We start from the raw sequence: 72,089 nt of genomic DNA, 5'->3' as shown, positions 1-72,089 counted from the left end.
GATTCCTACCAAATGGAACCTCTTGAAGATTCAGTAATCGCGGCAATAATATTAATAGTGGTATTAAATCCAGAATAAACAACCCACACTTCAGGAAATTAAGTAAGAATCCCTAAATGACACTTTAATTCAAACCACAAAGAAGAACTTAGCATTAGGTGACACCAGTTCAGACTTTTTTTCTGGTTGCGACGGAATACTGTTATACAGTGAAAGGCTTGTCGACCCCACAAACCCTTCAAAAAAGAATCGCAGGGATTTTCACATGGGACATCCAGGAATAAACAGAATGAACAGCCTAATGAGAAGTTTTGTTAATTGGCCAGTTATGGACCCATATATTACCGACATGGTGAACAGATGCAAAGGCTGTGCTTTGGCTGCAAAAGCACCAACGATAACACATAAACCTTGACCTAAGGCTGAACAACCATGTTCGAGGATCCACATCGATTATGGCGGACCTATGGAGGATTTTTACTACCTGATAGTAGTTGACTCTTACTCTAAATGACCAGAGGTACTAAGATGCAAAAGACCGACCACGGCAACAACGACAATTTTTTATTGGAATTGTTTGCTTGATTTGGGGTTGTAGAGTGTTTGGTTAGCGAAAACGCTACAGAGTTCACCTCGACAGAGTTCAGAAAATTCTGCGAGTCGTATCAAGTCAAGCATATCACTGCACCCCAGTACCACGCCAGAAACAACGGCCAGGCCGAACGCTCCGTCGATACGCTTAAAAGGTAATTAAAAAAGGCGACAGTTACAATGGCAGAAAAGGCCCTTCAGCGATTTCTGCAAGTTTACAGAATCACGAGAAATCCGAACAAAATAGATACGGGATCCCCGGCAGAAATCATGTTTGGACGGAAAATAAAATCCAAAAACAGAACTTCTACAATGCGAACGAAACGGTTTACCAGCGGAGATATGTTGTATTTTAGACATTTTAGAAATAACATTTCTTTAAGGGAACAGGGCACAATCTTACGAAGAATAGGTCATGTTACATACATCATTCAGGGTCCAAAGTTCCAACATATGATGCACCTGAACCAAATCAGGAAACGCTTCTACGAGAACCAAAAGAACCACCACAGAACGGCAGTGAGGCGATTGAAACTGTGTATGACTGTTTTGGCATAGACCCTCCAAACCGAATGTCAGAATCGAGACTCTCCGGCAGGAAGAGGAGGCGCAAATACTTCTTGGTGGTGTGGTCTCCCCACTAAAGGAAGAAATACTTTCACAACCGCGCAAATCAGGTTGGGAGAGGGTGTTGTGGGGGAATCACCCTCAAAATGGACTGTTATATCCATTATATAAACCATAGACCTTTTGATCCCAGGTGTGGATTAAACCTCAGAGCGACCCTCGCCTCTCGGTGACGTTTAATACTCTTTCAACTTGTAATCTTTTTACGTTGTTGTTCCAGTAATACATAGTTTAAACTCTATTCTGTTGTTCTGTTTCCTTTGTTGGCTTATTGCAAGCCATAACAAACAAATAAAACTTGTAAAAAATATAGCAATAACAACGTCTACATACAAAAAGAAAAACTGTATTATTTTTACGTAAAAGAGCTAGACAAAATAAACATTACTTTTCGAAAAAACTACGAGGTTATTTATTTAAATAACATAATGTATAACCGAACGAATATTCTGTTCCTATCAAATTAATTATTAAATTACAGTAGCTTTTTTATCATTTTGTTAACTGTTTGGAATCTGATGTTCGGCAATCATTAATTTCAATTTAAAAATAGTATTACCTTCGTTCAATGAACGTTAATTTTACAAATTTATTTTAATCAGTGTTTTAAGAGATAAAAATATTACGTTGTGTCGATTTGTCATGTTTAAATATAAATACAACTTTCGTCGATTTGGTCTTGTCTAGTTTTTAATAGTATTTTTTAGTTTATCATACTTATCATTTGACCAGTAGGTGTGGAGTAACCCATATTTGTTCAACATGCACATTGGATATATATATATATATATATATATATATATATATATATATATATATATAAGCTTAATATAGATCATGTCATGTTGTGTGTTCAATCAGTTTCTTTTAATCTGTTTATGGAAATAATTTATGTTAAGAAAATAATGGGTTTATTTCATACCTTCCTGACATAATACAAACACGAAAACACGTTTCCGTATAATCAATTGAACGTGATTAAAGGCTGTGTAGAAAAAAAAAAAAACATATCAATAAATGTTTTATATTCCTTTTTAAAAATCGCTTATTTTTCCCCAATTTTTTCAGTAGAATATATACTGAAACATATAGCTTCTTTTCTGGTTTTCAGCATATATATATATATATATATATATATATATATATATATATATGTATACATATATGTATATATATATATAACTATGTATATATATATATAATTTACCTATTATATAACCATTATTGGGTACACATGTGCATACATGTTTCAGTTGAATCCTTAATCAGCGAACACGTCAGACCCCCAAAAGAACGATATTAAAAATAACGCCAAGATTACATTCGTTTTTTTATAAGACTCTTTCATAACCATACGGGTTTAATTGGAAACCAATGTATACAAGCATTATATATATATATATATATATATATATATATATATATATATATATATATATATATATATATATATATATATATATATATGGTGATCAAAAATTTAAGACCACTTAAAATTCTTTAAAAAATATATTTTTTAATGATAAATTTTTAAACTCTTCGTACTTAAGCTTACCAATACTACCATATACAATATTACGGAAACAAAAAGCTACATTCGAAAGATTTCTTTTGGAAATACACATTTTTATTAAATTAGTTTTTTACACATGATGAAAATTATGAGACCAGAAAAAAACATTCTATTAAATTGTACAAAAAGTGTATGAAAAGTGTATGAAAACATTCAACAATCAAACTTATTGATGATTTCTATTCTCACTGCTTTTGATGACGTCAGAAATTGTTTGGGCCAGGCTAGAAATAAGGGTTTCTATTAGGATGCGGGGAGTCCTGCTCCAGTTTCTGAAGATGGTTTGGCGGAGTTCATGTTTTTTTTAATATTGTTTGCCATTTCGATAAACCTCTCTTGTCATGCATCCCCAAACATTTTCAATTGCGGTCAAGTCCGGGGGGCATGCAGAATGTTCCAAGAGATTGTAGAAAGCTCAAGGTCCGTCTAACAGTGTAGAGTGCAGGATTATCCTGTTGGAATAACCATCCATCCCCATAAAAACCATGCCTCTAAATCATCTTACCTAACCAGCTGCTGTCTGACGACCGTGTCCCCCCTGGAGTTCAATCGTCCCTCTGCAAGGAAAGGCACTCCATATTCTTACGGATCCATCACCACTGTGACGTGTGGAAAAAAATCAAGGGCGTGTTTTGTCATGCCAATATTGATGGAAATTACCAGGACCATCTAAATTCCATTTTTCCTCACCACAAAACAGGACTTTCTTCCCCTCTCACCGTCTCAGGTTTTGTATTCACGGCCAAATCTTAAGCGGTCCACTTTGTGACGGGAAGCAATCGAGGAATTTGTTTAGCTTTTATTTACTATGCCTTTATGTTGTAAGTGTTGTCTCGTTGTTATTGGACTGTAATCAGCATCTGTAAATGCCTTAATTTGAATATAAGAAAGTCCTATGTCATTCATAACAACCGGTATGATTCTTCTACTCAATGCAGGAGCAATTGTGGGAGACCTATCAACGGAGTTCGCTTTTCCATAATTTTCAGTGTTCTTAAGAACGTTGCAAAAGCAGTTTTACTGCAATTTCCTTAGCTGCTCTCGATCTCTATGACAAGCCATGCTTATGGAATCCTAGAATTCGAGAGCGCTCAACTTCGGTTAGTTTTCTTGCTTTAGTGGTTGCTAATCTCTAACTGAACTAAAATAATTAGAATTACCAAAAATCTAACAATTTATACCCTTTGTCTCATAGTTTTGATCATATGTAAAAAGCCTAATTCAATAAAAATTAGATTTTTAAACAACATTTTTGGGATGTATCTTTTTTTGTTTCCATAGCCTTTTAGATTATAGTATTAGTAACCTGAAGTCGGAAGAGTTTAAAATTTATCCTTTCAAAGATTTTTATGGGGTTTTTAGTTTTTGCTCAACAGTGTATATATATATATATATATATATATATATATATATATATATATATATATATATATATATATATATAAATATAAAGCTGAATGTCTGTGTGTGTATCTGGTAACGAATAGGTCCCTATATGGTTGACTATTTAAAAAAAAACTGATTACATATAAGGATAGAAGATGTATCGAGACACGGGAATGGGTATGTTTTATCTGGCAAAACGGTGGTTCATAAAAAATGTGGGGCTGCGTTCGCACCTGGTCCAGAAAGTATGTAAATAAAAAAAAATAAATTAAGAAAAAACGTTTACAAGTGTGTTTTATATAGATGTCCATAAGAATACTTTGATAAGTATGTTTCAACTTAAATAGGGATGGTATAATAAACTTGTGGAGTCTACATTTCGCGCCTGGCCTCCATAGAATGGAAATAGAGGCACACTTTAATAAAGACTGTTCATATCTATCTGCGTAAGTATACTTTGATAATTATGTTTCAGTTTGAAGAAATATGGTATAATAAAATTATGGGGTGTTCGTTCGCGCCCCACCTCCATAGAATGGAAATATATCACAAAGTTTAACAAGTTTTTTTTATATAGATCCACGTAATATTGTGATAAGTGTTTCAGTGTGAACAGGTATGGTATAATAAATTATGGGGTTTATCTATTTTATTTTTACTTTCATCATATTTTGCTTTGGTTTTGATACCCCCATATTCGAAGCTATCTCTTTACAACCCTTCCTTTTCATAACCTATCATACTTTCATAAATCAGAGTCCATTTTCTATAGGCTGTTTTTGAACCCAGTAAACGACGGATTCTTTTGCTAGTATATATATATATATATATATATATATATATATATATATATATATATATATATATATATATAGTAAGTAAGTTATAAAATATATATGGCGATGCAGCTACACAGAATATACCGCGTTTCATCCGCGCTAAGATTCCTCAGGCTTATGCTTGAGGAATCCTAGCGTGGATGAAACCTGGAATATTCTGTGTAGCTTATCGCCATATATATTTTATAACTTACTACCTACGTACGTATTGAGCACTGTTGAAGTAAATACTCAAGTTAAAGTTACGCATAAATTTATACTTTCGTATATTAATTTATGCGACTGAACGAAGTATATATATATATATATATATATATATATATATATATATAATACATGACAGAAAAGTATACTCCAAAATTCATAATGTTGACCATCTTATATTTATTCCTCTAATTCAGTTGACTTTTAAATTTTTTGACAGTATCTGTTTGCAGCGCAAAATCAATAATTATCAATAATTATTTCATTAATTCCCCCTTTTTGGTCTAATGAGGTGGTTACTTTGAATTGACATTCCACTTAAACATGTACGCACATATGTAACCATAATATTTGTATAATATATATATATATATATATATATATATATATATATATATATATATATATATACATGTGTGTGTTTGTATGCTCTTTTTTCATTAAATAATATTAGCAATTTAAGCGTTAATATAGTTGTTGTGACTCCCTTCATGTTTATCTTCAGTTTTCTTGTTCTGGCAAGAACTCTGATAGAATCACTATAGTAACTTTTTGCCTGAATACTTTTATCGATCAAAGTCTTTTATTAACTATATTATAAATATATTAACAATTTTAACTACAAGATTTAAGAATCCTATCGCTTATCTGGTAATTGCTTCACAAAATACTAACCGAAATTTATGTCCCCTTTTATTAATTTCGAAATATCTTAGTAAAGAACATATCAATTCTTTAATATACCAATAATATTCATTAATATTATCTAATAGAAGCTTTTTTTAAAATATAGCAAATAAAAAATTAATACTAAAAAACAAATTGCAGTAAAATTCCTATAATTTAAAGTTTAAATAACGAAAAACAAGTCAAGTATATTAAAAAGTCTTATTGGCGTTCCTTCAATTTTTAATGAGGAAACTCAAATATCTACGAATTCTATAAAAATGTAAATAATTGTAAAATTCGGGTACTAAGATACACTTTTCTCAGTTTAGCCTGCGTTGACAGCCTTTCATTTATAAGTTTTCTATCAATAAATATCTACGTCCCACAAGATAGTTTTGTAGTTTATCTCTATATGTGTGTGAGTAATATATTTTATTATCCGCGTCTTCCTGTATATATCGTTACTATATCTCAAAAATAAAAACATTTAAGATTAAAATTCGAAGTTTGATCTGCAATTTTAAGGTGAAATACAATTATCCTTTGAATTCATTTATACGTAAACTGGCAAAATTATAAGATTTTAAAAATACTAGAGTTCACTAAAAATACATTAGAAGAAAAACAAAAAAATATTTTGAAAATAGTTTTATAATAAGATGCTGTGTATAACGATGCTTACATAAAAATTTACATCTTGTAGACTGGATATAACAGGTACAGGCACAGTCTCTCCCTCTTCGAAAGGTTCAAGTAGGGTATATGATGTAATCGTTCCCAAATTATCAACTAAGCTCCAACTCCTGTTGAATCCCCGCAATGTTGCATACCTTTTCGTTTTTAACAAATATTTAATGGAATGTGCTTTTATGAACTCTTCGCATTTGTACTATTTCAAAGTAAATCCCACGCGACAACCCCATCGTTTCATAGTAGATGACCCTCGATATGGTCAAAACTTTTACATTAAATGATTTTTGTCTTCGGCTGCTAGACTCTGGAATCACCCCCTCCCCAGATATCCTGCTTTTCAGACTGTAATTAAATGCGGTAATGTTAATGCACTGTAAACAAATATCTTGCTTCTCTGTAAAAATGGTCTCTAATAGTAGATCTTATATCTAAATTATAATATTCTTAGTTTGTGATGAATATGCGTATAAAAAAAAAAAAACTCTTCTTTGTTACTGTATAAAAAAAAATAATACGCTAGTATTATGACGGGCATATAAAACGATGACGATATTTACAAAAGTGAATACACGAAGTATAGATTCTAAAACGAAAAAAAAAATGTTTTAATAGTACACTGTTATTAATGCGTGCTCGAAGCATTATTCTATTGCTGAAATATTCGCACGAAAAAATTACGTAAGTTGTATTCTGGTGCGTGTTTTATTAGACAATCGCTTGCGGTAAATAAGGCTTTGCGGTAAATAAGGATCGTAATTCTTGTCTGTCTGTTGTCGCTTCTGCAAATCGTAGTGAAAACGGCAAGATCGATTATCATAAGCTTTCGGCGACTTCTTTCTTCCAACTTAACGATTCCGCTTCTAAAAAGTGAACTTATCCATATCTATAGATGAGCAACTTAACACCCTAGAGGCCGCAACTGCTGATAACATGCGTTTGTGTATTTGGGAATAAGCATCAAGTGTGTTATATTCAATTGCTCTGTATTTCCCTCCTGTTCTGTCTCATTTTCCATTCATACAAATGCATATACATTCTTAGAAAAAAAAACTTACCATACATATATACAGAGTGGATGATTATATAAACACTATTTGAAATGATTACGCCGACATTTCTAGAGATAGCTAATTAAGATGGATTAATCCTTGGTATGAGCTGTTATTTATAAAGTATTATTTCATACCTGCATACAATAGTGGTTCATGCTTTCGCAATCATCAGTGGAGGTATTGAAAAATTCTACTGTTTTAAGGATTCGGACACAGATAAAACGCCACCCAAAATTTCAACGCTATGAGGATTAACCGATAATAATAATATAAATGTAAATACATGCACAATTTTAACATTTAAGACAGCCAATACTAATCAAACACTTACATATATATATATATATATATATATATATATATATATATATATATATGTATATATGCATATATATATGTATGTATATATGTATATATATATATATATATACATATTACCACAAATATTATTGAATAGCACGGAATTATTCTGTTTTTTACAATTTTCGTTTTTATCTTCTCCAATCTCCGAATAGTACATTTTTTACCTATATTTTTATGTATATACCTGTATATCTGTGTATATGTATATATGTGTCTATTTTTTCATATATATGCATGTATATATTTGTGCATGTGTGTATGTATAATATTGTACTTAAACCAAATTTATAATTTAAATTCAAATTTATATTTTACTCTATTTCTTTTCTATCTCTAACCCATATTAATTTTCCTTATCAATTTTAAATCCAGACCTCTATTTCAATTTTTCCAGATACATCTGCCTTACTTTTAATGCTAGGTTTATTTATGGTGTCTTTTAAATTTAATAAAAACCCTTCACAATTTGCTGACGAGGAAACCTTGTTTATTAAAGAGCTATATGTAATAATTATTGTCCGTAACTTGATGTCTACCACAATAAAAACACTGTTTTCCGAAACGATCGTACAAATAATTGATTTTGTTGTTGTTCTTTCTCATGGAACGGATTTTTAATTTAATTATAATTTGATTTTTAAATTTTAAATTATCAATCACATTACTATATATATATATATATATATATATATATATATATATATATATATATATATATATATAATTCTTTAGAAAGACTTTGTTTAATAGCACGAAGAGTTTCCGATTAATCGTCTTTTTTATAATTTCTCCATTTTTCGCATGGTCCTTATAATAGATCATTTTTACCTGTGTAATAGCGTTCAATAGTCGTTTTCGTCCATCTATTTTTGTTTTGGTTTGCAAGTACTTTTAATTGATTTTCTCCAGGAATTTTTTATTACTATTTCGTTTAAAATTTGGGGACTTTCATGTGCTTCAGTTAAAATTACATTTCAATTACTAAAAATAGTGAAAAGTCTTGTATGTTAAACATCATTTTTACGTGTTAAAAACGTAGATTAAATAAATGTGCAAGTGATTTAAAAATGTTTTCGAAATTACAGTGTTTTGTTTATTTAATTGATTTATAAATTTTCATTAAAACATATATAAAGATACAAATATATAAATATATGTGCACACGCACACACAAACTAACACACACACACGTATATATATATATATATATATATATATATATATATATATATATATATATATATATATATATATATGTCGAATATTGGCTGAAGATATCTTGGTAGGATATCTAAAATGGTCATAATTATCGGGCTTGAAACCGACGGTACCAATGACTTCTCTCATCTAACAACTTTCTGTACACAAAATATTTTGGATTCTCCTTTTAATTGAGCACTCTGCTGGATGTCTTTTCCAATATATTGGATATTAGCATTTAAAATATTACTGTTTTCAAAATTTCCATTGTTCATTTTTGGCTGTTTAGCCTTTATGTACAGTGCTTCCAGTATTTTTAGTCTTTTTACGTTTGGATCGGGTTAGGGTTAGGTTTGGATCCATGTGAATGATTTTCGTGTTTTCAGCTATGGCATTTGTTAATAGAGAATTCGAGCAACCATGATGAATTGGGTGTGGACAAATTGAGCTTGTATCTGAAAGGTGTAGGATTAATCGACTCACCAATTGTTGGAGATGCATTCTCCCAAGGGGCCTTCAAATTGGTAGACCACATTAGCTTCATCGATTGATTTGGTTGTTCAGGACGTGGTGTTTTTAATTAAAAGGTAAGAACATGATAATTTCTTGTAATAAATTATCTGATCTTATTATTGACTGGGAAAAGATATCGATATATTATAATCCTAAGTAACTTTTCATCTGATTGAAAGTTGTGGTGTAGTTGGTTGCGATAGAATAAAACAATGTTGTGGGGGTTGTTAACTTGGTTAGTATTAATTTGGTCAAGGTGTATCCTTTGTTGCAGACATTGACGGTATGAGACTCTCAGAAAGCAATTTTTTCAGAATGACAGGAACTATGTAGAAAACTAAATTTTGAGGCATAAAAGATCACTCGTTGTCCTAGTAAGACTCAATTTTATCGTTTTTTAGTTAAAAACAGAGGGGTTTATTTTTGGAACAACCACTCGTATTACAGAATGTGCATCGGTCGTACATGAACATACATTCTTAATCGCTTGCAAAATTAAGTTGATAATCGCAATGGCTATGTAGAAAAATTAATTCTGGATCAGAAAAGTTGCTTGTTTTTATGGTACAGCTCCCCACTTGGTATATCTTTAACTTTTTTTTAGTAAAAGTTGGTTTTACATTCGGAATTACTCTGAAAAGATATGGCCGAAACCTATTTCTATTTCGTTTATCTCACAAGGTTTACTTGCTCCCTCATTCATTCAATATACAGGTGTCCAGTTATACATAAAATTATAAGGTTTTCTTCAATCTATTTTGTGTTAAATTTTTGCTCTAATAAAGCCCACAATAAATAATGTATTAACAGTCTAAGTTGAGCAGATGATTCCACTAATTGTGCCAATATGAGTAAGTAGTTAGTTATCGAACCGCCTTTTTGCTCGGATAAAAAAGCTTAAAAAATTAAAAGCTTAATATATAACGAGTGAAACAATAAAATTGTGGTCCTTGAAAAGACGACATAATTCAATTTTCATTTGATGAAAACCGGTTTTCTTTTTTATTGCTGACCGTTTACTAGTTGGCTAGTTGTGTAAAAATCCCAAGAGTGATAGGAGCTTTCTATCATGTCTGCATGTAACAATGTTCAACGAGGAACATGCCAAGGACGATGAAAACAAAGCTTCCGGCCAAGCTTATGGTCTTTGGTACGGTTTAAAGTGAGAGTCACAGCATACCACCTCACATCTTCTAAGTCGGCTTGAAAGTCCAAATCAAAGTGTACTTGGATGCACTGAAGAGTGTGGTGATGTCTAGATGCAATCACGTGGCCGCTGGCAGACCTTGAGTGTTGCAGTAGGGTTTGGTTCCAGCCCACAAATCCATAGAGACAGAGGGCTGACTTAAGAAGAAGTGCTACGACTTTAAACCCTTCCCTCACTGGCACCCCCTCCTCCCCTGATCTGAATCCGCTGGACTAATTCGTTTGGTCATATGTCGGGAAAACCAACATGAACTCCCACCACAGCAAAGCCAACCTTAAAGCCGCCATCCGCCGAATATTCGCCTACTTTCACCGGCGATTATGGAAAAGGCATGCTCCCAGTTTTGAATCCCTATCGAGGCGGTGATTGAGACTGAAGGCGACTACATTGTATCGAAGTCAGTTCTACTACACAAGCAAGTTACCTGATTTATTTTTAATGAAAGATTTAAAAACAAGCTGTAGTGTTGTTTACTTTATCGTAGAACGGACAGGTTAAATTTTATACCCGTGGCAATTTATTACAATTCATATTTTTTAGTTAGCTAAGTATTATGTAATTACTGGTGCGATACTTTTTTGAGTGTATTCTTAACGGTAATGTATTGCACCAGGTTGCAGAATTTAAAGTGAGTTAAATCGCAAGGGTTCCAATGTTAAGTTAACTTGGAGACTATTTGAAAGAAGCTTTGCTAATGGAATTTACATTTATATTTTGGGTACAGATGAAGAGTAAGGTACATTTTTGACAGTGGTTATCTGTAAAACAGGGGATTGATGTCATTTCTTACATGACGTGCTGTATAGATTGAAGCTCAGCCGAGCCCATTCCATGCAAAAAAAAAAAAAATGATAGAGCAGAGATAGACGTGCAAGGCGTATTCTGTGTAAAATGGGTGGCAGGAAGGTGCCGAGGACATCCCCGCATGGTTTCGAAGTTCGTTTTCTACCATGTCAAGGCAGGAAAAGGTGTTTAAAAACTAAAATATGTGGAAGTGAAAAGAAGCAAGAAAATACATAATTGCTTCTAAGTTTCGGAGTTTAAATGTTTCATCAGCGTTGGAAGAAACGCGTATCATCGAAAAGACGTTTCTAAAGGGTTTAATATAAACAGTGGCGTTTGCCGTCGGCAAAACAGAGAGAATCGATGAATAGTTAACAAAATGATTTGAGAGCACCGAAAAGCCGAATCGGGAAGAAAGAAAACGCATAATGCAGATTTAGTTCACAAAAAAAAATGTTGAATTGTTTGTTTCCATGATATGCACACGAAAAATATGAACATGAAAAATAAAACAGAAAGTTGATAAAATAGTAAGATGTATGAACGGCTGCCGGCAAGTTTTGTGATAGCAAAATGGCGGACAAATGGAAGGAAAATATGGAGATAATAATAATATATACTGCAAAAGGTAATAGACAAAAAATAGCGTTATAATGGAAACATCAGACAAAGACTAAAAAAAAAAGGAATAACGCGAATGAAAATCGGTAAAACTGTAGTGATTTGAAAAATGCACCCCCATATATATATATATATATATATATATATATATATATATATATATATATATATATATATATATATATATATATATATATATATATTGTTTTTAAAACATAATTATATTTTAAAAACAAATATGCATATCGCTCCCTATGTGGAGGTACCGAGTTGGTTAAGGAGAAAATTATCGCCAACTCGCATTTAGGTACAAATACACTTTCGCAAATAATTCAATTCATTCAAGACGTATCGCAAAAACAAAAACCAATAACACACACACACATATATATATATATATGTGTGTGTGTGTGTGTGTGTGTGTGTGTGTGTGTGTGTGTTCGTCCAGCTGTCCACTCCAATTATTATCGGGTACTACTCGACCCAACTGGTTAAAAATTTCTATGGATTTTTTTATTATAATATGCAGCAATTTAAGAATTAGGGTATTCGTTACATGCTGAGTAAGAGATTTGGGTTAATTACCGCATTTATATATTTACTCTAAAAGTTTACTCTCAAATATTGAGCTTTTCCAGCTAGAAGTTTGTATGAACGCTTGTAATGATACTATGAAGCGAACTGAACATTATATTATCTGTTCCGTGCAAACTAATGGATTAATATGAATGAATAGAATATTTAATTCCACGAACAGAACAGATTCGCCGTAGTCAACCAGTAAATTGGCATAAAAAGTTAATGAAAAAAGTTACATAAGCAATGTATTACCTTACCATTTCACTAGGGCTAAGAATGATTAAAATAATTGAAAGGGAAATAAAAGAGGAAAATACATTAAGCCATCTGATTTCAAAGTTTAGTAATTTTATTCTGAAAAAAGAGAAAAAAGGTTAGAGATGGAAAATGTAGGAGAGGAAAATACAATTAAAAGGGAAGTTGTAAGCAACATAAACATATCAAGGGCAAAAAAGAGGGTTCTCATTACGATGGGAATTGGACAAATATAGTTAATAAGAGAAAACGTAGGGAATGGCTAGGGAAAAATAAATAATATAATTAAGAAACAAGAGTGAAAGAAAAAATAGGGATAAAAATAGAAAATTTGAAATAAAATAAAAATGATATCGGAATAAAAAAATAGGAAATGAAAATCTCGAAAATATAACTGGCATTTTATATTATAACTGGCATAAGTAATACAAAAAACATACAAACTGCCATGAGACCAACCTTTATTATTGAAGGCTTAATCTAAAGACAAATGAAAACAGTGTATTCAAACTAGTAAATAACAGTAATTTGTCTCCGTAGAAAGGTATAATACTAATGAAGAAAGTCTTTATTTTCGTAAGTTATCTATGAAAAGTTGCAGATGTAAATTTGTTCCGAAGTCTTGATTATGTATGTAGTTGGCAAGAAACATTATTTTTTTTTTCAAATTAATTTGCTTTCTATTTAAATCTCCAGTAAAGTTGGACATCTCATACCTATCTGGATATGTTTAATTTTAATCTGTGTCTTTTAATTAAATAAAGCTTTATCTATCTAGATAGGCCGTTTTTTTGTGAAAAAAAAAACACTTTTAAAATTCACTTTTTCAAGTTACTTTCTCTCTCTCTCTCTCTCTCTCTCTCTCTCTCTCTATATATATATATATATATATATATATATATATATATATATATATGAAGGTATAACATATGTACATGTATATGCATTATTATACGTACATGAAATTCTAGACATAATCGAAGTAATTTCCTCGTGCTGCAACGCACTTCTTTTCCTGTTCCAAAACCTATGGCGGACCCAACAGGAATCGTTCTGTTTGAACATGTCAAGAAGCTGCGTTTTATTTCCTCAATTGTCTTATAATGACAACCTCTAATGTTTCCTTAAGCGTAGGGAATAACCAATATCACAGCACGCATTATCTGTACTATTTCTAAGATAAGAGGTAGTTTTGATTTCGTTCTTGGTCTTTTAAAAGAATGAAGCAGGCTTGGGCCAAACTTCGCGCAATTCTAACGAATCTTTAAATAATTGTGTGTATAATCTATACACTGATATCATGCTGTACACTTATGATCCTTATCCATTAATCTCTTAATATAGTCAATCAAGTCTTGTGTTCTGACTTCCCTACTCCTTCCATACTTCTGATCATTACTTACGGTCTCCATTAATTCCCGTAATAACTTATGCCACTCAAAAAATGATGGGCAATTTATGAAAGATGGATGAAAACTGTCGGAAGCATTCCATACGTTCTTGTGCCATTTTTTATGGCGCTTGACGCTTTATTTTGCGAATATGTTCAGAACATTCAACACGAGTTTTTTTTTTTTTGCATCTTAGCATAGTATTTTGTTTATGGTATGAGGCGGAGGGGATTCTCTGTTGCTTATTGCTGCATATATTTATAACTTCCTTTTTATCTCTATTCACGTATTGAGCAATGTTGAAGTAAATGCTAAAAATCTGTATATAAACAATATGCCTCCTATTAACATTGTATGCAAACATTATGTATATTACATATATAATGTTATATATATATATATATATATATGAGTGTGTTTGTGTGTGTGTGTGTTTTAACATTATGTGCATAAATATCACGCACATTTTAATAATTTCATAATAATCGGTGTATAAGTTTCCGAGAGAATTCCGTATATAGAAATACAAACGCTTATACATATTCAATGTATAAGAAACCACGTGTGTGTAAACTTGACCTAAAATGTAATCACGCATTAGAGATACAACGAAAGGAAACGTGAGAGAAACGGGAGTCTATTATATTTTAATGAAAGTACCGTCCACTTCCTGTCTTTATTCTTTTTTTATCAAAATCGTTGCTAAAAGATATGCGTATTCTATTCGACTATATTTTGGAGAATGAGATATGATGGGTAACTTGATTAATGTGCATGCAGATATGATTAAAATAGCATTATGGAAGTTAAAGTTATGATGAAAGTTAAATATATGCGAACATGATGTGTTTAGTATTTTTTGTTTGTTTTAATCGCTCTTTTATCATTTTTTTCATTGCAATTGTCTTTTCTTACATAAATCTGCTTCTAAGCATGCCACGACATGGATTAAGTGATCTTTGTTGTGTGCCTTCCAGTTTCACCCACCTGGGCCTTCAATATACATGTATTAGAACGTTCAGCAGCAGAGTTCGTGCTATGCTAATTCACTATATCTTAATAAATGATGAAAAACAACTAGTATACCCGAAACAGAACAAGTAAAGTGACCCATCTAACCCACCCATTCCACATCATTATTAATAATTTAGTGCACCATATAAATATTTTTGCTAAAATGTTACTTACATGATTCTGATTAGAGGAGGATGGCGACAATGATTAGGACCTTCCTAAAACGACTTAAAAGCGGGTTACAACGTTTAGATTACTACTTTTGTTAATTATTAGCATTCAATGAATCTGTCGCAAAATTTATGAAAATTAGAAATGATTGACTGATCAAGTAGAAGTGTGGCCCATATTGTCTTCTCGTTTAGTCTTACTAAAAGTTTTAATAAAGAATATTTGTTAAATGAGCCTCTGCCCTACGTTTTCTTATTTTAATTACATTTGAATTTAAATATAGGGCGTACATCCAATTTTACTCCTGTTCTATACAATTAAATAAAGCTAAAACAGAGCAAATATATCTCACTTTTACACCGAGCGGCTTTATTTAAGGATGCTTAACAATTCGTTTTATAGCGACTCGTCTCCATACAAATATAAAAAAACATATAGACGGACCTCACTTGATATGAATGAATGTAAGTGACTGTTTTCATTTTTGTTATTATATGCGTTGCTCATTACTGTAATTACTGTTTATTCGGTGAAGTTGTAAAAAGTCATGAACTAGAAATTTGTGTACATGCTGTGATACGTTAACGGGGTTTGACCAATTCGTTTTCGCGTCAGAGTCTCTTTATCTCTAATTCATTTGTATGTTTATTATTTCTTGAGTGCTTTTGTATGTATTGTTTATTCATGCCATTACTTCATTTAATCTAGTCATTAACCCCCCTATGTGTAAGGATCTACGCTTGAAAAGAAGCACAGAAGAGTCGGTCGATTTAGTCCGATTATAAATACCTTTGTTATAATGAAGGAAAATCACCCTCCTTAGTTTACAGACATTTATATGTATGCTAATAAGAAAATGAAATGGTTTCGTAAATTAAAGTGTAGAGTCATGTACTTTATTTATATGATGGTTCGTTTGGTAATGAGTCAAGTTGATACGGAAGTAAATATGTAGAAGACATATCTCTTCTCTGGAATAAAGTAGTTGCGTTTCAAAAGTATCGCGGTTGGTCATTATACGACAACTACAGGAACATCCCAATTTACATATAACATACATAATCTAGTACAACTGAACGGAGTCTATAATAATGAAGTAATGAAATTATATGTATATGACAACATACGCAGAGGTGTCCGCGTTTTATCTCCTTAAGGAATATGACTGGCGAATAGCATGGAAATAGCTCTGGTTTTTATATGCAAAAATGATGTTTAATTTAGCTATCTTAATTGTTATTACTCCCATTAATTTATGTAACATTAGGCACTTGTAGAATTCACTTAAAAAAATGTCAAGGTGACTTATACTTTCTCTATTTTAGTTCTGTTTTTGTTCTTTTGTTTAGTGTTTTGTGTAGTGAACCATTTTTAGAATGTGACAAAGAACTGTGTTTTTATCATATTTGTTTTCACCTAAAATCTTTATGTAATTAAAGCTTTTGTTTATTTGTTTTTCAAGAATATTTACTTTAAAATAAGTTATCCTTTTTTAACAGTTGTTTGCTATTTTACTTCGACAGTTTAGTAGATTTTGGAGTGTTTAGAGCTTGACTTACACTTTTCTGATTCAGACATAATTTACATGGGTCGTCTGCATTTTAACATGTACTAGCCTCTCGTACTATTCTCCACTCAATTATTGGTCGCAGCAATAGCTCACAAGTACTGTTATTTTTCGTAGTTTTGCTATTGAGTGCGCTTTTACTCCAGTAATATCTGAATTTGAGATCCAGAGCGAACATATCTACATTTTACTGCCGTTTATTCTGTTTCTATGTATCAAGTATTGTAGCTTGGTAAACTGCTTTCCCGTAGATATTCATTTTGTTGTGCACAATGTGTGCGATTTCTTCAATCATAGGTTGTATCTTGATTACAATATTTGTTTTATATTGAGTTTTATTTATTACTATTTCCAATATTTAAATATTGTTATATTAATCTCATATTTTAGTCACATTTCTACGCATTTTGATATTATTATTTCCAGCGTTCTTATTTAGTACTAGTAGTTCCACCCAGCTTTGCTCGGGCCCTATGTACTGTTCATAACTTTATATACATGTGCATATATTAAAAAGTGTGAATATGTACGGCAATGCTTTTTCTATATAATAGGCTTCTTTAACTACCAGAGAGAAAAGTTGCTGGAGACCACAGACGTCATTTTTTTTTAATTTGAACCAAATTTAGACCGCTTGACCTTTACTGTTTTGGGCTCAAATTAAATAAAAATGTTTGACCCATGTTCAAGTAGCTTTCATCTAAAATGTCAAGAGTTAAGACCCAAAATTTGCGGAGGAGTATGGTAGAGTTCTCAAAAGTGAACTCTGTAAACTTTGATCTCTTGCCAGCTAAATTTCTGGCCGAAAACCTAGTAAAAAGCTTCTCCCAAATCTCAATATCTCTTATGTCAAATCTCGGGTCTGTTGAGCGGAAATTGACAGAGTTATTTAGAAGGAGATTTTACACACATACAGACAAACACATATTTTAACTTTATAGATATATAGCGCATGTTATTGCCTCCTTTAATGTTTAGTATTAAATTTTCGCAGCGACTGTAGGATCAGTTTTATTGACAATTTGGGCAAAAGGGATTTTTATTAAGTTTAGTTGTTAGCATAAGTTTATGCATGTTAGATTATACATTTATTCTATTGTTAAATGTTATTGGTTCCATTAAATTTTGATATTATGTTACCCGCTATTTTCCGATATATATATATATATATATATATATATATATATATATATATATATAGTGTGTGTGTGTGTGTGTGTGCGTGTGCATGTGTGTGTCTTAATAGCGATATTTAATTCAATGCATTTATTCATCAAGCTATAAACTAAGTTAAGGTGTGGAAAACAAATAAACACAAAAGACGGATTAGTGTTGCCTTCCTATAAATAAATACCATTGTCCTAATCTACGCAACTAGCTATGTCACGTTAAAATACTGGTAGTAAAATGTTGACAGGCCAACAGTTTAAGTGTCGCTCAATTGTTCATAGTATATAAAACAGGTGCGTGTTTACGTCTCTTTTGTTCCATTGTAGATCATGGGAAGTCTTTTTTTCTGCTGTGCAATTGAATAATTAAAATTACATTTTAAAATAAAGTCCAATTATTTATTTATATGTACATCTATTTATATATAAATCTATTCATATATACATCTTGGAAGGGGCTGCTCAGTTCGCCTTATCACACATTAAAATTGGCTTCGAAATCTAGTAGGTGATGCTCGTTTATATTTCTTTAAACTGTTTCCCACAGAAGAGACGTTCTCAGCATACTTTGCACTGTCGCTATTTTCATGGTAAGTGATCGACTGAACTCTAAGCTAGGTCCCTATTTTCAAAGTTTTATAAAATTACTCGACTCCCTACAACCACTATGTACGATTTTTCTTACTCTTAATATGTTCCTCAATCTAAAAGCAGATAATATGAATTAAATTATTACCCAGAACCGCCCGCCAGTTGAACAGGTTGAATACAACATAGTTGCCTTTAAATTCAATGTAAAAAAATTGTTGTTGAGCCGTCTCCATAAATAGTCAAGGTCTATCAAACTTACTCCATTAACGAATACTATACTACCCGCTTAAATCAATTAACTCTTAATCTCGAGTGGCCCTCGCGCCGGAATATGTGATGATTCTCCAGTAAAAAATTATACTGACCTAAGATACGGCCGTAGTGACACGTAGTTTGAGTTTCCATTTTTAGGTTTATCAGATCAAACTTTCTGTAGATAACGGCTTCTTGACTTAAATGCATAAAACATTAAAGATATTTTCCTTTGCAAAACGCACCTATATACGGTAAATGAAAAACAAAAGAAAAATTTCGCTTTACAAAATAAAAGAAGACAGAACGCCGTGAATAAATATTTAGATATTTAAAGATAGACACTCTTTCTAAAATTACAGGAGTTCGTATAAAATATCAAAATAATTTTAATTTGCGCTAAAGGCAAAGAGTCAAAATTAACTGCATCATTAAATATTTTAATATATTTAGAACCTGGAGCAAAAAAAATCCAACTTTATCGAAATCTGCTTTAAATAAAATAGCCAAAACAATGAAAACGACAGTTTAGGTCATTCAGCATTCGAATGGAGAAGATCACGGGAATTGTCTCGTACATACATAGATATTGCAAAGGATGGGTAACGTGACACACCGGAAATATTTATTTATATTTAAAAGAAATCTCTAGGACTATTTAACACTATTAGATTTAGAAGACCTAAAAGTTATATATGATACACGGACGACACGGCGTTAACCTGCGTTCAATACGTAAAGTATTCCTGTTACCTGAGGTGATACAAAACTATTGCCTATTTAAATTACTCTTTTGTATCTTTAATATTTAATCATTGAAATTCATTTTGATGATTCAAGCAGCATTTATTTAATAATGGCATGATGAACTACACAAGCATTAATATATAAATAAATGTATAACATTATCCTCGTTGACTAACAAGTGTGCTTTTACATACAATAAAATGTCTCTACTGTCAGCTTTAAACCACAAAATTCTATGTGGTGTACTGTTTTTAAAACTTTATACACCAAGGAAATCAGAGGCATTAAAAAAGAAACGTTCTAGCAATTCCTTAATCAGCACTGTGGCCATGTGTATCGCTAGTAGATTTTATTCCAACGGATCATGTTATTTCGTGACCAGAAGCTGTTTGCTGTATCCATGACCGCGTTTTACTTTGAATTATTTGCGCAGGCTTTGCGTTTTAAGTATCACCCAATAGTCAATTGTAACTTGTAAAGCACAAATAGATAAATCATACCACATAAAAAGCGTGGTATTTCATTAGGCATAGGATAAAATATCGGAAAAATATATGGAAAAAAAGAGAATGAATTTAAACGGAGATAGATTGGAAAGAAGAATGGTCTTTTACCTGTGGTTTCAAAACAGAGACAATAGCTATAAGAATCTATATTACCTTTCGAAAATGTGATTAAAACATGGATACTAAACGACGGCAGACATAAATTTAGGTAATTATTTTATAGAACAGAGAAAATGATGAATCAATTGAATGATGTAGTCGGTCTGAGAGACATGACACATAGGTCATAGCTTAAAACAAAATGCGAGTTATTTGTTTCCCTGATAAAATAGAAAATAAATTAAACTTTTGATATAAAAATAAATGGTTTTCAATATTTTTACAACAAGATTTTTTTTTCGTTAAGGAAGAAAAGTGTTAATTTGGTGTTTTTTTTTTTAATTGATACGTATCACATTTTTAGGATATTTATTCTCATCGTTTTATAGGCCTTTGAGAAGTTATTATCCTGATTTCCACGGTTTAATGTAGGGACATACTAGATTCGTCGGTTCGCTATTCTGACGGTGATGTGTTTGTTGCGTATATGTGGGTTCATGTGCTAATGGTCAACATATATTAAGCTAGTACACCTGTTAAGAATAAATGAATATTTCTTCCAATAGTTGGCTCCGTTATTAACACTCGTTACATAGTCTAACGCAGTGTACCTATTGTGAACGTTTAGTGTAGTGTAGTAATTATTAAGGTTTTATATACTAAGTGAAAATCGTCAACACACACTAAACACAATGCTAAGAGCGGAAAGAAATCTAAATATGCGGGTCTTCTGAAATATTTTTTGGTGCAGTCGATTACCATGGAGACGAGTGAAAGTAAAAAACCTGTATGTGGGAGTTTCTGAACAGTCTTATTTTTAATGTGGCCCATTGTTGATGACAATCGTTTATTGTTTTACGAGCGCCTCTCTATTGCACCTATTGCTGTAAACTTCATTTATTTGCTGTCTACAGCAAGACCAACAGACTTTCATAGTTGTTTTGGAAGGGTCTTTTTTCAAATTATTATTTATAGTTACATTCCTTAAATGTTATTAGCAGTTGAGGTATTCCTTAATATGTTATTTCTTTCTATTTGGAATAAATTTAAATTATTTTTTCATTGACTAAAAAAACTGTGTTAAGTTATAACATTATAAAATTTAATTTCTATGAATTCAAATAAAAAAACAACACAGTGGCGGGACAGCACTACTGTCAATGGTAAAGTTAACCGCCTTCTTTCCCTTTGATAGGCTGTGGGAGACCCTTGAGCAAGGTCGATAACCCTCTTCAGCTACACGATCTAGAAAACGTGAGTTCATGGGCAGTAAGTGACTGATGCAATACAGAAACAATCAGAAATAATTTCGTTTATGGTTTCCGATCTCGTTGTTGTCGGCAGAAACCCCCTTGGAGTACAATGATCAAGAATATCGCCCACTATGGACACTGCTCAGACAGAGAGAAACTGCAAAACACTGTATATACAATTGCAAAGAAAGCCGTGGCACTAGCTCTAAAATATTTCCGAGTAAAACAGCGTGAACGGGGATGTGAATGATGGCCAACAATGACTTAATGAATGCCTCGAATATGAAAGATAAATGGCCAGTGATAGCCGCCAATGCGTGTACTAGATATGACAACACTTGAATGAAATGTCAAAATAATGAAAAAGCAGTCATCCCATTTCAGAAAAGCTCTAAATAGTTGTTACTAATTGCATTTCGTCGAATGTACTCGTACGCTAATTTTATGTTGCATCTCTAATTTATAATTGCGCGTAGAAAGATTGTATATTTACTTTTAAACTTTTGGAGAACACGTTCAATTGTATGTTTTAACGTTTCCTGAATTGACACGAGTAGATTCTCACGTTTAATTTTCATTTACACTTTCCTCTTTAAACTCGCTTTAGTCCGCTTTACTCTATCCAAATGGAATAAGCAGAGAATCACATAACAAAAGCAGTTCCGCCGGATTCTTCGTCCTGATGTAATAAAAAAGACTGACACATGAAACCTCTATCTTTCTCTTTCCTTTTTTTCTCTCTCTCTATATATATTGATGACTCCGTTCACTATCGAACGACGAAGGATACACTCTGTAGGGGCAGCTTCGCGTGTAATTAAGACGCAAGCATTGCGCAATTTCCAACCACACCTCTCGTGAATCGGCACTGCTTGAGTCCAGTGCAAGGAAAAGTCCAGGACGACTGAAAACAATGCCAAGAAAAGCGGAGAGCACATACAGCACTTGGAAACCTTAAAAAGTCACCCAATCTGGTACTGGCCAGGCTCATCGTTGCAGAACTTCGCTGTTTTAACGGGGTCCGTGTATCACGCGTGATTATACCGTGTTTTTATACCTCGCTCTCCCCTGCTCTCTATATCTCTCTCCTCTGTATATATATATATATATATATATATATATATATATATATATATATATATATATATATGTATATATATATATATATACACACATTTATAAATGCACATGTAATATAAACACAAACACACACACATATGTATATATATATATATATATATATATATATATATATATATAATGTTTGTGTGGACATTTGCAAACAAAAAGAAACGAAAAGATGGAGGCGTAAATAAACTAAAGGGCATGAAGAATAAAATAGGAATCACAAACGGGGGAGTAGGTTAGGGCGAAGAACGACCATATTACGGAACAACACTGCCTCATACAATGCTCTTTGTATTGGCTTTGTGTCCCTCCGATACTTTATTGTTCAAGACACAAAGCGTTTGAATAAACAGTCGTTATTCAATGTATTTCTTTCGTCCGTTTCGTGCTGTTGTAGTTCTTTTGTGTCTTTTTATTGTCGTTCATTCCAACCCAAAGCAAATGTCCGTCGGACAAGCAAGGGCAACAGCTGCCAACCATATTACATTGAGAATTTAACAATAGATTTTCAAAGAAAAAAGACGAAATAAAATCGATATTTTCTTTTATTAATTGTTAAATGTTAAATGATAAAAGATATAAGTTTCTAGCATTTAATTCCCTTTAACCTTTTCGCTGGGTTTCCACATTAGACGCGGTCTTTTGACATTTTTCAGTTTCCGTTTCACAGGATTATAGTTGGTGTTGAGGCCAAACGAGTATGGGTTCACCTCAGGAATATTGTCAGATATTTAAACTTAAGAGTTAGGGAGATCACAAACGATATTAACATTTACCATTGTGCTGAAGTTAATAAAACTGTCCTTCTTGATTCCAATGCAAGGTTACATAATCTATGTCGTATATATACATATATATATATATATATATATATATATATATATATATATGATTTTTTACACGGTGGTCACCACTTATCAAGGCCCGGAAGCAGCTTAGGGATAAGGGTTATTGCAAACACATTAGGTTAGTGTGGAGATTTGAAAGTGTTTACTTAAGGGGACGGTTCATTAGGAATTTTTTAACGTTGGATTTGAAGACATCCAAGTTGTAGGCAGGTGGGAAACAGACAGACGGAACAGAGTTCCACAGGCGTGCAGTGCTAAGAAAGAAGCTTTGTTCATGCAATCCACGTTTTGATTTAGGCACAGATAAAGAGTGGTGGAAAAATTTTTCACAGTGGACTATATATATATATATATATATATATATATATATATATATATATATATATATATATATATATATATATATATATATATCCTACCCATAATAATCCTAATAATAATAATAATAATAAATCGTCTCTCTCTTTATTTCTGTATATATATATATATGGAACAAAGATGGCGACAGCAGATTCCGTCAACGAAGAATCAATGTAGTCTCTATCAGCATTGACTTAGAAATCTGGCATAAAATACTTGGACAGTGCATTATTCCTGATATTAAAAAGTTTTAAGCCGTAGTCGAAGGCATGAAAATAATACCCTCAGAAAATTGTGATGTGTGTACACAGGGAAAAATAGCGTAATCCATAAACAAAACACCGAATAAAAGCTCACAAAAGTTCTCTCCCTTGTGCACTGTGACTTGGCAGCAGCCATAAGTCCAATGGAAAAAGATAACTTCAGGTATGTATAGGTTTTGTTGACGACTATTCAGGTTGAATTATGGTCTATTTCTTACAAAAATATCCAATCTGACACTATCTTGCCCACAAACAAATATTTAGCTGACATCGCGCCGTTCGGCTCTGTTAAATGTATTGATTCAGACAATGAAACTGAATTCACTAGTAAAACCTTTGAACTTCTATTAATTAACCATCGTATAAACACCAGAAATTGGTACTTTTGGATAATACCAACAAAACATTTATTTTGACCATACTCAAACCATGAACTAATAATGGAGTAAGTTTAAGGTTTACGTCATTAAAAATATACATAAGTAAATATATGTCCTTTTTAGTGTTCGTTGTTTATTCAAAAAGATAATTTCAATAGACAACTAAATTAAGTAAGCATTATTTATCTTGATCGATATAAAAAAACATTTTAGTTTTAAAAAGACATGTTTTAAATTTTTCATGGAAGAACACTTCTAATATTCTTTGTAATGCATATTTTTATTTACTGAAACTCACAACCTGTTTTGTTACATGGCGAAGAATCATAGTTTGAATAGGAGTGTTTTCTGTTTTCAGATCGAACTTGCAATCGCCAACTTTTTTTTGCAAGTCTTTGTTAAAACAAATCGAAGATCGAACACTGTCTAAAGTTGGGGTAATTTTCTTACCAAAAGCTAAGAATCATATTGCGTGGTTGAACGATTGTTAGGACCAAAATGTATATGCAAATGGTAGTCGAACCTGGCGGCTTGAAAAGATTTATCCACTTAGGAGTTTTCATCGGAAGATTAAGTTCACAAACGGATCAGTCACATGTATATATCGCCTAAGGGAGATGGCGAAATTAGGTATTTTCAATTTTTGCATGGCCAACAGCATCCTACATACAGCGCATTGTATTACCAATTCGTCACCTATCTGATACTGTCTAAATTAAGCGTTGATTTACTTTGGTGATGGAACAAGAACCCGTGCCTGAACTTGATTATGCCGGAGAACAAAAAATATTAAATTAATTGGCAGCAAGATAAGTTGGCTTAATAATGAAGGTGCGATTTTTAATAAAATGATACTAGATAGGGACCTTTTTTAGCAAGATCTATGTGTGTTCCGACCAGCGCTGATCAATTAATAAAAGAAATTTAAAAACACGCATCCGAAGTTTTAAACATATTGTAGTAACGTATGTGTTACTAACAATAATAAGGAACTATTTAATTGTTGACGTGTAGCGAAACAGGATGTGTTTTACTTTACGAAAATTCGCCCAGCTGTAATGCGTGGTCTTCGAAAAGAAAATCCCCAATAAGTGAGGGACGCAATTAGTGTGTAGTCAGTGCACAGCTAGCATCTATAGAAACTGTTCGTTTATGCTGTATTACTCTCTATTCGTATATATATACATATATCTATATAATACTAAAAGTCTATGGATCTTGTATGTTTGCAATCAGATTTCCGGTTTTCAACATCCGGTTGCGCATGCGTAAATAGCAACGTCTTCAATCCGTTATTCCAATTCCGGAATTTTTATATCGCTTTTAATACAAACAATTTCATTTAATTTGATCAAATAGTTATTTATATATACAAATAATACATAAATTCATTGATAATTATAATATATATTATAAAATCTATTTATCTATGAATCTATTAATAATATGAAATATTACCCTATACAATTTATGGAAAGAAAATACCTCTCACTTTCCCTCTAATAGATTTCAACACTCCTACTCCCTCTGTTTTCGTTACGTACGCGAGAAATAGTTACGTGTATGTGTGTGAGAGAGAAATAGAGAGCGATGTAAAACTGGATAGAGTTATCCCCCTTAACTAATGCATACCTTTTTACTAGAGGGCGTTATTACAAAAAAATGTCTTTTTCTTCTTCCCATGTTTTTTAAAGTCGTCTGCTTACATTTCCAAACGGAAAGCTGAATCGGTAAATGCACACATTTCTATTACATTAAATAGTGTTTTCCTTTACACAATGGGTACTGAATGTTTGCTTAAATTAAATGAAAAAAGTTACATTTTATTTTCATTTTCTATTTAAAAAGCCATTATTAACATGTGGAGAGAGTTTTTTTTATTATTCTGTACTTTCAACTAACAATTTCATTTAAAAGATGATATATCAAAATTTGAATTTAACTATAATAAGGATTATGATACCTGTTCAGTGCATATTTACCTATAAGTATGACCAACCACTTATAATTCAGTAACTGTAATTTAAAAAAAAATAACAATTATAATAAACAGAACGACTCATAGAAATCTATCTATATTCTTTTTTCTTTTAATATACTTTCATAGAAATGCTTCTGTTATGTAAAACAAAACTATTTTCTTTATGCCACAAGTGTCACGCTCATACATGAATTCCATAGCTAATATAACGTACTGACCCAACGGGTCACGGGCGGTCTAGTATATATATATTATTATTATTATTATTATTACATTTCCACCCCAAACAAGGTCAATTGCAACTTTGGTGTAGGGGGCTACTATCAGGGACAATAAAACTGGGGTACTATGTTGGGATTTGGGCAGCAAGATGTCGGTTCACGTTATACTTGAACTTCTGCATGTCAGTACAGTTGGGGAAGCAGGGACCTGGAATGGAATTCCAGAGTTTAGAGGTTCTGGGGAAGAAACTACTGGAGTAGAAAGATATTTTACATCTAGGGGTATTTACTGTGTGGGGGTGGGATTTAGTTGCCTGTCGGGTTTGTCGAGGGGGTCTACGTCGTGGAGGCACAAGTGTCTGCAGTTCGCCAGAGCATTCACCATTAAAATACTTGTAGAACAGGCAGAGGGATGCAACATTTCGTCGATGGGGAAGAGGCTGAAGCTTAGATGCCAGTTTAGGGCCTATAAAATTTGCGACTCTCTTTTGAACCTTGTCTAGGAGCGAGAGACTAGTAGCAGATGCACCAGCCAAAATGTGACAGCAATACTCCATACATGGGCGAATAGTGGCCTTATAGAGGTACAGGATACTTTCGGGTGTTAGTAGTTTTCTAGCACGGTAGAAAGAGTCTATCTTATTCGCAGCGGCCCTGGCAATGCTTTCACTGTAATTGTTCCAACTCATGTTTCCTGTGAACGTTAGGCCAAGCAGTTTGAAAGATGTAATCTCAGATAGAGAGTCACTAGCCATTTCTATTGGTGACAGAGAAGGTTTCTTGTAATTATTTAAGGAAACTAGTTTAGTCTTGGCAGCATTGTATGTGACCATCCATTTTTGTTCCCATTCCACTACGGATCGGAGGTCATCCTCTAGTGTTTTTGCCATTTCTTTTGATATATGTTCATTTGTTTTCCTGTCATGTCTGTTATAGAGTGTACTGTCATCAGCATATATACCCATCTCAGAGGCAAATTTTTCGGGGAGGTCATTAATGAATATTAGGAACAAAAGAGGTCCAAGGATAGACCGCTGAGGCACTCCCGCATTCATATAATATTGTTTAGATGTGCGACCGTTGAGGACAACCTGGAGTTTTCTCTTATCTAAGAATGATTTATGTTAAGTATTCTACCAGTGATACCGTATGATCTAATTTTCCTGAGGAGATCCTCATGCCACACCCTGTCAAAAGTCTTAGATATATCTAGAGCTACCGCCTGCCCTCCCCGCTTTGTCCAGTGAATGGTATATACGTTCAGAGATTACAGTGAGGGTGTCTGCTGTGAAACGGGCTTGTCTAAATCTATATTATGTCAGTCAGAAGTTTAGCATCTGTAAGGTGCTGGACTAGAGCATGGTTAATTAAGGTTTGAAATATTTTGGGGGAAAGTGGGAGGAGGCTAATGGGCGATACTTAGATGGGTCAGTTCTTTCACCAGAATTCTTGAGTACTGGTACCACAGAAGCAGTTTTCCAACAGCCCGGAAAGCAAGATTCATTAAGGCATTTGTTGTAGAGTTTGGAGAGAACTGGAGCTACTTCGGCTGAGCACTTTTTAATAGCACAGCTGGGATGACATCGGGTTTTGAAGTGTCAAGAGTTTTTATGATAGCATGCACCTTAGCAGGGGTGATTTTCGGATCATCTAGCGTGGCGTCTGTCCGCAAAGGAAACTCAGGCAGCGGGTGGTTGGAGGGCCCAGTGTGGAGTTTGAGGCAAACCGACTGGCAAGCATATTAGCCTTGTCGGTTGCTGAGCAAACAACCTCGTGATTGTTGGTTAGTGAGGGAATTCTTGATTGCCCATTATTTACTACATTGTTGTTGATTTTCCAGAAGTAACGCGTTCCTAATTTTTGTGCTTTTATGCGTTTTTAGTGGTTTCAGTAAATTCTCTCTTAGCTGTCGCTATTTCTTTCTTAACGTTACTTCTAGCTTCTATATACTTCTGTCTGTTTGAACTGGACTTATGTCGGTTAAATCTGTGGTATGCATGCTGCCTTTTAGCAATGGCAGTTGCGCAAGTAAAAGTAAACCATGAGGGAGAGTGGGGCTTGCTATATATAACATCGACTATAATATTTGTTTATTCCTTGAATAGTTCTAATCACTGAAAGTAGGAAAATTAAAATTTGTGAGCCCGTGAGTAACATGAGACAAGATAATTGATAGAGAGTGAAATGGCCTGAATACTAAACATAATAATTTTTCCTGTATAAGAGAAACAACGAAGCTCTACCTGATCGCCGTTCGTCAAAATAACGTGATATACGTATGGGTGCACCACAAATATCGCTCCTTCGATCTTTTATTATTCCTGTTGTTCATAAATCATGTCCCTGAAAAAATATATCTGTGATTGGAATATTTGCTGATACCACCATGCTCTAAAACAGATTCTGAAAAAAACGAGTGAACACATAACTAAGGAAATGGCTAAACCCTTGAGGGAAGACCATTAATCTGTGGTGGAATGAAGCCGTAAATATATAGTAACATTCAATGCGTAAATATATGTTAAGATTTAATTAACCATCATTAATTAAATATACACAGGAAACCTTCTCAACAAGTGAGTGCCATGGCTTATGATATACTATGTGAAAATAAATAATTCATGCTCCCCCGCCTAATATTCACATGTAACATGACTTTGTGCAAATACAGGTAAGTCATTGCGAAGGCGGTTGTGAGAAATGTTGGCTCTTACTTCCGTCCCATGAGATTACTCAATCTGAGAGTATGCTATACCTCTACACATCCACTAATCGCTCATGCACGGAGTATATTATTCATGTCTTGACTAGTGATTCTGGCAATCATCTCTCCTTAGTTACAGAGTTAAAAAATGATTTCACATCTAATATGCCCCACACTAGCAACCAAAATTCAGACTATGTACCATGCCCGAAATACTGTATCTCTGTTAATGGGATGCGCTCTGAAGAACTCAAAAGACTTGTTCCCTCTCAAAGTAAATACTCTCGACTAACCAGAAAAGTAGTAAAGTCTCACCCCAACACTGTACAGATCCCTAGATGCAGGAAAATCTTCTACTCAGATTGTTTTTTCCATCGAACTGCTAAACATTGGACCCCCCTCCCCGGAAGCGTGCGTCAATGACAGTACTGACATAAAGATGTTCAAGTGTAATGTGAACAGATATCTCACTGTCCAACTCTCTACAAAGTGCCCATGCATATTTGGTCCCAATTAGTAGGCGTTTATTTGTAAAAAATGTCACTGTGCTTTGTTTAGAATGAAATAAGGGTAATAAGAACTTTTTACACCGAACAAAAAAGAAATTGTTGAATAAAGTAAAGTTTATATGGGTTTACATATTTGGCACAAACTATGTAATCTGTCTTCTGCACAATTTTGCATAGAACTCACGAATGTGTTTCCTTATTGCTGTCTAATCAGCATGGATTGCGGCATTTTTCCTCCAAGATCGCGCGCCACAACACTGAGCGGTAGAATAAAAAATCATATAAGTTTTATCTGACAAAGCATATGAACGAAATTCGAGAGATGTTCTCTTACTAATTATCTTAATTGATTTCTTGTTTTGCATGATAAGGCGTTGTTTGCAATACACAGAGGCAGTAATGGATACAGAGCATCAAATGGTCAAGTCGACTTTCTTGCACTAAAATCTGTCAAGTCGCTTTAATAGCTCTTGCTGCCTAATTTATCCGTAACAGTTAAAAATGTTGTTTTATACTCCTACAACGCTGTAACATCTGCTAGCACATGAAAAGTACGAATTTCGATAGTAACTGTTTATGATGGAAGCGCATTTATAATGATATACAAACACATGCCAATTGGAACCTCTACGAGGTAGGTGAGATTAAGGAACACAATGAACAAGTAGAGGAATTAAAAACTGCATTTCATTTGTGACGAAGTATCTAAAATCAGATAAGTAAAAGTTCGTGTTATCATTGCTTTACATTCTAAGAGATAATTTAGGAATATTTGATATGAATAGTCAGAACTCGTGGACATTCTACAGTACGTGAAAACCTGTTTAAAACCATTATAAGCACAATGGATAATGTTTTAAAACCATTATAAACACAATGGATAATGTTTTAAAACCATTATAAATACAATGGATAAAAATAAAATAAAACGAATAACAACGAATTTAAAACAATTTAAAGTACATTTTTTAACCCCTAAAAATTAAACAGAAATAATTTTTAAAACTTACATTTTCAAATAAAATTCAACAACACACTCAACTGGTTTGCTTTGTTATTTCTTAATAATTGTATATGAATTATAAATGAACAGATGTTAATTCACTTTCACATTTTCGTACATTTCAAAAAGAAACTATGATAAAAAAACTTACAGTCTCCTCTCAACGATTGTTATTTTAGCTTAGAATCAAAATATGTATTTTGTTTTTTAAAATAGGCATGATTTTTTAAAATAATTTTTATCTAATAAAGAGTTGTATAAAAGGGAGGTAATTCGTTTCTCTGTAATGAATGTTTCGCATGATTATGGATTTGTGTGACAGTGGATGTCCGCACAAATAAATTAATACTTATATAAAAATGTGGGAATCACTTACTGATGCGAAATACATATAACGCAGATATAGAAGAATTAATCGAACACATTTAAAGGTATGGTGTTATACACGGTTGTCATTTTCCTTGTACTTTGTTTTTTTTGTATTAAAAATTAAGCTGAGTAAAAAAGAATTTATATAAAGTGTTTCATCTTACTTAACTTACGGCAATACAAAATAAGAAGATATATCTATTGCGAAGTTTTAAATTTTCCGTCGGAAACGACCGGCTAAATACTGTCTCGTGATAGACGGTCATCAATATCAATACGTGTTAAATGTAAATTCAGTTGTCTGCTCATTTTTGTACTGGATTTAACCTAAAAGTATGTGTTTTCTCGCCATAAAGTAAAATCAATACGATTCGAAACGCTTTGTTAAATAGTGAAAGGACATTGCATACAATTAAGATTTATATCACGTCCTCGTTTTCCGTCGAGTGCTTTTATTTTCCTTTTTTCATGAATTGTTGCATGGCCTTTTGTTGAATCCTTGGAATAACAAACGTTTTGATCACCAAACCCCGGACGAAAATGTATCCGTAAAATTGATCTTTTAGGCATTAAGCAGAAAACAAAGACGTCTGACACCATCGATCACAGCCAATGCCCAAATCGACTTGACTGCCAAGTTTGTCGCTAAATTGTACATACATACATACTAGCTAGACTACCAAATTACGTTGGGTTTGTTATATTTTGCCTTCTTATTTTTGAGCATTCAAGAACTGTTCGCTTATTTAATACTAGACCGCAACACATTTAGATGGGTTTGTTTTATGTTTACGGCATTTAATATATATATATATATATATATATATATATATATATATATATATATATATATATATATATATATATATATATATGCTACGCTTAGTTTAAAGAGTTAATGCACTTTGTAACCGATTCTTTTTATTTGATTTATCTGTTTAACGATTGACCAATACTTAATCAGCTTGTTTTGTATAATGGTCACTAATTTCGTCAATTAGCCTATGGTCCGTTGTTTTATCCTCAGAAAAATCATAGAATGACCTTAAAGTGCTACCTAATATCTCCTTGCTAAAACCATATCATTGCAATATGGGGATCCATGACTAGTGGGGGTATTCAAGGGAATGTAGTGGCATCTTACCTTCCACTTTATATAGCAGCTTATAAAAAGCAGCTCCCGTATCAGCAATAATAACCCACGAACATTCAATATTCCTAAATTCTAATTACATTTAAAGGCTATGACCATATTTTGCACATAAGTCTTTAAAGTATTCGTTTCATGTTTTCTTTTTTAAATTTCTAGCAAGTAATACTAAATCCATGATTGTGTAAGTCATGAAGCTGAGCTAAACATACATATACATATACATATATACATACACACATATATACATAAACACATATATACTGATACACGTATATATTATTGAGTTCGTAACGTAAGCAACTTAATCAATCTGTATTCTATTTACACATTTGGATGCGACAAGAAGTACACTGTATTCACAGGAAATATAATTGATAGACATATGCTGCTGGGAAACGTTGAACTTATTTATTAAATTAAAAACATATTCAAATCTATAATTACTGTTTATTAACATCTAGTTTTACTTTTTTATCTATCGTACCAATATTTTGCTCCTTAAAATTATAAAAGCTTTGCTCGTACAAATATGTCGCGTTCACTAGCAGTTATTTCAGTTAGCATCTAAATATTGATTTTGTTTAAATATAAAATATTTTAAAATAGTTTTATTGTTATTGTTATATGTGAATATACATCTGATTAGCTTAATTTACGTTTGTGAAATCCAATTGTCATTTCATGAAGAGCGATGAGTTAAAGTTAATTCTATTTTACAGGAATTGTTAATATTAGTCACATCTTCTGGATTCTCGATTCTTCTCTTCAACAAATTAAAGTTACATCTTTTAAAACAGAGTTAACTACCTTTGTCAAATCTTCATTTTGAATGCCGCATGTTAAGTGAAACAAAATATAACTCTTCGCGTGAGAGATATCAATATTTTCAGCATTTTTATTTATTCATAATATCTCGTGTGTAATTTCAAGTAACATGCCTTAAACAGAATTCTCGTCAATGCGGTAAGGTTACCTAAATTTACACTTGCGTTACTTCTCTTTTATTTCCAGCTACACCTATTAGTTGTGGTAACAATTACAGGACGCCTCTCCAACCATCCATATTTATGATACATAACACTCTTCCTGATAATGCTGTCTTCAAACTCCTCGGCCTAACATTCCCGTACAATATTAACTGAAACAAATACATTGAGGACATTGCAAAGGCTGCTCAAGAAGCTGGGTTCCCTCTATCGTGCTAGAAAACTGCCCACACCTGAAAGTATCCTGTACTTCTAAAAGGCCACCATTCGATTAGGGAGATCGAAGGAAAATAAGGAAATGGGAAGAAGAAAAAACATAATTAAGTTTTGCAAAAGGAAATAGAAAAATAAAAAGCATCACAGTTTGATGCATTTCGTCTCAGAAAGTCAATGTCTTCAACAGCTTGATCTGGTAGCACTAGAAGAATGGAATGTGCTATAATACACTTGTAGCACTTTATTTGATTAGGAACTCATGAATAATTTTTTTTTTTTTTTTACACAGTGATCACCACTTATCAAGGCCCGGAAGCCACTCAGGGATAAGGGTTATTGCAAGTACATTACGTTAGTGAGGAGATTTGCTGAAATGTTTACTTAAGGGGGCGGTTCATTAGGAATTTGTTAACATTGGACTTGAAGACATCCAAGTTGTAGTCCGGAGGGAAGCAGGCAGACGGAACAGAGTTCCACAGGCGTGCAGTTCTAACAAAGAAGCTTTGTTCATGGAATCTGCGTTTTGATTTAGGCACAGATATAGAGTGGGGGAAATTTTTCACAGTGTATTTTAAAATGTATAGTTTATTTTAATTTTAAAAAAATAGTTAATATATTATATTTCGCTCAGGTTGACTATTTGTCTGTAAAAAATTCTGATCCGGCCGATTTTTTATAGACATATTAAGGATAATATCCAGCTAACTAAGTATTATGGTTTTCGTTCGATTCACAGGATTATTAGGGATTTAGTATTTAATATAAAAATGAGCGAATTTTTTAATATATTCAAACATTGAGAAAAAATACTCACTCACTCTGAATCAGCGGTTTATTACTTTTTGTACCTATTTACTGGACAAAACGTCTTGAAAGTTATAATTACGCAGGTTAAATAAAGTGTGAAAGTCCAGTAAAGTGTTGATAACAGAGTCATTTGTCAAATCTAATTGCATTATATTTTATTGCTATCGATCTGTTAAAATATAGTCTGCACTTGGTTCACAGAATATATTTTTGTAGTATTTGTTACACGCGTCTTGTTTTTCTGATAATAGCGGTAATTATGGAGAGGTTTTTCAGATTCAAGTTTCTGTTTATGTACACACGACCTTGGTATTTCGTTATTGTTTCCATATAACTTCTGTTTAACCGGCATCATTATGGACAATATAATCTAAATGTGTGTGTGGAAAAAAGATCTTATTCTTACTACGAGTAAATAATTGCTAAGATCTGTAAACATGTGTACTAAGTTGGCGGTCAAAAAAGTTGTCATTTTCTCTACTGTCTCTATCAAAAGATTTAAATTGTAAAAACGTTTTTTTTTTACAAGGTGGTCAGCACTTATCAAGGCCCAGACGCTACTCAGGGATAAGGGTTATTGTAATTACAGTACGTTAGTGTGGAGATTTAATAAAGTACATATGTCTTACATTCTCTTTTAATTTAAGACGATCGTTTCACGGAAACCAGTTTTCATCGCATAGCAACCGACATATATAAGATTTTGTCAACGAGTGATAAACAGTAAAAACTCTGGCCTATGTACCAAACCCAACATCTTGAGAACATAACGAACATAACGACTGAAATGAAGCAATAAGATTATCCAGTACATTTACAAGGTTTCCTGTCGCCCATTTCGTGAGGTACATCTGCTGTTTGTCTTTCACTCTTAGAAAGGGTTCAAAAGAGGAGCGTCAATCTAATGGGTCCAACACTATCAGGTAGGCTTCAACGTCTGTCTTGTCGACGAAACGTTGCATCCTCTGCTTGTATTACAAGGATTTAATGGTAGGTGATCCGATGAACTACAAACCCGACAAGCAGTAAAATCCTATGCCTACACAGTAGAAAACCCTAGATACCAGAGAGCATTCTACTCTAACAATTTATTCCCTCGGACTTTGGAATTTGAGTTTGGAATTAACATCTGAGTCCCTGATTCCTTGACTGTACTGACATGCAAAAGTCCAAGTGTGATGTAAACAGATATATTACTGCTGAAATCTCTACGTACTATCGTTGGAACTTATGTCCAAGATAGAAGATCTAGACATCAAAATGGGACTATGTTTCGTATTGGGTGAAAATGCTATAAAAATAATCCTTATCAATATTTTCTAAATTGGTTACGAACACTCTAATTAATAAGACAGCATGGAGTTGCCACTCAGTATCACACCCATACACACATACATCTTTATATATAATTGTTAATGTTTATTAATAGTAATTGTTAATATGTATTTTAAAATACTCTTATTATGAAGGCTATTTAAAAAGTAGAAGTTGGGCCTTATTTGAAGAATTGAGAAAAAGCGGTCAATAAGCTTCATTGCAAAATTGCAACTTATTTGGTTGAATACTATCATGACTGTTTATTATTACAGTTCGACAATATTCCTTTAAAAATATATATTCGCTTCCAGTGAAATTATGATTTAAGCTGGCCGAGATGAAAGTATAGCTCACATAGTCGGGGTATTCGTTATTGATTCGGTTCGAATCATGATTACATAGATGATTGCATACGTATGAAATGCCACCGTTTTTTTATATATCATATATATATATATATATATATATATATATATATATATATATATATATATATACCTGTCCAAATACACCTTTCACGATAAAGATAGAACCGATTCTATCTAATTCTGGGTTCCATCTTTATCGTGAAAGGTGTATGTGAACGGGTATTTATATATATCTATAATCTCCTCTTAATCTCTAATATATATATATATATATATATATATATATACTTCCTATTAATTCGTTTTTCTTTTGTGTGTATTGATACTCATATTAACCCCCCTCTTTCTATTTAATTAAAAAAATACAATTGTCTTATATATGGGTTGTGGAATTGCATTCACTAGTAAAACATCTAGCTAATTTGCATATTCTTTTAAACATTCATTTTAATTAATTCCCTATTAGTTTTTTTTTCGATTTTCTTATAGGATGATCATCTTTAGTTAACTATTACGTGTAATTATATTCATGCAGATATTTTACATGATTTATACTCGCATAGTATTGGCGTAAAAAGTTTACAGTAAACACAAAAGTGTTTCCATATATATTTATGTATATGTATATATTTTCGTTTACTCTATCTATTATATCTATAAAAAAGAACGTGTCCCTGTGTCTATGTGTATGCCTGTGTGTTCTGTGGGTCCGTCTGTGTATACATTTCCCTACGCTATAAGTCAGTCCATTTTAAGTCTACAGACTTGAAGTTTGATATACAGGGTACTGCGATTTGGGAAACTCTTTGTGATCCGTTTTCGGCCAGAGATTTTGCTAATAAGGGATCAAAGTTCAGCGATTTGACCTTTGAGAACTCTACCAAATATGGGAAGGATATTTTCATCAAGGCAAATCTTATTAAATGATGCGCACTTAATTTTACATGATACTGCTTTTCAGTGTCCAATAATGATTATTATCATAAAACACAATATAGCCATATTTTGATTGTAGAAGTTCCGCTCTGGACCAGAGCCTCATGTGTTTGCAACAGCAGATTCTACATACAAAGTTATTATGTCTAAACTATTAGCCACTATCTTATATAACTTTAGAAGGACGTTTTAGACACATGTAGACGTTACAATACAATCCTACATTCCAGCTTGCGAGCAACACTATCACAATCGCAGCATATTTAGAGGAATTAGTTTCTATATCCCCTAAATATTATATAGTTATACCGCCCAATATAATATACAAATTAAACAGATATTGTGCTTGCACCCTTCGTAACTTGATCATACACTCATAGACATCACATCATCTTTTCATTTCCCGTTAAAAAAAAATTCTCCCATATCAAATTCCGCCAATTCTTATTGGCTGAGAGCTAAAACTTCTATTACTCCGGAATATAGCTCTTAATACATGAACAAACGTTCGCTAACTTTGTAAATTTATGGCACTTCCCACAAGAGACAATCGATTAAAACATAAAACAAACGTAAACAAATTAAACACTCATAAACAACAAAGCTTACACTTTGCTATGTACATATTACCAACATGCCCTCCTAAAAACATGAAAAAAATCAGGTATCATTGTTTAATTTTCGATTTCTATGACAGGCTGATATTTTTTGTTTGCCTTTACTGTGTGCTTTTTTTTAATTTTTAATACGTCTTATACATTACATTTAATGTAACATATCTTGATTGAATAAGTTTTCCACTATGAAATAGATATTACGAGAGAGAGAGAGAGAGAGAGAGAGAGAGGAAAACTGGTGCAAATATTGTTCGCCATGTAATGTTCTTTTTCGTCTGAAGAAAAAAGAAGTCACAATTCACAGCGTCCACATTATCTACAGCAGCTTTCATTTCCTCTATCTGTCTCCCTCTGTCTTTCTCTCACTCTCTCTCTGCATATATTCTTCCCAACTCTCTTATTCTCGCTCAATCGCTCTATATATCTCTCTATCTATCTCTCTCGCCTTCAAACATTTCTCGCTTTTTACATTTCTATATCTTATGAAATAAAAAAAAACTTCTACGTCGTCAGCACTACATAAAATAGTTTTTATTTCCTCTTACGCTCTTTCTCTCGCACTTTTAACATTTCATTTTCTGTCTAAATAAAAATTATACGGCATCCAAATTATTTACAGCATTTCTCATCTCCCCTCTCTTTTTCTATATATCTCTATTACTATCTCTCATCATATTAAAAATATTCCTTTCATAACTGACTATTTGATATCATTAATCGTATAAGACTCTGGAAGATTCTTGCGAGACTAGGTTGTCCTTCTTGTATTGTGGAGTTGTTTCAGAAGTTACACCATAATATGAAAGTCCGAGTGAAATTAATGGATCTGCCTAATCTAATTTCATTTGAAAATGGTGTGATACAAGGCGATACAGTTGCTCCTCACATCATTTTCCATATATTTCGCTGTGATGCTTCTGTGTGCTTTTAACAATTACGATATTCGTGTAAAATTTCAGTATCGCCCATCAGGTAAACTTTTTAACCATAGACGTTTAAGCGCAAAGTCGAAAACTTTTCGGAATCTTATTCTGGATCTTTTTTTTTGCAGATGATGTAGACTTTGTCTTACATTAAGAAGCAGACACACAGATGATTAATGGAAAGTTATCAGGTTTGCAAAGCTTTCGAGCTTACCATCAGCCTCAAGAAAACATATGTATTTCTCTACTATAGGAATGACCCAAACACCTTGGTTGATAGAAAGAAGTTAAAGGCAACGGACAGTTTTGTTTATCTGGGTAGTACGCTGAATAAGGACTGTACGATTGATGTTGAGATAAATCCAGAATAGTCAAAGCCAAAATCAGCGAAACGTGTATGATCAGATCAGGGAATCTCACCAAAAACAAAGGAAAGTGTTTACGAAGCATGTGTTATCACTACATTCCTATATGCGTCAAAGACTTAGAAACATATAGAAGACATCTCAAGTTATTGAAACGTTTCACCAAAGTTGTATTCGGAGAATATTTATTATTTACCGGAGGACTCAAACGCCTGACACTATTGTCCTGGAACGATGAAATAGTACTTGTATTGAAATGAAAATCATTCACAAACAGATGCATTGGGCTGGACACTTGATTGGGATCGAGGACAAAATCTTCTTAAAGAACTGTGTTATCATAAGCTAGACCATAACACTAACCAATAAATGGTTTAAGGATTCTCTGAAAAACAACTTTAAAATACTTGAGATGGATGTACATAACCAGGAACTCCAAGCGAAAGATCGATCACCGTGACGAAAAACTATAAGAGAAAGTTATAAGATTTTAAGAGCAGCGTGTAAATGTTGCTGTCTTTAAACTGTTTTTTAGAAAGTATGACGATTATATAATGATAGAAAAATTAAAACAGGAACTTTATGCATTGCACGTGGCAGATACATTCTCAACTATATGAGGTCACACAATAAAATAAAGAACATGAGACTTATGAGGAGTCTTCTGCAGCACATCTGACAACGCTAAGTTCTTATATTTGTATTCTAATCTGCAAGTCTAAAAGTGGCCTTACACGGCATTCGAGGATTCACAATATCATGGAACAACTTTCTCAAGAATGAAAGTTTTTATGTCACATTTGTGAACTTTCATGTAGGACTAAAGCTTGATTAAAAAGTCACCTACGTATGTACAGTCGCAATACCAAACATCTTTTAAGATGTAGCAATCATATATAAATATATATATATATATATATATATATTTATATGTATATATATATATATATATATATATATATATATATATATGTGTGTGGGGTGTGTGGGTGGGTGTGTGTGTGTGTTCCGGAAAGAGACAAAGATAGAAAAGTACACAAATAGTGTTTAACGAGAGCTCCTTATAACTCTCTTAACAAGATTCTATTCTACTTAGAGGAAGCTTATCATTATAATTTCGTACATAGATATTAATTTTTTTTTTTTACCTACAGCCACCGGTGTTTCAGTCTATCGCAATGGTCATTGTAGGAAATGATAATATTTTCCAGTAGATTCGAACGCATATGATCATTTTAATAATACATATTTTAATATTCAAACATACATATTTTGCGTTTGCCAAGATATCGGCAGTACGATTAGATATAAACTTACGCTAATTGCACGATCCAAACGCCGTATTCAACCCAATTATCACTTGTATATGACGCCTTAATTAATTGCCTATCAATGAAATTATAAGAACGTTACACTTAATTATCATAATTATATATATTTGAATATCCATGCACGGACTTTATTTTTAGCAAGACTCATCAGTGTGGCTAAAAGAATATACTGCATTATAAAACATAAAAAAAAACAATATTTAAAGTCTATTGACCCATATTCTTGTCCTGCATAACAGTCAAGTGTATTTTCCCTCGATTAGCTTTGTGCTAATATCCCATGGCGACATTTTAAAAATCCTACATACGGTAAAGCGTAATCTTATCACAGCGCAGGAATTTGCACCCGGAGTACAGCTCTCCTTCGTCGTGGGCCGCTTTCGGGTTGTTTCCTCGCTCATCTAAAGTACTTAAGCAAGAAAATTTACTTCAAATCTTCTCCCGTTCATGATCTTATTACGTGTGTATTTTATCTAATAGGATCATTATTATTCACTTATTTCGCGGTTTTATAAATGTGGTAACTTGTGATACGTCACTAATAATACACTGTTTGGTTTCTTGTATTCTGATTGAGAAGTGTCCTTAAATTTCAAGTCCTATTCGTTTTTTTTTCAATAACTGTTCATTAAAACAATGTGCTCTTTAACACCCTTCGCTTTTTGCTGACAACATGTGCTCTGTTATGTTTGATTGCCGACAACATATTGATGAGTTCCGTATGACCCAGGCTAATACGTTGAACATTTCTAGCTTTAAACAATCCCTCTTAATTCTTCAAATGCATTTTAATGTGATAACAGCCGGAAGACTTCAGATTTCCTTATAAAAATTACGCCTTAGCAGTGCTAGCTAGCTATTATTATTATTATTATTATTATTATTATTATTATTATTATTATTATTATCATCTATATATCTATATAATATCTATATATTATTACGCTTGATACTTCGACCGTTATGGTCATATTAGTAAAAAAAATCTTTTAATAAGAATGGAATATTCCAATCGCAAGAAGCGATTATATATTGAATTATCTTATGAAAATGAAATATCGACAGCCAGTGCGTGGGCGGTACAGATTTCAATATTCATAAGTAATATATCGCCAGTAAGTGTCCGGTGGGTGCAGATCACAATACTTATAAGTTTTTATTACCAATCAGAGTCTGGTGGGTACAAACTAGAATGCTCATACATCATTTATCGCCCGACCGTGTAAGGGTAGATTCAGATCACAATAATGAAAAGTTATTTATCGGCAGCCAGTGTTTGGTGCGTATATATCAGATTATTCATAAGTTATTTGTGATAGGCCAGTGTCTGCTGGGTACAGATCATAATAATCAAAAGTTATTTTTCGCCAGCGAGAGTATGGTGGGTGAAAGTCACAATACTACCAAGTTATTCATCGCCAGCCAGTGTCTGGTAGTTACAGATCACTATACTATTAATCTACTTATCGCCAGTCAGTATTTGGTGGGTGCAGATCACAATCTTCATAAGTTATTTATCACCAGCTAGAGTCTGGAGGGTTTAGATTACAATACTCATAAGTTATTTATCGGCAGCCTATGTCTGGTGAGTACAAATACCAATACTAATAAGGTGTTAACCTCACACCAGCGTCAAGTGAGTTCAGATAAAAATACTCAGAAGTTATTAATCACCAGTAAATGTATTGTAAGTGCAGACTACATTACCTTTATTTTATTAATCGCCAGCTAGTGTATGATGGGTACAGATCACAATATTAATAAGTTAATAATCACCAGCCAGTTTATTGTGGGTATATATCACAATATTTATAAGTTGTTTATTTCAAGCCAGTGTTTGGTGTAGGCAGACCACAATACTAATCAGTTAGTTATCGCCATCCAGTGTCTGGTGGGTATGGATCACAATACAAAGTAAGTTATCGTCAGTTAGTGTATGGGTGGTAGAGATAACAATACACATAAGTTATTTATCACCAGCCAGTGTTTTGTGGGTACCGATCACAATACTAATAATTTATTTTTTCGCCAGCGAGAGTATGCTGGGTTAAGTTCACAATCCTAATAAGTTATTGATCGTCAGGTAGTGTTTGGTTGTTACAGATCACAATACTAATAGTTGATTTATTGCCAGCCAGTATTCGGTTGGTATAGATCAGATTACCCATGTTATTTATCGCCAGCTTGTTTCTGGTGGGTACAGATCACAATACTCATAAATTATATATAGCCAGCCAGTGTCCGGTTGGTGCAGATCACAATGCTCAGAAGTTATTTATCGCCAACCAGTGTCCAGTGGGTAAAGATAACAATACTTATAATTATATATCACCTACCAGTTGGTGCAGATCACAATCCTTATAATTTATTTATCCTCAGCCAGTGTCCGGTTTGTGCACACCACAATATTTATAAGTTGTTGATCGCCAGCTAGGGTCTGGTGGGTACAGATCCTGATACTAATAAGTTGTTTTATCGCCAGCCAGTGTCTGCTGTGTACAGATACCAATACTTATATGCCATTTATCGCAAGCCAGTGTATGATTGGTACATATTACAACACTAATATTTTTATCCTTAGCCAGTGTCTGGTGGGCTCAGATCACATATATTTCTAAGTTATTTATCGCCAGCAAGTGTATAGTTAGTTCAAATTACAATACTCATAAGTTAGTTGTCGTAAGCTAGTGTCTGATGGGTGCAGATCACAATGCATGTTACGTATTGCAAGCCAGTCAAGTGTTGGTAAAGATTACAATAATAATAAGTTACTTAATGCCAGCCTTAGTATGGTGGGTTCAGATTACAATGCTAATAAGTAATGTATCACCAGCCAGTGTTTTGTCGGTGTAGGTTACAATAATAAGTTAATTATCCCCAGCCAGTGTCTTGTCGGCGCAGATCAAAATACTAATGTAATTTTTAGCCAGTCAGTGGCTTACTTCTATTTTTGTAATAACATATCTTAAGCAGTTATCCATATTTGTCTATAAAATATTTAATTTTTAATTCATTGTCTGGTTTGATCGTATATTTTACTGATTATTTCATTAAATCGCATCTTGTTATTTATTTATGTGATGTTTTGAACTTTCGTGGAATTTTTACGGATACTACTAGTTTTTATTACTGTTGTTGTTGTTGTTTTTGTTTTTGTTGTTTGTTTTTATAGTTTACTATGAGTTTTCACACGCGGCATCATCAAGGATTTAAGTTAGGCAGATTTTTTGATTTATTATTATATGAACAATTCACTATCGAATCTTTTATATTATATTATGTCTAATATATAGCTTGTTTTCAAAAATAAAAATGAATAAATATGATTTCGATGTCTTCAATTAAATCACTAACACCTATTTCGGCTTTAGTTGTTTTCCTTTGAAATACTATCAGATCAGTGAGAAATATTTAAAATAAACCAAGTTTACCCTATAAATGTAAATATGGACGCACGCTTATAAGATCACTTTAAGTTGATTCCGTCTGCTAGATTCAATTGTATTTTTCAATTCTGACATCAACAGCAATTTTTTTCCGGTTAATCTATGAGAAAATAGCTGGCACACAAAAATGCAGTTACTTGACACGCCTCGCAGCGCTCTTCAACCACGCATCGCGGTGGATATGGGTTTTGAAATAATGGAGACAAGCAGACAGACACACAGACTTAGTGAATTTTATTAATTAGATTAATGTGGATTCCAATGTAAATCTTTGCTAGATGACGAGGACAAAGAAAACATTAAATAGCAACCGTTAAACGCATACTGAGTCGTTTTTTTTTTAGTTCATATCAAATAGGATAAATGAATCTGTTCCTGTTATAATTTTACTCAGATGGGCATGACCACTAAAATCAAGTTTTTTTGCAAACAATGTCCCGTTTAAAATGCATGGTTTAAAAACAAAAATTCGATATTTAGCAATAGTATGACCATGAAATTGTTTTATGGAATAAGACACCTTACAAAAACCTTTATTAAGCTTTGTTCATCAAAACATGCATAATATGACGTCACTCAAAGTAGATGGGTTCTACAACAGGCAAGACAGGCCAATCGAATCTTTTTTTTTTCTTTTTTATTAATCGTGAGATTTACACTAGAAACGCTGCTTTGAACCGAAAGTCACTTTCCGGTTTACAGACGGTTTACAAATATATTGAAAGAGAAAAGTCTCTCGAGGGACAATGACATGTACTCAAACAAAGCGTCATCCATTAATCCTCACAATGGGGTCTTCCTTTCAAGAAAGTTTTTTACGTACCTTTTAATCACATTCCCTTAATCTCTCGCTAATCCTTGAACTCTCAAGCAGTCACTGAATTACTCGTTGCTAGATAGATAAGACGAATATATTTTTTTTATTTTGTTTCTGATTTTCAAAGCATATTGAGTATTTGTATTATTGGTCTCTTTTGAGTTACTATTCTGATCTCTGATATAGTTTTATTCAAGCAACGTAAATCGATACATTCTCTGGTCTTCTACATGTGCGTCCTGTTTAATTTGACACAATTCACAAGATATTTATGAACTGTGAAACCCAGGGATCTATACTGATGTATGCAGAAAAATATAAGGACTTAGGGGATGTTTATTCGCATCTAGATTTCAGTGTATACGGCTTGTCGTTGCCAACGATAAAACAATGGTATGTGACTGTGGATACAAGGCGATTTTCTGTCTAAAGAGTTGAAGAATACTGAGAATGAGTAAACCTTCATCGCAAAAATTCTACTGGTTGTTATCAATAAGTAATCTGATGATGACCTCGGTAAAAACTTTCAGGGAATAATAATAATAATAATAATAATAATAATAATAATAATAATAATAATAATAATAATAATAATAATAATTTGCTCTTTCGATTTTCCGTATAATCTTTTTTATATCAAATACTAAAACTACTGTTGCGTAACACAGAATGTTAATACCAAGCAACAAAGATTATTCGAAATGTATGGACTTTATTGTAACTCAGACACTAATGACACTATAATGAATAGTTTTGCATAATTTTTTTTTAATATATATATAATGTAGAGAATCGCCCATAAACAAAATATGAGCGTTTCTAAACTATATACATAGACCGTGAGGTACCGATGTTTGTGGAGTGTTTGCATGTATACTTTGTACTACGCAACCATAGCGTAAAATACCGTGACTGTTGTTTTCTCTATATTCTGTTTTATTCTCAATACATATGCAATTTAGCTAGCCCTAACCCTAACCCTAACCCATAAACATGCCGATGGTGTCATTTGTAGAATTTCCAGTTCACAACATTTTGGCGGCAAAAGTTTTCGAATTCACTGATAGAATTCTTCCAACAATCTGACGACGAGGAACGCGAACTAACAAAGGGGATACTCAAAAAAATTTGACGACTGCATGAGTGAGGATGTTTACTTTGTCGTTTTTTTTAAAGGTGGTCACCACTTATCAAGGCTCGGAAGCCACTCAGGGATAAGGGTTATTGTAAGTACTTTACGTTAGTGTGGAGATTTAATAAAGTGTCTACTTAAGGGGGCGGTTCATCAGGAATTTGTTTACGTTGGACCTGAAGACATCCAGGTTGTAGTCAGGTGGGAAGCAGGTAGAGGAACAGAGTTCCACAGGCGTGCACTTCTAAGAAAGAAGCTTTGTTCATGGAATCTACGTTTTGATTTATGCATAAATAAAGAGTGGTGAAAGTGTTTGACAGTGGATTCAGCTAGATGGGTGTTTTTCGTAAAGGATAGTCGAAGGGGGACCAAAGATTGGAGTTCACGCGAGCACCTGTCATGGATATAACGATAAAACAAAGATAGGCTTGCAACGTCTCTTCTGTGGGAGAGAGGTTACAGGGAAGAGAAAAGGGCATCCCCAACTAAGCCACGAAGTCTATTTTGTACTATGTCAAGGCAGGATAGGCTGTTTTTAGCAGCTCCTACCCAGATATGGCAGCAGTATTCCGTCCCTGGACGTACTTGGCTTTTATATAGATAGAGAATTGCATCAGTAGTGAGATATCTTCTGGAGCGGCAGAAGGATCCTACCATCTGTCCAGCGACCTTGGCAACAAGCGACCTTGTCATTTACCATAGATGGTCGTCTCACCAGCATATATGTCAACGAATGATTTCAGTATGTGTTAAGGGAGATCATTGATGTAGATATGGGAGAGATGTGGGACCAGGATGGGCCCTTGAGGGACTCCAGCATTAATACTCTGGCCCTTTGATTTTTGTCCATCAACCACTACTCTTATGAGCCTATCAGAGTGAAAGTATTTAATTATACAGAGAACATTTCCAGTTATACCGTAACTGGAAATCTTGTGAAGTAGGCATTTATGTCATACCTTGTCGAAGGCCTTTGAGATGTCGAGAGCAATTGCACTAGAAATGAATCCTTTATCAAGAAATTCACATATCCTATGAGATATAACCGTTAGCACATCTGTAGTAGATCTTGAAGAACTGAAACCATATGCGTGCCACTAAGAAGGTTATTTCTGCTGAGGTGATGGACTACTTCTCTATTTAATATGGATTCCAGCAACTTACTCATGACACACAGGAGATTTATTGGTCTGTACTGAGTGGGAGATTACTTATCACCTGAATTCTTAAATACAGGGCATACTGATGAGGTTTTCCTGGGTGTCGGAAAGCACTTCTCCTTAAGGCAACGCTTAAATAGTTTCGTAAGTATGGTAGCAAGTTCTGGTTGTAGCTTTTTAACACCATAATTGCGATGCCGTCGGGGCAAGTTGCTTTGCTGGAATCAAGGTTCTTGATAAGCTTGGCGACCTCATGCACAGATATTTGTATGTTACCTAGCGTGTTGTGTGTTATAGGAGGAAATACGGGCAGTCGATTGCTTTTATCGCATAGGGTATAATTAGATGCAAAGTTCTTTGCAAATAGTTTGGCCTTGTCTTAAACTGACGAGATGACCTCTGGTCCATTGATAATGCTTAAGATAGAACTCACACTTCTGTCAGGATCCTATTTGTTATTTGCCAAAACTGGTAGGAACCAAGCCGCTGATCAGCTACTTTAGATTTAACAGACTGGGCATATAGGTCTCTTGCATTTTGTTTTATTACTCTTTTACATTAGTTGCTGGCGTTTCTGAAAACAGCTTTAGTCTCAGTGCATCTATTACGTTGGTAGCTATGGAAAAAGTAATTTCTGTGCGCGATGGCAGCAGCACATTCTGGGGAGAACAATGGCTGGCTGTTAGGTTTCTGTTTGAATTTTTAAGATGGTATGAATTGGTCTATGCCTATCAATAAACCATTTTGTCAGGTCCGATACGATAGAGGACACATCCTTTTTAAACATGAAATGCAGAGGTAGATCAGATATAAATGTACGGAAGCTATCCCAGTCGGCCATAGAGTATCAGTATACAGTACGATGGAGCGGAACGTCTGCAGATATTACATTTTATTTTTATTTTAACTGATACGACGGAGTGGTTGGAGGATCCTAGATAAGAAAGAACATAGCTCAGGGGAAGTGGAGAGAAGAATGTTTAGGAGGCTTGCATATTGATCTGTAGTATCGGGCACACGAGTGGGCTCGCGAACAATCTGAGGGAGGTCATAATCAAAGGTAAAATCATGACAGAACCTCTCCTCATCGTCCGTCTTATTTGAGTGGGTCAGCCATTCCATTTTATGGACGTTGAAGTCAACACATATGTGGATGTTAGTCGAGCGATGTGCAGACAGGAGGTGGTCTATTTTCTCAGATATGCTCTTAAAGATAGTAACAATGGTGTAAGCTAGTGCAACCCGGAAGCACATATAAGGTAAATTAGGATCTTCTCTAGAGATACCCCTGCCACATGGTAAGCCATCTATAATGTAGGCACATATTCCATGCCCATGGCAACCTTGGGGTCAGATTCAGATGTTAAGTTAGAGTATCCGTTAATTATGAACTCATATAGGGAAGTGGTCGGCCCTATTCCAGTTTCGCTTAGAAAGAATATGTCTGGTTTCGTCTCCTGTATTTGGCTTTAAACCTCTGAAAGGTTGGAACGTAGACCCCTGATGTTGGAGAAGGAAATATGGTAGTAGGGTTCTAGGTTGGAAGATGGGGTTCTAGGTTTAACGAGTTTTTTCTGGGGTTGTTTCATGTTGAGATTTTCGGATTTAGAGAACAGGTCGGCATACTTGGTTAGAGCAGTATAGAGAGGGAAAGTAAGAGAGAAAAAGACAGGGTTTTTTAGCACAGGAAAAGGTAAAACCGTAACAATTATCCAATGGTATGACATTAAGATGCCCCACCAGAGACTACTGCATGGTTCAGAATCCATTTATCAAATGGCAATACAGCAGTCCCAGTACTTTGCGCCCGCTGATAGGACAGCCTCCTTAGTGGTTAATCCAAGGTTGGGGTCCTTGGCTATCAGGCGGATAACGTCAGCCCATACTAAACGTTTACCTCCAGCACCCTTATTAGTTACGTGGTCACACGGATAGACATAGAGACAGAAAAAAATCTGATATCTCAGACTACTGTTCACCAAGTGCTACCGACCTATAAAGCAGCCTTTGCTTCACCCTTTGTCAGAAAAATCACTCATTTGAATGATGATTAAGGGACAAAAAATTAGAAGCGTCAGTTCCTGGGGCTGCCGATAACACATTCACTGCATTATCTCTTCTCTATTAAAAAAGAAGCGGGGAATGGGTACAAGGGACATTAATATCTACTTTGTATTCGTCCGGAGCTCAATTATCAATTCAGGACGCCTTTAAAAATAATCTCCCTTCCCATATTTATGGGTGGATGTTTTTGGCGTTATCTATCTCGAGTTTGAATGATTCGAGCTTCACCTTATAATTAAAATCCAATAATGAACTTTTATCAATTTGTGAAGTCGGCTTAATATTAATTTACATTTGAGTTTAGATAATTATTCGAGGGTTTACTTTGGGAGGTTCTCGTTTTCATAGGTGACTTTTTTTTCTTTCCGTTGTACATGTAACAAGATAATATTGGTTAATAGCATTTTTGACAAATATTTCAGAACAACAAAAAAAAACAAGACAAGATAGGTAAAATTTAGTTACGAGTTTTTAAGTCGAACTGTAACAGGAAAACAGTTAGCAGTAATTAGCACAAATTATGTTCAAAAGTTAGATAGAAACATTTTTAACCTTAGCTTAAGAGTCTGGTAACAGTGACCTCCCCCTTTAAGTCATATCGGAAGTGGGAATCTGGCAGACTTTCATTCAAGCTACATAAAGATATGGTGGACGTTGTGTGTGCATGTTGGGGAGGGGTTAATGTTTTTTTTAAAATTCATTTCTTTGTCTATTTTTACTCTTTTTTTTATTTTTGCTTTATCTATCGGGTTGGAATCTTCGAGCTTCACCTCATAATTAAAATCCAATAATGAACTTTTATCAATTTGTCAAGTCGGCTTAATATTAATTTACATTTGAGTGTAGATAATTATTCAAGGTTTTAATTTGGGAGGTTCTCGTTTTCATAGGTGACTTTTTTGTCGTATGGACGTTAAGTTTTTTTTTTTTCGTATGGACGTTAAGTATTTCGACTGTTTTACCCCGTGTATTGAATTTTGTTTTCACCACAGATACGTTAGCCGTATCCGAGCAAATGTATTGTACATGTAAATGTGTACTCGTGACGATAATATAAACGGCATTCAAAACGACAACAGTTTATAAATCATGTTGGATGCATTTGTTAATGCGAATTTTTAAGGCAAAACGACAACTCATTTAGGGATTTATGAAATGTTAGATAACCAAAGAAGAAAACTGGTGAGAAAAGTACACTTTTTAAATATTAATTTGTTGATTAAATAAATCACAGTTGGGCTTTATCATTTTTAAAATAATTAATATTAAAATGCACAAAATATAAACAAAAACATAAACTAAGAAATGCGTGCACTATTTGCAGTCGGATTTTAGCGAACACATGAAATAACAAGATTCAAAGAGTGAAATCATATTTAAAATTGTTACATTACAAGTAATATATGGAAAATGTATTAGACAAAATTAAAAATACCGTGCGTCATCATCTCCGCACAGTACACTGTAAAGAAGTCAAGGAAGTGAATTCAACAATTAGAATAATGAAAAATAAAAAAAGGACATGGACAACTTATGTGACAGGAAAATGCAATGTGTACGATAGGTGTGGCTACTGACAGCTGCGAAAAGAAATGCGAACAAACTCCGATCCAGAAAAGCAATGATATACGAAATTAAATATCAAAGTAAAAAAATGTTTAAAAAAAATATTTGTAAATAAAAATCTTTTCTATAATTCAATCGTAATTTTGGGACTCCAAAATATTAGTGTAAGTAAATTAAATATTGAAAACAATAATTAAGTATAATCGTTTCTTCAAAGACACACACACACACACACACACACACACACACACACACATATATATATATATTCAGATCCATTTATATATATATATATATTTGTATGTATATTATATGATATTATTTATATATATATATATATATATATATATATATATATATATATATATATATATACATGTGGGTGTGTGCTATATTGGATATTGTTAGAACTTTTTTTGTTATATCTAACGCGCCTCTCTTTTCTTAGTTCCTTGTTATCCGAACAACTTGGTTAATTTTGAGAAAGAATAACACAATAAAATTCTTGTATTTAAAATACGTATATTTACAAGTAAAGGTTAAAGTTTCCAAAACAGTTGTTCTGGAGGAGTTTCTGTTTGTTGAAGAAAAAGAGAGTAATTTCTGAGAAGTGCTCGCTGTTAATCTTTTTTTTTCTTTTTTATTGTTGCAAGCAACTCCAAGTAATAGTGGGTAATTTGCATAAGTGGCTTTATGCAAATTACCTTACAAAGTTTTAGTACAAATAATTCTAACAATATCTACTATATGCATATACGTGTGTGTGTGTGATTGTTTGTGTGCGTGTGCGCGCGTCTATATAGATAGCTGTGGCAAAACGACTACGTTAGAAAGATGTGTTCAATAGACATCTAAACAAAATCATGGAGAGCGATACTCGGGAAAATAAAATTCCAAAGATCCTGTGTCTTTGAAGAAGCTTGTGGCTGGTGTAGTATACGCCTTTATGAAACGAAATATACAGTTGTATACGAACATGACATCATGACAAGAGGAGTCAGTTTCTCAACCCGATGAGGTAGCCAACATATATAGCAGTTGTATTAGCACTTTTAAGCAATTGGGGTGCTTTAACAGTTACGCCACATCTATTTTGATTAATGCAAATTTCGTATTTATTATTATATTATATTGGCCTCAATATAAAGTAATAATTTAAAAAGTTGACTAGTGTGCAACCACCGAAAATTCTAATAAAAATGTGGAGCTAAAAATTTAGTTTTTACTTTCAAGTTAATGACTAAGCTATGAAGACATGTTAGCTGCAAGTCTGAAAAAAACCTACAACTATACGTTACGCATGCCTATTCGCAATGCCGTCGTTCGACTTTCAACTGGCAAATCCATTTTATAATTTTCACATTATTTAAGAGGTTTTCCTCGGCTAGAACCCACCGATAAAGTTCGTATTGGTTCGAATAGGCTATATATTAGCTATTATATTTGTATACGAAAACAGACAGGGACGTTTGGTAGGCATTTATATATATATATATATATATGTATATATATATATATATATATATCCTGAGTTCGGATGTGTCTAACTGATGAGCCCAAATGAGGGCGAAACTCGAGTCTTGGACTTCCGGTTCTTTGACTGTCATGGCTCTTGTGGGCTGCGACGTTGTTTGGCTGTGGAATTTATTATATACAATCTCTCACATTCTTAAAATCCTATTATACGTTGCTCGCTTGGTTAGCATTGCTGGATGGCATAATCCTTTCGAGTTAAAACTCCTACTTGTGAGACATTGACTTGGGGTTATTAGCTGGTTGGATGACCGCGTCCCTTGTTGCAACGAAGTAGGTTCATTTCACAGTCGGATTTCGGCGCGGTTTGCTTGATCTGTGTTGGTTATGGAAATTCTTGTGTGCAGGGCGTTTGCTCAGTTGGTAGAGTGCTTGCCTTGCATGCAAGAGGCTCTGGTTTCGAATCTTAAGTTCGGATGTGTCTAACTGATGAGCCCAAATGAGGGCGAAACTCGAGTCTTGGACTTCCGGTTCTTTGACTGCCATGGCTCTTGTGGGCTGCGACGTTGTTTTGCTGTGGAATTCATTATATACAATCTCTCACATTCTTAAAATCATATATATATATATACACACGCATACATCAATATATATAGAATGAGATTTATGTTTACTATACACATTTTATGCAAATATTACGCAGGGTAAAGCATGTAGAATAGCTTGATGAATATAATTACACGTAATCGTTAACTAAAGATGGTCATCCCATAAGAAGACTGCATAAACTAATAGGGCAATAATTTAAATGAATGTTTAAAAGAAAAAGCCAGATCTTTTGCAGATGAATGCAATACCACGGCTCACAAACACCGATGCTGTATTTTTTTTTCAAATAAATAGAACAAAATGGGTTTTGTTAGAGTATCAATACACACAAATTCATAAGAGTCTATACACACACACATATATATATATATATATATATATATATATAGTAAGAGAGTATGCACAAAACTTGTTTCCTAGAACTGCCTAATAACCTCAACCTCAAACAAATTCTATAATTTTTAACTGATAACTGGAGATTGAAGATAGATAATTGTACAGAGGCATTTGAGTGTCTCAACCGAGTTGACCGCAAAAATATTATCATTTTCTCCTTCCATGCCATGCCAATTTCCGATTAAACTATCGATATACCTTTTAGTTGTCTCCATTCGCAGAGCATTTTTTGTTATATTTTAAAAACATTCATGTTCCCTATGCATATATGAAGTTTATGAATTACTTCTGCGTATACGACTTAGTTTTTCACAAACCAGGAGAATAAGCTTTTCTGTTTCATCTATATATATAAAAGCGAATATGCATGTATGTATGTGTGTATGTTTGTGTGTCTGCTATAAACTTTCAGCAGACACAACAAAAATTCACAACTTTCGACAGACACAACAAAAATTCACAACCTCGGTGGCGTATTAAAGCTCCATCCTTCGCCCGAAAAATATAAAAGAAATGGCGAAAAACGTTAATTTTTTCACTCAGAAATCGACAATTTTCAACAGGGTAGGGTCAACAAAACCCGTCCACTCGTGACGATGACCGGTTCTCCGCATGCGTCAGATTACGTCATGACCTGATTTACTTTAAATAGTTGAAGAACTGAGTAAATTTCATGTACGTCGTGTTGGCTTAGTTGGTTTTCGCGTTAGGTCGTTATCTAAACGTTTTGCGTTTGTATCGTGGTGTGAGATGTCTTTTTTTTCTCGATTTGTTAAATTTAAATATATAACCAGTGTTATTTAAGCCATTGTTCACGTAACGTTCATTTTTCTGGGTTTTTTTTTTACTTCGCTTATTCTAAGGTTTTCAAAACACTCCCCCTACCGTACAAACACGCATCCAAAAACATCCGGGTACCCACCTACTTTTTAAATTTTAATATCGAAACAGGCTTATTTAAGCCATTTTTCACGTGTTTTTTGGGGGGTAGTTTTAACGTTCGTTTTTCTGTTTTCTTTTTTGTTTTTTCGATTTTTACATTAAACATCGTTCGTTTGCCTTACGTTAGTTTTTTTGTGGGTTTTTTTACTTCGCTGTAATTTACCTGACTTATACAAGTTATTTTCGAGATAATTTTTAATCGCCGCGTAGCGGGGAAAACAGAAACTGGCTTCCAACGCAAAACCAGTTAAAACATCACGAAACTTGACGTTGTCGCACATGATAATTTCGGTTTATAAACGTCAACTGAACACATTTATCAATTGATCTGTCCCCGTGGTCGAGATGGTTATCTCGCAGGGTTTTTTCCATTTCCTTTCCACCTCCGGGTCAAAGGTTCGGGGTTCAAGCCTACCTTTCTACTAAAACTATTTTTTCTTTTACACCTCCAAACAACCGGCCTTCGTTTTTTTTACAGGTTTGTTTTAATCTACCCCCTAACACACACCTCCTAACACCCGGGCAACGCCGGGTACCCCGCTAGTATTCTTATAATTTCCAGTTTCACCATCCATGGCTACGTCAACATATCTTATTGCGTTTTTCCTATAATGCTTACAATTTGATCAATTAATTTGCATCTCAAGTAACATACAACTTATTTTTCTATAATAGTTTATGTTAGGTCATTCAGCACTTGGGTAACACCGTGATCTTTGAAAAAAATCTCTGTGTTTTCGGTAGCTTATGGATATCTATCAATGTGACATCATAGTCATCTTGTAAATTATGCGTCATACTTACTGAAGAAACGCTCAAGTGAATTTATCGCAAATTTGATATCCGGAATACTTTTCACTTGTCATACGCAAGCCATTATCTTATACATCCTTACTAAGTCTATATATGAGATCTCTGTGATTCTATCGGGGTCGTTTGTATTCTCAGTTTCGCCTTCGAACATAACATTAAGTAAACAAATGCGTATATTTAAGTCAGACTAACAATATTTGGATTATATTAAATTTAAAAATCATATTAAATCAATTAAAATTATCCGCTAGTTAAAAATTTTAATGATCTAACACTGTATATCGAGTAGATATTTTGCCCACTCTCTAGGAAAATATTTAGTGGACAAGGAAACAGACTGACACACGTTTCTAGGAGAATTTATATACTTGTTTGCACCGAACGACTTGATCTCAGCAAGTAAAGACTAGAGAGACTTAGCCTCTCTTCTGTTGTACAGATTAAAAACGATTATGAAACAATTGAGCGTAACCGTCACCTACGAGGACATCAGACACACCGATTGCTCTCTTGTATGGGTCAATCAGTTAAGCAGCTACTCAGTTGATTCGATGTTAATATGCAAGGTACATAAGAACTTGATATTTCTTACGAATGTGGAGGGGTAATAATATTTGATATACCAGCAAATTGCTATTGATCACATCACGCACTTGCTATACAAAAATAACTCATCATCGCATAAACATGTTTGGCAGAGGCTATACTTTCAGAAATGTAACTCTGTCCTTCGTATAATTATTCCCCAACAGTTTTACATTAAAAAGTGTTAAATGTTGTCAAAATAAAATACAAAAAAAAAAAAAAGAAAAAAACAGGGCACACTGAATAACGACAAAATAGATTCGTCGAGAATAGTTTATACCTTATTTATCGAATACAGAAAAGATTAAACAGAACATGAAACAGATACTGTATTTTGTACTTAACCAAAAGAATTTATATCCATATTGAGATCAAACATTTATTCAACTGGAAGTATAGATGCTTTCTGAATGGTTTCAGAATGCCAGATATCTAATGTGCAATTCACCACATTGCGTTAGCGGTCATTAGAATTTTTTTAAAATATAGTTAACTTAAAGTCTTGTAAATTTCCAATTACATGCATGCAATGATGATAACCATATTTTCTACATAAAAGCAGAAATATTTAAACAAATAAAATAAGTGAATAAAAAGGGGGAAAAGCAATAATCAACGTAAAACAAACATCTTTCTAATTCTTGAATTTTTTGTATTTTTTAAAACATATTGAAATTATTTACACCGTGGTATTTTAAATGATATATTGAAATTATTTAAATAAACGTTGTCCTAAAGAAAACAACACTACAGCTTTATTTTAAAACGTTTTTTCAAAACATCAATTCAGGTAATTTGATTATTTCGTAGAGCTGACATCTATGCAATATAGCCGACTTCAGCCTCAATCACTGCTTCGATACGGGTCCGGAACTAGGAGCGTGCCTGTTCCACAAGCGCCGGTCGGGTAATGTAAATCATGCTGGGTTTGCTGTCGTGGGAGTTCATGTTGGCTATGTCTCGATATACGGCCAACGGAGGGGGGGGGGGCAGTAGAGTAGAATTCAAAGTCGTAAAACTCCTTCTGAAGCTTTGCATCTGTGGGCCGGCGCCGAATCCTCCTGACACACTCAGGATCTGCCAGCGGCCAGATAATTTCACAAAATGCTCACCACACTCATTTGTAATAATAGCAAAGACAATAACCGTGTCCGGAAATTTTGTTTTCATCATCCTGAGCACGATCCTGGCAATGGTCCTGTTTTCATTACTTTGATCTGTACAAATCATGAGTCGTATAGCGGCGCATTACCGATCCCTCCCGTTGAATATTGTTACACTATCTGACATGATAGAAGACTTCTGTCATGACTAGAAGTTTTACATAGTTTCAATTCGAAACAAGTAAGAGTATATAATGTGATTAAAGAGGGTTTTTTCTATGGACTTTGAATGCGTGGGTCTATTACAGTATAACTACTTCCTGTTAGACAAGAATTATTCGTCCAGTTTCCTCTTAACTATTCAATCCTTGTCCATTAAACTTATCGTGTCTAATAGCGTTTTTATGTATTTTTATCATGCAGCCGACAATTGCATTAATTTTCTAATGTATTTCAATGTAATGATAGTTTAGTACAAAAATGCAGTATCTGCTCTCAAATGTTTCTAAGGATATTTTCGAGGTTACGAATATTTATGTGACAACTCTATTTTCTTATTTTAGATTAAGAGACTATCAGTAAAAATGCGTTCAGCTGTGTTTGGACATTACTCCTGAAAAAGAACCTGAAACCTGAATAGCGTTTGCTAATGATGCAAATATGTGTTTGTTTGATGACGGAATTATTTCGCAGAATGGACAAAGAAACTGCCCATCTCATTGGCCCATTTAAATGCTATTAGATAATTTTTCTTGATGTAAAGTCCTATGTCTTCGTAAATAGATCAGACACAATAGATAACTTATTCGGCCTGTTATTGTCGGATTAAAGCCTACTTTTATATATAGAATTTGTGAAAATTGGACTTCTAGATTACTCCATATACTCGCCAACCACGACACCATTTAAATGGGATTCTATTCAAATGAAAAATGGCATGACTTATCTATATAAATAATACAGAAAAGGTATGTATGTGTGTATTTTTGTGTAAATCTTTAATCGAAAAACGCTTAACATACTAGCCACATAACACTGGAATTAACAGGGGATACTAATCGTACACCTAGGATTATTTACAGTGAGTAAAACATTTGTTTGGATTGGTGAATAACGCGTACAAAAATATGTATTCATAGTGCAAATCACAATGATAATTCTAACTTGGAGACATATTTATATTACTTTTGTGCACGCGCAAATTCATTCATAGCTTGACGTGTTTTGTTTTATCTTTCTTATCTATCCGTCGATAGCTCAAACAGTAAGGAATGTAAATGAAGCGCTAAATGTTTTGGTGTTGATTCTAATTGACAGCATTCATGTGCATGCTAAATTCTGAACTGCTAATATATTAGGCTGGTTTAAAAACAATGCTGTTATTTATATGAAGTTGAACACCCAGAAACATTAGTTTTAACAACACCTACGACACCCACTCACACACACACACATATATATGTATATATATATATACACATATAAAAGAATATATATATATATATATATATATATATACATGCATACATATACATACTATTCGATAAAATTTTTTCCTGTAATAATAAATACAAAATATGCATGAATTAAAATATATTTAAGCGTATTTAACACATAGGCTAGGCCAGACGCTGCGATTCTTTTTACAATAAATTACATATTTTTATTAGAAATATATTTTTCTGTGACTTATACTTATTTAAAGTTCGCCGCACAATAAAAAGAAACGTCTAGTTGAACAGTAAATCGGTTCAATTAAAACGTTTAATGAAACGTTAAAGTTACACTTTCATCTGAATTACACATCGATCTAAAAATAGTTGATTGACATAATTTCGTTTATCAACAACACATTTATAGCGTGTAACCAATGTTGCAGGAACCTTAAGATCAATGGAAAATGATTTGATTATAGATCGCACTCAGAGAACGTTTTCTCTGTTAAAATCGATGCTGAAGTGCAAGGAGGGGTGTCGTCTTCTATCGCCTGCAGCCTCATTCTATGCGATAGAACCCCCTTCGTCTTTCCATATATTGTCGTAATACCAATGGAAGGTTATAGACTATAAAATACTTTCTGTAATATTTTTTCAACTCAAAACTGCTATGAATAACATTTCTTTCTCCCATGTGTACCAGAAGCTTTTCAGAACTTATATTAGAATAGTTTCTCTCCAGGAAATGCCCGTCTGTAAAACACAATATCATAATGGCTGTTTTAGGTAAACTTTAAGAGATTCTTGTAAAGCTGACCAGCCAGTATTTTTTTTACTTGTTACTACCACTAGCAATACTCCAGCTGTATAGGATGTATTTTTGGCTTTTAATTGCGTTTAGTCATTAGTATAAAAATACACAACACACAGCCAATTCAGGTACCTGATCTTGTGTGCACAATGCCATACATCATATATTGGCATATATTTTCTTTTGGCTTAAATCTTGTAAATAATTTTAATAAGTGAAAACATCTAATCGTACTAAATAGTATTCATATCATATATGTATGTATTGGAACACATTAAACTAGATTGATATTCGAAATTTCACTGTTATATTGCAGAAAATCGATATAGTACCCGTTTTCAAAACTTGGAAACTTGTCAATAGTCAGCAGTGATATACACCAAAAATAGTTTGTTTTCAATTGATTACTAATGCGGGTTTTACATTAGTACAACTTATTCAATTTCGTTTTTTTTTATTTAATATTTGCTCGCCTTATTATAGTTCCCCTAACGATCATATGCCAAGTATCAGAATCTGTGTCACCTTGACGACTTCTAATCTACAGTGGCAATAGATGACGCATTAATCTTTTTGACATAAATGTTCAATTTAAAACTTTCTATACGAACTACATTGTATAGCTTTGTGTCATCATGTTTACAACATTCACAAACTGTTGTTTAGAACAAATGCAACCTAAGATGTATTTATTACTATATATATATATATATATATATATATATATAAATATACATATATATAGATGTATATATATATATATATATATATATATATATATATATATATATATATGTATGTATTGTGCTCGAAGTAATAATCTAAAATAGCACATGTACTTATATATTGTACAGCCTATGGATTTCCCAAATTAATATAGAAGATTCTAATACGTTTCCATTCAACAGAAAAAAACCTGTGATGCGCTCACTGTAGTTTAAAACATGGTTTTACTTTCAATCATGCATAATTCATTCTCTAACCCGTTCTAAATGTATCATGTTTTTCGTGCTTCAGTTTTTAGTCTGCAAATGTTAGTACCAGATAGTAAATAATGTCTGGAGGTAGAGGAAGCAATACAGCACAAATGCATTATTTATGAAAATAAGATTAAAATGAGATTAGAAAAATAAAAGTAACAACGTTCACGTGTGGATTTGATATCGGACAGTTCACAGTCACAATAACCACAGTTGACACCCGTTTTATTACTGCGTTTAAAATATGCATCGCACAACGCTTAATTAAAGCTATATGTTAAATTTTAAGTAAATTATCATTAAAAAAATACATGCAGAGGGTACAATGAAATACGCAACCACTTCCAACTATAATAACTTCTGATTTTTCAGCAGAAAGAGCGGTAAAGCTATTGTTTTTAAATTGGGTGTGAAAAGAAAACTCATACGTTAAATTATTAAAGAGAGTTGTTTTAAAAAGGAAACAAAATACAACTTCAACATATAGGCATTCGACTTGAGTCGAATCCCTCAAATATTATAATTAAGCTTACAACTAATCACACTGGAACACACACGTATACATGGGTGTATGTGTGTGTGCGTGTGGCAGCACTAAGAAATGAGAGTTATTATGATGGTTAGCGAGATATTGATGATCCTAACCAGGTGTTTGTAAATATGAGTGCTTCTCATTTATTACGTCAGCTAAAATTGCTAATTTCTTAAAAAAACTATTTTCTTTAATAATTAATATTGGACCATCATCGTTTTTCATAATTTTTAGATATTTTCATTACTGCGACATGACAATTAGTAGATACTATTGGTTTCACTTGAAATTCAGTATTTCAATTTTCGAATTTCAGTACAATAATGAAGAAGAATCATCTGAAGATGCCCATGCACACATGTTTTACCTTATCTCTGAAAAGGAGTAAGCTTATTATTATTGTTAGTATTAGCCTGTGTGATTGTGATGATCCAAATATTGAAATAATTAAATTGTAAACACAAAGGAGCACACGCTGCAGTTCTCGATAATAGACATAGCGTAATATACAAAGGAACTTGTATATATAATTGTAATATATACATATGTTAAATAACGTGTTACAGACTTAAGAAACAGAGTGAATAATAATATAAAAATATAATTTACTAAAAAGTGCCGAGATATATTTTAACAGACTAATCCGAACTCAATACAAATGCTGCAGTTTTATAAATAACAACCAAGTTCCCGTGGGATATAGGAACGGAGCAGTTAAAATAAAGATGGTTTTCATAAAAATTAATATATCAACGAATCGAATAACGCGAATTAACAAAAATAAACATAATACGATACCAGGAACATTGTTTTAATGTAAATAAAAGCTATGATTTAAAATACTGTTTTTCATGGTAAACAACTGATGATCCCTCAACCTAATAAATCCGTTAATATTTTTAATGTTTATAAATCACTGAAAAGAAAACGCTAGATTATGGGTTTTGTCAGTTAGAAAACAGACAATTGGAGCAGCTATCATAAGAGAAAACAAGGGGTAGAGAAAAGTATACTGTGAAAAATTGGCCGTATGGGAAAAGAAGCTTATACGTCTAATATGCCATTCTCGTCATTATAGTTAGTAAAGTGTATCCCGAACAGTACCTCACAGGGTGTGATAGTAGTAGTCGTATTTAAGAGTGAGTAATCTTTTCAATATCATAATCCATTCGAAGAATCATCCCCTGATTATCATGTATAACTAGATTGAATTTCCGTTTCAGTCTGTCTGATTAAAACCAATAATCATGCTGATGATGCAACATCACCATCTACATCACACTGAAATCTATAAGAATCACGTTGGTTCATTCCACAAGACTCCTATGACTGGATCCTCATTATGGGTGAGTTTATCTAAGGGAGAGTTTATTCAATAAGCAGCGAAAGCTAAACAAAACTGTTCAATGCAAATGAGATAAGCGTAGTCTTTCAGATTTGCCAATGCCAATTTACCTACCCAATTAAATTTGGCTCCGACTCTTGTTCTTCCCCCTGTCATAAATCCACTTAATACATTCCACACCACTTAGGTAAATACTCAAAGGGTCGACGAGGCAGTATAATATATGAAAGCAGAGCAGCATTCGCAAATTGTCTTACGTTTATAAATGAGGGTGGCTTCATTTATTTCGGGGCAAATTTCTTTGAATCCCATTTAGTGGTTTGGATAACTCAGAAGCAAATTATAAAAGAACATAACAACCATTTACTTATTTAATATATAATAATTACTCATGTATGTTTTTTTTTATTTGCAATGTTTATTAAGTCTGAAATAAGAAACAGGATATGTTTATGATTCTGAGTTTTTTCTTGTGCATCAATTTTGTTTGCGATTACAATAATTATTAAAAACTCATTATATATAAGTTACAGCCTCTTCAGCAAAACGAATGCGTCATTTATAAACTATAGAAGCACCCACACATACACACATATATATATACTATATATGTATAATATATATATATATATATATATATATATATATATATATATATTATACATATAATTGGCTCCTTATATAATAATTCTTGGTTTATTTCGTAATTGGTGCTTTATGCTATTTATATAATAATGCACATCTTAATTGCACTGTATAACTCATACACACAAAACCCATACTCGTATATATTTATATTTATGTATTTATGTTTAATACTTCATGAGTATGTTTATGTAGAATAAACATAGACCTCCTTCTATAAAATAGAAAAGAATAATTAATCAAGAAACGTGTACATATAATATATACTAGGAGTTAAACCAGGTTTTGCCTGTGGTCCTACGTACTGTTCATATATTTATGTGCTTATATATGTATATATATATATATATATATATATATATATATATATATATATGTGTGTGTGTGTGTGTGTGTGTGTGTGTGTGTTAAAATGTTTAATTCATGTCCAGGTAGCCTACATCTAAAATTTCAAGTGTTTAGACCCGACATTGGCGGATGAGTTTGGTAGAGTCTTCAAACATAAGCGTTTTCAACTTTGATCTTTGCAGCCACATTTTCGCCAAACATGTTTGCTGCATGTCTTAATTTATGTAAAATTCCAAAACGTTTAGACTAAAAGTTGGCTAAATAGTTTGCTAGAGACTGCAAAGGTCAAATCCTTTAAACTTATACCCCTTAACATCGTAATTTTGGCCAAACACCGAGTAAAAACAGGCCCTATGTGTGAATACACTTTTTCTAAAATTTATAATTTGTAGACCATAGGGGTAATGTTTTTTTTTAAATTTAAACCCAATTTAGAACTATTGTTTGGAGCTCAAATTAAAAGAAAAAAAACTTTTATCTATGTTCGAGTAAACTACACTTAAAATGTTAAGTGTTTAACACCAAAATTCGCTGTAGAGTTTGTTAGAGATTTTAAAACTATAATCGTTGAACTTTGACTCTCTGACAGCCATCACCTCAATAACCCTTATGTCAAATCCCGATTCTGTAGACTGAAAATTGACAGAGTATTTTTGTAATAAATAAATAAAAATATACGTATACAGATGCAGAGAGACAAAGCCACTTTCCCTTATATATATATATATATATATATATATATATATATATATATATATATATATATATATATACAAAAGTGAAAATCTTACCTATATATATATATATATATATAGCAACCTATATATATATATATATATATATATATATATATATATATATATATATATATATATACTAGCAGTACCCGTCGTTGACTGGGTTCAAAAACAACCTACAGAAAATGGACTCTGATTCATGAAAGTATGACAGGTTATGAAAAGAAAGGGTTGTAAAGAGATAGCTTACAATGTGGGGGTATGAAAACCAAAGAAAAATATGATGAAAGTTGAAATAAAACGATAAACCCCATAATTTAGTATACCACGCCTGTTCACACTGAAACATTTATCACAATATTCTGTGGATCTATATTAAAAAATGTTGTTAAACTTTGTGACATATTTACATTCTATGGAGATCAGGCGCACACGAACACCCCATAATTTTATTATACCATATTTCCTCAAACTGAAACATAATTATAACAATATAATTACGCAGAGGGATATGAAAAGTCTTTATTAAAGGTTGTGCCTATTTCCATTCTTTAGAGGGCAGGCCCGATGCAGACCCCATAATTTTATTATACTATCCCTATTTAAGTTAAAACAACTTATCAAAGTATTATTATGTATATGTATATCAAAAACACTTGTAAACGTATTTTTTAAAGTTTTAAATTGTTTATTTCCATACTTTGTGGACCAGGCGCATACGCAGACAACCACAATTTTAATTAATCATCATTATGCCAGATCCAACATACCCATTCCTGTGTCTCGATACACCTTCAATCATTTATGGTCAGTTTTCTATAATAGTTAACCATATAGGAGCCTATTCGTGACCTGACACACACACACATACGTTCACCTTTATATTATAGATATATATGTGAAATTCTCTCTCTCTTTCTCTCTCTCTTTCTCTCTCTCTGTCTTTGTTAAGGTATATTTTCATGCCACACTACTCCGTCTATGTTCATACTACGGACTCAAGAGTTGGCATAAGGGGTATCTCTCATATATATATATATATATATATATATATATATATATATATATATATATATATATATATAAGAGCTAATTAACAAATAATAAACGAGGAGTTGACATAAGGGGTATCTCTTATATATATATATGTATATATATATGTATATATACATATATACATACATATATATATATATATATATATATATAACAAGGAAGTTTTGTATGTGCTCCTCAATCAAAGTAAACCTAGTTCATTTGAGAGCTAATAAACAAATAATAGGCTCATGACCAGCTCGTTAAATTCAATTAATAGATGTTTATTTCAATTATATTATTTTAGCTTTGCATTGTATTTATTTAAAATAATGACTCTCTAATACATTTGAAATTATTATTTGAAACTTGATTTTATTAAACATTTAAATAATAACCGAGTCCGTGTGATTTGTATTAATTGTTGAGGCAAGTTTTATATAGTTTCAGCATATATTATTAAAGAAGAAAAATTGTAATGACGAACAGAATCTACAATAGCATTAAAAAAATTCTAGTTCTAAAAAAAACGCACATTACACAAATGTGAGGGGGGCACAAATAAGTAGAGACAAAAGTGCCGTTTAACAAACGTCTTTCGGCTTAAACTTTTCCATACAAACGTCGGTAACGTAGGGGACACCATGGTTTAAAAACGTTCTTAAAAGACCTGAAATTATAAGCGAAGGTAGACAAAGTTTACACAAATGTATGGGGAAAAGAAAACATGGCACTATATCATCGTAAACCGATAAGATCCAAATAATTGATATGCTCGCTCATTTTACACAGAAAATTAATAGACATCCCCCCGCGAATTTTTTGGTTGATTTCCGAGTGTACTCTGTGAAAAACAGAGAAATTTTTATCCGCGTACCTTGCAGTACAGATCTGCCACTGCTATAAATGTTCACCGCTGGTGCACTTATGAGCTTTTGCACTTTTATATGTTGGCAAATTTGCGTATCGAAGGTGGGACATGTTTGAAAATTACTTCTGTTTAAAGCGTAAATCGTATAAACCACAACTTATTTGACACGCTGCTAACAGGGACAACACTATCCAGACCAGAACAGAATTAAAAAATAACACTCGTCAAGGACGTGGTAATCATTTGTATTATTAAATGTTAACTCCTGAAAAGCTTTACGAATATCTGCGAAAGTATGTACAAATGGATGTTTACAGTAGTATACTAATAAGAAAATAAATTAGACTGAGAATAAATACGAACTCTAAGAGTGGAATTTATAACCCATTGTGTTTGTTCTTAGTCTTGTGTGATAAATGAACAAGTTTTTAAAAAAAGAAGAAAAAAAGTTTGTTTCATTTTTTATTGCTACGAAAACGTTTCGATCTCGATCTCGATAACCCGAAATATTCTGAGAAACAAAAGAACAATTGGGACGCTGAAATATTAACGTTATTATTTCGAAATTATTATTTAACATGGGAAGAGTGGGGTGTAAAATAACTGAAACGTAATATAGAAATGAATGATTTAAAAAAAGCAGATATATTAAATTTGAATTTAACTATAATACGTATTATGGTATCTGTTCAGTGCACATTAACCTATAAGTATGGCCAACCACTGATAAGTCAGTAGCTGTAATTTTTTTTCAAAAATAATCAATTATAATGAATAGAACGACTCATAGAAATATATTTTTATTCTTTTTCAATTTTAATATATTTTCATAGAAATGTTTCTGTTATGTTAAAAAAACATATTTTCTTTACGTCACACGCTCATACATGAATGCCATAGCCAATACAACATACTGACCCAACGGGTCACGGGTAGTCTAGTATATATATATATATATATATATATATATATATATATATATATATATATATATATATTCGTACGTCATTCGCAATAATGTGCCAGACTAGTCGATATCGGACGCTTAATCAAATAACTCGAAATTATTATTTTGTTTATTTACATTTCAATTTATGTTTGATTTAACGTATTTTATCTGAAATCAGCAACCGTTACATTTTCAAACCAGAAAACCGAAAGTGAAATTACTGTGATAGTTTAATTGAAAAATTATTTTAAACGGAGCACGTTATTAAAATTTTTCGATAATAGATTTGTTTTCATTTCGAAATATTCTTCTAAGAGGAATTATTATTTTTATTTTTAATTCGGAGAAAATTATTTTTTCGCTTATTCTTAATTTTTAAGTAACCTTTTTTTAATTTTGAGAGAAAAGTAATTAAATCTCATTTACTTGCATCCCCACGAGGACAGAGTTAGTCAGACACATCCCATACATTATCTGCTGTTTTTTTTTGTTTTCTTTATAAAATTTAATCGGTTTGCTCTGGATTTATTGTAATAATTATACCATAACAAGTGTGTTTAATTGTCTGCGAAAGAGATTGTTTTAAGTATTTATTTAATATCTTAAATTAAAAATGGTCAATATTTACAACGTAACCCAGCGCCGTTTAACCCCTAAAAAAATGAAGACTTTTTTTTCGCCCCTAATACGTTTAAACAGTTTTTAGAAATAATATAAAATAAGAAATATTGAAAAAAAGAAGGAAATTTCACTTTGGGGATCACTTTTCTATATAAATTTAACGGAAAATGAGTATCATCTTTTTGACGACTAAGCGTTTAACGAGACATGCCGTCTCTAGCATTTTTTCAAGTTTGGCGATCGAGTGTGGGAAACGTGGCAAACACAATTTTTTTTTTTTTTGTATTTTGTGTTGGGGGCGGGAATTACATTCGAAACATAAAATGACGATGAATTTAATTAATTTTTAAGATACAATTCTGTATTTTGACCTAACAATTTTATAAACAGAACGACCCCAAAATATAATAAATTCATTTTTTTTTTGGGGGGGGTAATGCATTAGATATAGAAAATGATGAAAAATGTCATTTAATTGTTTTTTTGGAATTACTTTTTGGTAGATATCTTTTTTTTTGCGATCGTACAGGTATTCGCTGTTTTTATTGAAACAAAATTTGTAATGCTTCATTGTTAATTATCTGGGGGGGCAATGTTCAATATTCGGAGAATAGTCTCTTCTCTTTGTAGCCTTTCTGCCGAAATATCTAGTGGAGAGGGTATCACGTATTTCTTTTTTGGGGCGATTACATTTACATTTTTGTATCTGTTCTTTTATTTTTGTTGTGGGTGTATCCACGTTGGCCATGATGAAAATGATTAGTATACAGGTGTGTTTCAAATGGAACTTCATGTCAACCCAGGCAACACTGGGTGCCCAACCTAGTACGCAATGATATGTTGGGAATTTTTAATTTTGTTTCTAGTCCGCCCCAGAAATACGCTGTATTTTTTTCAGCTATGCTTCCGTTCAGTCTTGAAAGACAACGAATACCCCTTAGGGTCAGTAGCGCGTTTAATTGTGAGGCAATGGTTGCGCAATCCTCAACCACTCCTCTCCTGAATCGGCACTGTTTGAGTCCAGTGGCAAGGAGAAACCAGGACGACTGGAAACAATGCTAAGATAAGCGGAGAGCACATACAGCTCCTGAAAGTCACAAATTGTCACCCATTTAGTACTGAATAGGTTCAGCGTTGCTTAACTTCGGTGATCCAACAGGAACCGATGTTCTCAAGTGTCTCTTTTTACTTAGCATGAGAAATAACTTGGTGAATGAAGAGAAATATATCGATATAGCTTACTTGCCGAAACTGTGTTTCATAATACATAGGCGAAATGACAGACACAGACATGTATATATATATATATATATATATATATATATATATATATATATATATATATATATATATATACACACGCACACACACACGCACATATATATATATATATATATATATATATATATATATATATATATATATATGCATACACAGACATATATAAATACACACACACTCACACACACATATATATATTTGTAGAGTACGAACAAAAGACGATAGAGAGAGAGACCGAGAGAGAATGGCGGATCTGAATTATTTTTGATAGACAGATAGAATACTGAATGGACATGATGGTAGGTGTTTACATTATTCCGAGTTCTGTTATAATTATTTAAACTAGTTCCGATTTCAAATAATAACACATTGTATTCATTGTTTTTTCTCTTTTCAGCGTGGAAACTGTAACACAACCGCTTAATTCGTTCACAAAAGACACAAACATAGGATGGTTTTTAAAGTTCTTTTCTCTATATTTCACTTTGAGTCAATCCCATTTTCTTATAATGCCATTGTATTTTTCTTTCATTTTGTCACCGGATATCCTGAAAGTACTCTGAGTTAAACTGACTTCATAGAAATTCCCACGGCGACGCTACCACCACAGATATTAACAATAGGATCTTCTGTCAGTTCATATTTTACAGTTTCTTCGAAGAAGATAGGAATTGTTTTCGTAAAGATTTACGCATCTCTTTACGTAGTAATTAAAAATTATTTATATATTCCACACATCCACTGGCGCCAGGTGATAGGCCACACTCCGAATTATGAGAAATGACTTTCACAACGATTTCATGCTCAATACGTATTATTATTATTATTATTATTATTATTATTATTATTATTATTATTATTATTATTATTATTATTTCATGAATTAAAAAAAAAACTTTATATATATATATATATATATATATATATATATATATTAGTAAATTATTTATGTATTCATGGCTATTAAGCTACAAAGAATATTCCTCGTTTCAGTTTTGTGATAATGTGCCAGGCTTATGCATCCACGAGAATTAAACGCGGAATAATATGTGTAGCTTAATTGGCATATATATTTTCATAATTTACTACTTAATACCTAGCTCTACCCATGTATTGAGCACTGTTGAAGTAAATACTGAAAATCTACGCATAAATTATATATTTGTATATTAATTTATGTGGTTAAATGAAGTAATCATACACACACACATCCACACACACACACACACACATATATATTACGTATCAGTTTTACTAATTAATTCTATATGTATATATATGTATATATATATATTATTATTTTTTGTGTGTGTGTATTGATATTTATATTGAAACACTTTTTTCTATTTATTTCAAAATATATAAAACTATAGGTTGTTAAATAGAATTTCTCGGCAAAAGATATAGCTAAATTGCATATTTTATAAACATTCGTTTTAATAAATTTCATATAATTTTTCTCTGGTTTATGGAATGATCATCTTTAGTCAGCTACTAGTTGTAATTATGTTCATGCAGATACTCTGAATGATTTATTCTTGCGTATTATTTGCGTAAAAAAGTTGTGCTAAACACAAACCAATTTCTATACATATAATCATGAATGCGTATATATATATATATATATATATATATATATATATATATATATATTCATTTCCTATCAAAATGCCCTGTCAGTTTCCTGGTCTACAGACATGAGACTTAATATATAGGTATTTTAACCTAAGCGAAACTTTATATTTAGGTTTTAAATCGGTGCAAAAAAGTAAAAATTAAAAAAAAAAAAAATGGAAGTTGCTAGGTGAAGGTCGAACAACGGAATTACGAATATGCATGCGTAATGTAAAAGCGATTGGTTCATGTTTTTATTTTTACTCATGCAGAAAACATGTCTTCATAGCACAGGCAATAATGTCAAAGAAAAAATTGGATTCGTTTTTCCGTGGTGGCGCACGGGTAATCTTTAAAAACAAAACAAACTTTTTAAACAATTACTATTATGTTGGTGAAAAACAATGTCTTTTTTATCAGATATATCCGTCAAAAACGACATTATTTTTGCACCGATTTTACATACATTGGGTCAATTATAATCTATCTATATACAAATAAAAGTTAAATTGCCTGTTGGTGCGAGTACATTTCCCTACTACAATACTCTGTCAATTTTCAATCTACAGATTGGAGATTTGACATAAGATGTATTGAAATCAAGGAATATGTTTTTTTTTCGGCCAGAAATTAAGCTGTCAATGATTTAACCTTTGAAACTCTACCAAACTCCTCTTCTAATTTTGGGACTAAAAACTTGAAAATTTAGATGTAGCTTACATGGATATGGATTCAACGTTGTAATTTGATTTGAACTCAAAAGAATAAATGTAAAGGGGTCAAAACTGTGTTCAAATTTAAAAAAAAATTGACGTCTGCGGTCTCTACCAAATTACTCAGCCAATTATTTGTCTAAACATTTAAAATTTTACATTAAATGTATTCTAACTTAGGGCAAGCTTTTTACTGAATTTTTAGCCAAGAATTTGGCTGCCAAGAGGTCAAAATTCTACAGATTTGCTATTTACGGGCTCTAGCAAACTATTCAACCAATTTTGGGTCCAAATATTTGATGAAACTTAATATGAAGTGTATTCAGACATGCAGCAATCTTCTTAATCAGTTTTGGGGCGTAAATTTGACTAAAATAAAAATTGAAAGAGTTCAGTCTCGCATACTCTACGAAACTTTCCGGCCAATTTTTAGTGTAAACACTTGAAATGTTAGATGTAGATTACATGTACATGCGTCAAACATTATATATATATATATATATATATATATATATATATATATATATATATATATATACTAGCGGGGTTACCCGGCGTTGCCCGAGTGTTTGTTTCCGGGACGGGGGGGAGTTTTAAAAATGTTATGGTAGGTAAGTAGGAAGGATCAAACCCGGAGTCATGAGTAAAAGTAGGAAAATAAAGTGTGAAAAAAAAAAAAAAACATCTGCAACGTAAACAGTTCGGCCACCAAGAAAAGTCCATTCCAGTTGTTTAGGAAAAAAAAAAAAAAAAAAACAACGACTACGGTAGGTCGGCGCGAACGTGAAAATATAATGTGAATTGTCCAGCAAGCTAACCACTACGCCACAGATCACTGCAGCTTAGTTTAGTGATTTTAAATAACTTCACATGAAAGAACTACGAAGCCAAACCGGTGTTCTCTTCTCAACTGTTCCTTGTGAACGATCCCCAAACGGTGTTAAGTGGTGGCAGGGGGGAGGAGGAATTTATTAGAGAGAAAATACTTTACCACTTCCATTGATCTTAACCGATTTTGGCCGTGACTTCTCAGCAGAAAAAGTATAGAAATCTAAGATTATCGAGGAATTTGAGAAATAATAAGCCTATAACACACCTCAGATATTGTTCTGCCGTTTGTGCATTTATATTTGCATGAAATATCTTGATTTTTAATCCTATTAATGTCAAAATCAGACGAGAAAAAATTTTCATTTTATATATATATATATATATATTATATATATATATATTATATATATATATAAATATATATATATATATATATATATATATATATATATATATATATATATATATATATATATATATATATGATTTCGGCGCGGCTTGCTTGATCTGTGTTGGTTAATAGAAATTCTTGTG

This window comes from Euprymna scolopes, chromosome 13 (genome assembly GCF_053919585.1).
Source record: "Euprymna scolopes isolate OS-2025 chromosome 13, ASM5391958v1, whole genome shotgun sequence".
Taxonomy (NCBI): domain Eukaryota; kingdom Metazoa; phylum Mollusca; class Cephalopoda; order Sepiida; family Sepiolidae; genus Euprymna; species Euprymna scolopes.
This window is presented reverse-complemented; position numbering follows the sequence as displayed.